This window comes from Enhydra lutris, unplaced genomic scaffold (assembly GCF_002288905.1).
Source record: "Enhydra lutris kenyoni isolate GAN:26980312 unplaced genomic scaffold, ASM228890v2 scaffoldscaffold32, whole genome shotgun sequence".
In the NCBI taxonomy this organism is placed as follows: Eukaryota; Metazoa; Chordata; class Mammalia; order Carnivora; family Mustelidae; genus Enhydra; species Enhydra lutris.
Window position 1 is genome coordinate 4,976,274 of NW_019154116.1, and position 69,470 is coordinate 5,045,743.

Genomic DNA, 69,470 nt, shown 5'->3' on the forward strand with positions numbered 1-69,470 from the left:
TATCTCTGGACATTGTCCAATGTCCCCCGGGAAACAAAGTGGGCCCCACCTGAGAAGCCCTGCTCTGGGGTCATGTCAGAGAAGGAATCGTCTGCTAACCATAACAAGAATTCAGAGGGCACGTTATCCTGATGAGCTCACCCTAGTCAACGCTGACCTGAAACCAGATTTTGCCCAAACTGGCTCTCAGAAGCCAAGTTGTGGGGACCCAATTCAGAACAGATTCAGGGTGGCAGACATGGGGCCTACCGAGTACCCACCAGCTGCTTCTCCTTTGCCAACACACCCCAGGCTTTTTCAGCATGGCCATATGGCCAACACAAGCAGTATCTTGAGATTGGTCCAGGCTATTCTGGATCATTCTGTATCTTAGCATCCCAGCCTCTCCTGCAGGTAAGGGTAGCCATATAACCAGTTCAAGTCAAGGAGATACAAGGGGAAGTCTGGTGTGAGGGTTTCTTAGACACTTTTGCTTTTCTGTTAGGGTCAGAAGCAACAGACACCACACACTCCTCCAACCTCTCTCCCTCCCGGATTGCAGGCATGAGGGCTAGGGCAGGGGGAGAGTCACAGATGGGCCAGCTTTGGCCTCCTGGAGCGCACACCAAAGCCCTCTACCTCCCGCTTCCTTAATTATGAGAGGAAAAGAACTGGATTTTGTCTTTGTCCCTGTAGGGGTTGAATATTGCCCCCAGCCATTCATGTCCACCTAGAACCTCAGAATATGACCTTATCTAGAAGTAAGGTCTTGCAGATGTGATTGGATGGGGATCTTGACATGAAGTCACCCTGGATTTGGGGAGGGTCTCAATCCCAGGATTGGGGTCCTCATAAGAAGGGAGGGATGGAGACAGTCCTGGGGATGAGACCACATGGGGGCAAGAGGCGGTGAGTGGAACAGCGCTGCCACATGCCTAGGGACACAAGGAGCCCCTCAGGATCCCTCAGGAGCTACAGGAGGGACCCTCCCCTGGGGACTCTGGAGGGCAGCTGGATCTGCTGATAACTTGATCTCGGTCTTCTGGCCTCCAGAACCGTGAGAGAGGCAATTCCTGTTGCTTCAATCCGTGCAGTTTGTGGTCGTTGGTTACGGGCAGCCCCAGGCAACAAGTCCAGCCCCTCCTGAAGTTTTCTGTGCCTTTAGGAGAACCGACTCCCGTCTCACGAGGACATGGGCGGGGAGCCAGCTCAGATCGCAGACTGGGGGTGTTTCTCTCCAGGTGCCCTCCTTGGAGGATAAGGGAAGGGAGCCAGTTGGAAGGTCACTGTGGGGAGAAATGAAGGACGTGTCTTCTACTTCTCCGTGGGACTTTTTTTTTTTTTTAATGTGGCTCCCAATATGTACCACTAATTTATTCCTTACTTTTCATCATCGAGACATTTACAAGGTGGAAGATTTATACAATCTGAAGAGAACCCTGAGTATCACTGAGACCTTTAAAATGGAGGATACCTATATGCCACTTCATTTGTCTTACACTGTGAGGAAACACAACTTCCCACACAAAGTGGTATCACACAGAACTGAGGCTTACCATTTTCTGTGTTCACAAACTTTGAATATTCTCTATATCTATTTAATATCCACTATTAATTTGAAGCACTTTGAAATATCTATTTTTTGCTTTCTCAAACCAATATTTTTAAATGTGCTCTAACTTAAGATTCTTTAAAAAATTTCATTTCATTTATATTAATAAAAATTGTGTATGTTTAAGGTATACAACATGGGGATTTGATCCACCTATACACAGCAGCACAATTATTACAGTGAAGCTAATTAACTTTTCCGCCTCCTCACATAGCTTACCCCCTCCTTCCCCCCCCCCCCCCCAGGTGGGGTCTTTTGAGATCTGCTTCCTTTCACAGAGCTCACCTTCTGGTGAAGGACCTTGTGTACTTACCAGGGTCAGGGAGTGCTTCCTTGGGCAAAAAGAGCCCAAGTGTAATTTCTGGACCCCCTAGATCTAGATTCCCTACAGATCATTTTCTCAATTTTTCCATGTCCCATTAGGTCATAGTCCATGTGACAGACCAAAGTTAATTTTTTATGGGGTCTAATTCGTAGGACTTGCTATGTTAAGCCCCCAACACTGGTCATCCCTATGGGCCTTTGGTTGTGGGCCAGCCTCAGAATCCTCACCTGGAAAGCAGAGACCCTGAGTCTGCTTCTTGAGTGCTGTGAGAGGGGCCATCCTGGGATCTCGCGGCATTTGAAGGGTACGATTCCCCCCACAGAAGCCCTGGGGCAGGGCTTGAGACAGTACCATCAAAGGAGCTCACACTCATCTCACCAAAGAGAGCACCAGACACTGTGTGAGGGACACAGCAGCACCTCTGAAGTGGCCTTGTTGATAAAAGACAGAACCCGAATTCGACCAACACCTTAGATTCAATGGCCAACTTACAAAAATATATGGATGACAGGGAACGTGTTAAATGATACCACAGGGAGATATAATCGGCAAAATCCAGACTGTGGGATGAATGAACCATGTTCTTCAACAATAGGTGACCCCCCCACAACCTGCCCCCCCAAAAGATGACAGAGAAACCACAGATTAAAAGCATGAGAAGATCTAAATCATTATATAGACCTTTTGTTTTTGACAAAACCACCAGTAAAAAATTTTATAAGATAATCAAAGATATTATGGATCAGATATTTGATGATATTAAGGAAGACATTGTTAGTACTACTTTGATGTGGTCATATTGTAGTTACGTTTCAAAACATATGCTTATAACTCACTAATGCATACTGTGTCACTTATGCATGAAAGGATGTATTACCAGGGATTTGCTTTGAAATAATTGGAGGAGAAAGCAGGTGAGGACATTGGTGAGCAAGTTTGACCTTGAGCTGATAGCTACTGAAGGGGTTCAGTATATATAGTCTCCCCAGTGTTATGCAAGTTTGGGACTTTCCATAATTAAGGATAGGAGGAAGATAGTTTTGCAGAAAAACTCACTCCAAAGATTTCCTTTAATGAGTGGCACTGGCGCCTGAAACTTTCACAGGGCTCAGCGTTCACCCTTGCAGGAGGGAACCTACCTCTCTGAAGGAAACCTTTCTTCAGGACGGGCACCACTCACCCCGCCCCATCATATTATTTGTCTTCTGGTGACCAGAGGTTACCCACAAGCTGGGCATTACTCACAGAGACTTGCAGGCAACCCTCCACAGCACGTTAGCATTTTTCTGAACTGGTTGCTATCCTGGGTGCTTTCTGTAGCAAATGACAGTGTGAACTGCCCAGAACACGAAGCAACCAGGATGGGGCTGGACTGGGGGCTATGGTGTAGTATGGCTGGGGCTTGGGGCCACGTTTCCCACGTTCATCCTGGTTCCCAGGGCACCGGTCCCATCTCTCTTCTGGTCTCAAGGTGGCTACGGCGGTGCCAGGCATCCCACATAGAGAGAACTGTGTCCACTGGTGATGTGGAGAGTGTCCTCTGGTAGGTCTCTTCTTCCTCACCTGGAAGACTTTCCCAGGAGTGTCCTGGCGACCCCCTCCTCTAGAATGGGGGTGTGTATTATGCTTATGTTGGCACTGGCAGACAGAAAGACGGCACTGGGGCCGACCTTTCTGCATACCTGCCATGCAAATTCCTGGGCAGGACCAGGGCTCTGCCACCCTGAGAAGAAAGGGGCGGTGGGGACAAAGGACTTGTGTGGGCAGCCAGCAGCATCTGCCTAGAGGTTGACATCTCAAACCTGGAGGATTCAGGCTCACGTCTACCTGTCCAGGTTCTCAGGAGACTTGACGTTGCTGACCACCTGTGGAGGAGTGCTTTTCCACTCCCGTACACCAGGCAGGTGCTCTCCTGGATCCTATGGTCCCCACCACTCCTCATTCAGGTCCCACTGGGGTCCCCATGATTCTCCTCCCAGCGTCCCATGCCCCTGGCAATGTGACTGCAGCTTCTTCTGTCAGGACATGGGGGCTATTTCTCCCCCTCTCGAATCTTATCAAGGCCTCGTCATTTACTTGGGCTCACGGAATGCTGAGGAAACGAAGACATGCCAGGTCTTACTTCAGGCATGTCTCTTGCTTTCTTGAAACCCTGTTCAGCCACCCTGAGAACAAGCTGGGGCTCCCCTGCTGGATAAGGAGAGACACATGGGCCCATCAACCCTGGTGTTCCAGCTGCCAGCCAGCCAGCTGCCCGTCGTGTGAGTGTGGCCACTCTAGACCAGCCAGCCTCAGCTCTCCTGTCAGCGGAGTGGAGCCTGAAGTGACTTGTAAGCCGAGATCCGCTGTGTCTGACGCAGATCAGCAGAACCACACAGCTGATCTATAGACTTGTGAGCAATAATAAGCACTTCCTTTGAGCCGCTGTGTTTGGGGGTGGTTTGTTACCCAGTAGTAGCTGACCGATGCACATACACCTTGATTTTTTTTTCAGTTACTTACATAACCTATTCAGTTCCTGTGAGCAATTGAGTTTGGGAACCCTGAATTAGGCTTAAAATTGCCCAGGGAATTTACTTAAAATGCAGATCCCTGGACCTCACTCTGAATAAGTTTCAGGTCTGGTGAGCCCTCGCTGTCTGCGTGTTAACCAGCATATCCGATTCTGGCACGGGAAGTCCATGGTAGTCAGAGTTTCAGAAACTATTTGTTCATGAGAACAACATGAGAAGAAAGAGGAGTTGGTTTTGGCCACAGAAGGAAAAATCTGGGCTTATCTGTGAAAACTGATAAGCAGTGAGAAAGGCTTCCTCTGCCCAGAGCCACAGGGACTGCAACAAGGACTACATATGACTTAGTATTCATTCTTGTTTTGCAGAAAGAAACATATTGCTTCTAATTTACATAAAAACTTATGATCAAATACATACAGCATGAAACCCTGTATCTAATTATAAGAAGTTAACTATGGCTGATGAATCAAAGTTAGAGGGATTAACTAGAGACAAATTGCAAAGATAGAGCAGGAAGTCATAGGGAAAAACAACTTAAAATGTTGTAAAGACGTAGAGCAATCTGTGGCTAGATCCTGAAGCCAGACAAGGCTTTCGTTCCCATTGAGTTGGTCAGCCGACTGTTGGTCATTTCACCAGTAGCCATCCAGGACCTGCCATGTGCCAATCACAGTTCTCAAGCTCACACACAGCAGGGAAAAGTACAGATAAAAAGCCCCCTCCTTGTGTAACTTAGATTCTCGCTGGGTGAGAGGACACAGATGATAAATAAGGTAAATAAAATTCATGAGATGGCACAGTGGATTGAATTGTGCCCCCTGCCCCCTCTCACCAAATGAACTTCAAGTCCTAACCCTGGATATCAATAGAATGTTAGCTTTATTTGGAAATAGGGCCTCTGCAGATGTAATCAAGGTAACACGAGTTCATTAGGGTGAACCCTAATGCAGTATGAATGGCATCCTTGCGACAAGAGGAGACACAGACATGGGGAAAGCTCCATGCAGTGATGGAGGCAGAGAATGAAGTGAGGCACCTACAAGCCAAAGAAGGCCAAGGAAAACAGCAGAAGCTAAGAGAAACCTGCCCTGGAGACCTCAGAGAGAGAGCATGGCCCTGCCAACACCTTGATTTCAGGCACCGAGCCTCTAGAACAGTAAGAGAATACATTTCTGCTGTTGTGAGTCACCCAGTTTGTGGCCCTAGGAAACCAATGGAGATAAATGCTAAGAGAAACATAAAGCAAGGAATGGAAGTGGGGAGTGTTGAGGGTTGGGTTTGTAGTTCAGATCGAGCAACGTTGTCCCTAAGGTGTGAGAGTGGGTAAGGTGGGACCCATGGGGGTAAGTAGCATCCAAGGGGAGGGAGAACAGCAAGTGCAAAGGCCCTGAGGCACATCTGTGCCTGCTATGCTTCTGGCTGGAACAGGCTGGGTTAGGGGATGAGCTGGAAGACGAAGTGGGAGAAAAGGAGAGAAGGACCAGCCAATGTAGGGACTTGTAGGTCATAATAAGCCTGAGTTTGAGAAAGGAAGCTACTGGAGAGTTTTGAGCGGGAGACTGACATAATCTGACTTTTTTTTTTTTTTTTTAAGTATCACTCACAAGCTGCTCTGTGGAGAAAATGCCAAAGAGGACAAGATTGGAATGTGACAAACTAGCTAGGAGGCACTGTTTTAAAATATGCTAGAAATAGTGGTGGCTTTAAAGGGCTGTAGGTGAGTAGATGGAGGGAGTGAAGGGTAGCTGTTGAATTTTGGATGTTTCTTGCAGGTAGACATAAGAGAATCTGTTGGTTATGGGGAGGGGCGACTGGGATGACCCCAGGGATTTTGGCCCTAGGCACTGGAAGCAAGGAGATCCAGAACAACCGCTGTCTGGCTGGTGTGTGATCTCCAATTTATTTAATGCACATGTTCTAATCCTTGGTCGTAATTTCCACGTGTGCAATACAGACTCCTGAACCAAAACAGTCATTTATAGTTTGATTAGCATTTGCAAGGAGCCTTAGTAGGCAATATACGGATTTTCAGTTGTTACCATGTTTTGAAGTGTCAAGAGCTGAGTAACGTGTACTCAGAAGAGCAGGTTAAAAAGGGCTTCTTTCAATGTTTAAAAGGAACACCGGCCCAAGCGCTGAGCTTCCTCAAAGTTGCCTGGCCAGGGAATGCATCCGCTGGGCGGGGACCAGGACAGGCCTGGGCTCCAGAGGGGCCATGGTGTCCATCACACCGGCTGGGCTCATGGGGCACAAGCAGGCTTACATAATGGCACTCTGGCGTTTTCACTTCACAGCATGTGTGGTTGGCGACAGAGTCCTAAAGACAGCACTGTCAAACCGGGCTTGGGGCATCCTCTGGACACAGGGTACTCGCCCCGCGGGTAGGATCTCTGTGGAATCCGGCCACCACTGTGCCAGCTGCGAGCCCAGACACCCAAGCACGTGGGCCGCTGCTCTGATAGGCAGCACTGCCAAGCCTGCCTGGGGAAATCACGCCAGTGAGCTAACTGCAAAGTTTTAACTTCATTCTAAGCATAGGAAATCATTTTTAAAACGAAACAAAAATGCCTATGAGGAGATTCTCCTAGGAGGGTTCCGCTCTGTCCAGGGCGGCGGCTTAGCGGGCAGCGCCGCCCGGGCCGCTGGTGAGTGACCGCTCCTCCCGGAGGACGCCGGCGAGCACGTGGGCGGGCACGCGTGACCACAGCGCTACCGGCTGCACACGGACCCCGGAGGATGGACGGCAGGAAGCCTGGGGGCACTTTTGTCCTTCTCCTGGGAGAGCGGCCAGACAGTGGTCCGTGCTGCCTTGGCTCCCTGGTACCGCGAGCCGGCGGTCCCTGGGTCAGGCCTGGGGCTGGATCCCCGGCCTTGCCGGGCGGCGCGGAAACAGCCACCCAGCTGCGGCGGCGGCGTCTCATCTCTGCGCACGCGCAGCGCGACCGGGCGGCTGCCGGGACCCCGGCCCCAGCGCGCATGTCTCCAGGCCTCGGCCTGCTAGCGACGGCGGGAGGTGGGGCCGGCGGAGGAAGTCGCGGCGAAGGCGGCGCAGCAGCCCCCTCACTTCTTCCGCGCCACACTGCAGCCAAGTCTAGTCTAGAAAGACCCACGCCACCGCCGCCGCCGCCGCCCCTTCAGCCCCTCCCAGTCGCGTCTCCTTCCGACGCGGTGCCCTCCTCACCCGCACGGGGGAGCGTCCCAGTGCGCAAGCGCGGTAACCAAGGCGGCGGTGTCTAGTGAGGATTTGAAATCAGCCGCGCGTGCGCACTGACGTCCCGGCCCCGGCGAGGGAGGCCGCGCTTCCTCCCCGCCCCGCTCCCTCCCCGCCCCTCATTGGAGCGGAGGCGGCGGCGCCCCCTCCTTCCCCCGCGCCCTGTCGCCGCCGAGAGTGTCTTTTCGCCGCCGCCACCACCGCTGCAGGAGCACGGAGCGAGCGGTGCGAGCGTGACCGAGGGCCCGGCGCACGGCGGCGGCCCTCCCGCGGGTCCCGGGCCGCGCGGCGCCTGGGCCCGCCCCCTCGGCCCGGCCGCCCGCCCCTCTCCGATGGCCTCTCCCCCCGGCCCGAGTGGAACGCCGCCGCCGCCGCGGCCCCCGCGCCCGCCCCGCGCCGCGTGAAGGGAGCCCGACAGGCCCGAGCCGCCCGCCGCGGCCTGCCCCGGGCCCGCCCCGCGCCGGGACCCCGACGGGAGCCGCCGCCGCTGCCGCGAGCCGGCCGGAGCCGCGAGCGCAGGCCCGCGCGCCCGTCAGCCCGTCCGCCCGCGGCCCGTCCGTCCGTCCGTCCGTGCGCGGCGCGGCCGGGGCTCGGGGCGCGGCGGGGGCGGGGCCGCGGCGGGGCGGGCGGGCGCGCGGGCCCGCGGGGCGGCGCGTGGATGGATCCGCGCGTGGCCTGGATCCAGCCCGAGCAGAAGGGGCCGGCCAATGCCCTGTGGATGCAGATCTGGGAGACCTCGCAGGGCGTGGGCCGCGGCGGGTCGGGCTTCGCGTCCTACTTCTGCCTCAACTCGCCCGCGCTGGACACGGCGGTCGCGGCGGGGGCGGCGGGGCTGGGCGGCGGCGGCGGCAGCGGCGGCCTGGCGGGGCCCGCGCTTCCCGCCGCGTCGCCCCCGCCGCCCGCGCCCGGCCCCGCCGCGCTGCCCCCCGCGCTGCTGACGGCGCTCGGGCCCGCGGCCGAGGGCGCCCGGCGGTTGCACAAGTCGCCGTCGCTGTCGTCGTCGTCGTCGTCCTCGTCCAACGCCGAGTCGGGCACCGAGAGCCCCGGTTGCTCGTCGTCGTCCTCGAGCAGCGCCTCGCTCGGCCGGGCGGGCGGCGGCCGCGGCGGCGCCTTCTTCCACTTCGCCGACGGCCCGCCGAGCGCCCCCGGCGCGGCCAACGGGCACCCTGGGCCGCGCGGCCCCGCGCCCGCCGGCTCCCCGCCGCAGCACCAGTTCCACCCGGGCCGCCGGAAACGCGAGAACAAGGCCAGCACCTACGGCCTCAACTACCTGCTGTCTGGCAGCCGTGCGGCCGCGCTGAGCGGAGGGGGCGGCCCCGGGCCCCAGGCGCCGCGGCCCGGCACGCCTTGGAAGAGCCGCGCGTACAGCCCCGGCATCCAGGGGTGAGTGCGGGGCGCGCGGGGGGACGCCGGGTGCGATTCTGCGCCGGAAGGCTTCTCCTTGCACTGCACAGTAGATTCCTGTTGTAAAGGAGCGGCGATCTGCTGCTCGGATCCCCAGACGGACCGCGGGGGACGGGGGCCGCTGAGCCCGACTTGGGCCACCGGAAGGGGGTGTGGGATACTTCACCTTTTTCCCTCTCCCCAGACATGTTAGGGACGGACCCCTTGTCAAAGTGGAGCGCGGATGGGTGTGGAGCTTTATTTCAGCTGCAGACGGTTTTAGTATTGCCGGGAACTTGAATTGAGTTGAAGGCAAATACTCGTTAAATAATAACTTTTTTTTGAGAAAAATCTTTTTGGAAGATGATTCATTGTCTTTTTTTTTTTTTTTTAAATTAGTGATACAATTTAACCAACAGTGAATTTAGAAGTAATTTTTTTGGATGACGGCGTGTGTGTTATGATTCAATTTTATGCAGAAGTTAACATAAAAAGCATTTTTCTAGTTTTGAAAAAGTAGTTGATAGTCTTCAAAGAAGACAAAAACGTTTGTAGCACGTATTCTTTGGAAGATGCCATTTTTATTTTAAATATTTCCACGTTGGCCTAGAGAAAAGTTCTACTTAAGTTTAGTGCGGTTACACATGACAGGGCTGTTTAAAAAAACAAAACGTGGGCGTGGGAGTGTTGGTTGACGCAGTCCCAGGTGAGGTTGCTCAGGTGGGAATGCTACCTGCCCGGCCCTTTTGCCTTCCTGTGCTTTTCTGAGCATCTAGAAACAAAGCGTTTGTATGTAGATATTATGTCATTATTTCAAGACTTAAATCATAAACTTTCTTTGCAAGTTGTATGCTGATTTAAGAGCTGCATAAGGATTTTCCAGGGTACTAGGGTTTTTTGTTTTTTTGTTTTTAACAAATATTAGAGTTCTAATCCAGCGATTGCTAGGTTTTGAGATTACTTCTTAAAGTAACTCTTTTTTGTTGTAAGTCTGTTCATTCAGATTGGAAAATGGTTAAGTTGATACTACTTTAAAGCAAGTGAGATACATCCTAGGAGCTTCATGTCCTGTAATTTGTTTCACCTGGTTTGGGTTAGAAGTGTTACATTCTTAAATTCCCCGAAGCCCCAGTGTGCATTTCAGCCCCAGGTAGGAGCCACTCTCCTCCTGCTTCTCTGTCTCCAGCCCTTACTTGTCAAACTGTCCAAGAAAGGGTGGTATGGAGCGATTTCTTGATGGATAGCATCATACCCGAGTTCCTTGGTTGGGGGGTGGGGTGAGGCCTGCGGGTTTCCAGCCTGTCATGTCTCTGGAACTGACTCTGTGTCTTAGCACTAGGAAAATAGGAGGACATGTGGTCTTCACTGGTAGAGCATTTGGGGGTCCAAACGGTCCCAAGTCTTGCTTCTTCAGTGAGCTGTTGACAGTGGCGGCATCATGCCCCTTTGCAAATTACTTAGGCCCTGGAAGCTATTTCCTCTCCCCTAGGTTTCTAGAAAGCTTCAATACGTACGTTATTTATTTATTTTTACTTATTTACTTGAGAGAGGGAGAGAAACACACACCAGGAGTGGGATGGGGGAGGAGGAGCAGAGGGAGAGGGAGAAGCAGGATCCCCGCTGAGCAGGGAACCAGAATGGGACTTGATCCCAGGACTCTGGGATCTGGACCTGAGCTGAAGGCAGATGCTTAACTGAGTGAGCCACCCAGGTGCCCCTGCTGGTTCTTTTATTAATAAATGAGCCCACCAAATACGAGGTTCTTTGCTAGGACCTGAGGTAGTAGTTGGCCTGGAAGATGCCTGTCTCTTGATCCTGCCTCTGAACCCTGGCCTCCATCTGCGTGCCCCTGCGCAGCGCACGCTAGCACAGTGTGTAGGTCTTCTCTCCTCCTTGTCTGTCTCCCCCATCTAGTCTTTGATCAGATCTCTTTACCCTCCCGCAGCATGTCACTGCTCTCGGAGATTGCTCCAGCGGCCAGTGGTCCTCGAACACTGTTGCCGGCCTCTGGGCCTCTCCCAGAGCGGCCAGTGGGAGAATCTCCTCCGTCAGCAGGTTTGGTTAGGTCTGTCCCCTTTAGATCGCCGTGATGGCATCTCTGCGGTCCTCCTGGGGTTAAAGACTGCAGCCGGAGACTGAGCCTGCCTCCTGGGCGCTGCTGCTCTGGGCCCTGCCTGGGGGCCTACTGCGGGTCCTACCCTGCCCCCCCTGCTGGCCTGTGAGGTTTCTGCTCAGAGGCCGTGTGGAGGGTTGAAGAGTAGCTTCTGAAGCAGCCCATCCAGGAGTTCCCCGTTTTAACCTACCTGAATAGGAGCCGGTGCAGTCCTGCTCTTGGTGATGCTCTTTCTTTTCTCCTTGGCTGCCTCTGTGGCTGAGGTGTACGACTCGGGGTCTCTCCACTTACTGCCATCTCTGCCTAGAGGAGGAGCCTGCTAGGACTGCCGGCCATGTGTCTGGAAGGGTGGGGTGCCCCATCTTGGTTTGCTACGCAGAATGCTTCTAGCAGGCCACCATTGGCGGGGGGGCGGGCACTGAGCAGAGGAGCAGGAAGTCAGAGAAGCCCTTGAGCTGTGGAGGTATGCCTGTGGTCAGAGGAGGGAGCTGTTCCTCATGGTCCTGCCCATGGCGGGCCGCTGGGCTTATGGCAGCTAACTTTTTGGTATCAAGAAATAAGTCTGTCTAGAACTCGCCGCCAGCCACCAGCTTACTCAGGGTGATGAGGAAGGCCACTGCCACGTGTTTCATCTATAGCTCAGAAGGGGAAAGAACTGTGATGGGAGAGCCCTTGACCTGGTCAGTAGAAAGGAGCCTTGTTGATGAGTAGTGGCTCAGACTTACTGTGTAGGCCCAGGACAGGTGTTTCTGGAAGGACCACGTCTGTAGTCCTCAAGAAAGCTTGAGCCATCGGCCGATGCTGCGGGAGGCTGGGTAGCATCAGCGCAAGCCAGTCGGGCGTTTGCGTGGTGGCCCGTGGAGCAGGCTGCGCTGTCTGCTCTTTTCTGGGGTGGAGGGCTTTGCCCTTCGAAACTGTACTGGTGGCCTGGCCTCACAGTGTTGCCGGTCTGCTTCCACCCTTGAGGAGGTGACGAAGCCAGGGGAGGCAGACAGGGATCCGAACGGGAACCCTCGGAGCAGGGAAAGGGAAGCACTTGTCTTGGAGCAGCTGTTCTGTGTTTCCGTTGAACTCAAACTTTTGTTTTGGGAACGGTGTGGAATGTGCTCTCTCCTCTCTACCTGGGCTTCTGATTTAGGGATGTGGGCAGGTGTGGACGGGCTCCTGGGCCCTGCACTTCCCAGCCTCCGGCCCTTGTCACCTTCTCATGTCCTCACCTCCACTCCCTGGCCCAGCGAGTTGTTACTTTGCCCTGGTCAGTGCTGCCAGCTTCAGAAACCTCATGAGCCTCAAGGCAAAGAAAAGTCCCAGGTGGGGGTGGGGGGAGCTTGCACCCCAAGTGTGTTGCTGCATCCTTACTGGTGCCCTGTAGAGCCCCGGGAGGAGCGTAATGAGACGAGGGAAGGCCCCTGGCCTCTGGTGGGCCCCTGCAGGCCAGGCCCTGACCAGGCTTCAGTGTGGGCTTTGGCCATCTGTGCGTCGTCCTCTCTGGTGTGCCTGAGTGTGAAATGGTCATGGAGCGTCCTTCCTGCAGGGCTTTTAACAGTGTTTATTTTTTGACATCTTCTGTTCACTCAAAATTCAGTTCTTCATCTGATGTTGGTGAGAAATGGACCCATGTCATTCGTAGGATGGTGACCCCGCAGGACTCCATGTGTGTTTCCTTCACTCTGTTTGGAGAGGCTGAGCCTGGAGGAGGATTCAGGAGGCTTCAGGATGCCTCCTCTCCCTCTGTGCTTGCAGCCTGACTTGGCACTACGTAAAGTAGCGTGCAGGTGACCCCCTCCTGCAATGTGTCCTTCTGGGGACCCAGTGGGAGGGCGCAGGTGAAAGCCCAGCAGGGCCCATGGCAGACGACAGCATTGTCACTCCTGTTGCGTCCTTTCCGTCCCATATCCGCCTGCACACATGGGACACATGGGAGAGGTTAGAATGAGACCCGCCCCGCAAGGTGACAGTGGCACGCACAGGCTTCATTTTCTCAGTGTTCATCATCTGCGACCACTGGGTATGAGGTCGTGCCTGGAAGCCGTGCCCGCATTGCTGCTGCGCTGAGCATGTGCAATGAGCTCCTCCTCAGAGGTTCCAACCCCCTTAGTAACAGTGTCGCTTGTTCCCACCCGGTATACCTTGGCCTGTCACTGCAAAGTGAGATCGAAAATCCAGGGCTGCCTGCGGGCTGGGATGAAGTTGGGGAGAGTTGGCCTGGTTGCCGGTAAGTGAAGAGTCGCAATGAGGACTGCCGACCCTCGGAGAAGGGCTGGACGGACGCCCTGGAAAGGATTGCGGTATGAAACAGGCTGGAGGAGTCCTGGGGGAAGGCAGAGACCTCGAAAGTTTTTTGCAGAAAACGACTTTGGTAACGCCCATGCTGCCGCAGTCGCCGCTGGCGGACCCCGCGCTGCCGGGCTGCCCGGCGCTTGTGAGGGAGGAGCTTAACGCGGCAATGCTGTTGGCTTCTCAGCAGTAGCGCGGGTGTGATGAGCACTTGGGAAAATAATTTTTAAGTAAATGTTTTAAAGTGTCCATTTTTCATAACTTTGGGATTTTTCAAGGTAAAGCCTCAGACTTCCTTTGGTCACTATTTAATAAGAAATCTTGTTTCCCATTGTAAACGGAATCGTGTACGTCTGATGGGAGGAGGCATCATGGTTATCCTGGGAAATGAGGACTTCCTGTGCATTGGTTTAGGACCTGTGTTTTAAGTTACGGAATGAAAGAAGCTATTAAAAAGCAAGACGGGGGCACCTGAGGGGCTCAATGGGTTAAAGCCTCTGCCTTCGGCTCAGGTCATGATCTCAGGGTCCTGGGATTGAGCCCTGAATCGGGCTCTCTGCTCCGCAGGGACACTGCTTCCATCTCTCTCTCTCTCTCTCTCTCTGCCTGCCTGCCTATTTGTCATCTCTGTCAAATAAATAAATAAAGTCTTTAAAACAAACAAACCAAGACAGAGCAAACAGCAGCCTGTGATGTTGAAGTTGAGAAAAGCTGTGTTGCCGCTGCACCTGGGCGCAGGCTGACAGGTGAGGGGGCGCGGTGTCCTGCTCACGGGGTCTCGAGAAGACTGCTGCTGGCCGTGGCTCTGGAGAGGCCCCTCCGGACTCTGTGGTCTGAAGGCTGCTGGGTGAGTGTGGCACCGGCGTAAAGGCAGATGGGTGACCTTGGTGACTGAGACAGTTGCCCGAGATGCCTGTCCCCCATGCCAGTCTGTGTCCCAGGTGAGGTGGTCAGGGGTGCATCTTCTTACAGTGCGGGATTTGCACCGCAAATTAAATGGCTTACTCCAGGGTTTCCATGCCGCAGTTGTTCTTTGTGGCTGTGTGACGAATGAGCATAAACTTAGCAGCTTAAACCAATACTCCTTTACTGTCTCATGGACTCTGTGTGTCAGAGGTTGGGACAGCTGGGTTGGCTTCCCGCTCAGGCTCTCACCAGGGTGCAGGCACGGTGTTGGCTGCTGCGTTCCTGACTGGAGCCCAGGCTCCTCTTGCACACTGCTGGCGAATTCATTTCCTTGCTGTTGCAGGACTTAGGTCCCCTTTCTTTGCTAGCTGCCAGTTGGGGGACTGTCTCAGCATCTAAAGCCATCTTTGCCTTCCTTGACTTGTGGTCCCCCCATCTGCACATTGGCGACAGAGCTTTGACTGTCTCTGGCCACCCCTCTGCCAGCTGGCGGAAGCCCTCTGCCTGAAGGGCTTGTGTGTTTGCGTCAGGCCCTTTCAGGTAGTTGTCTATCTTAAGGGCATGTGGTGATGATTTTGTCTCAGCCACGGGTTCTGAGGCTTGGGGCATGGGGTCTTCTTCTGGAGGCTTCCTTCCATGCCTGAAGGCATGCTCCTGTAGGTAGACTAAACCATGTGGTTGTCTTTTCCAGCACTTCTCTCCCTCGACTGGACTCCAGCCCGCTGTGATGACTCTGGTAGATTGTTGTCTGTCCTCTGGCTTGGTCGTCACGACGGAACTCAGGCAACCAGAGAGACTAGCTCTCGGGACCTTTCTGTGCTTGTCTCCTATGTCACCTAAGAGAAGTGTATGTGAAAGCCATGTGAACGAGTACGTGAGAACTACAGCAGTTGAAAAGTCCTGTTCCTGAGGCCCCCTGCACTGGGCAGCTTGGGAAAGCTGTTATTCCTTTCGGGGGCTGGGGGGGCGGGTAGGGGGTCGGCGGGGATGCGACATGATTCACTCATGTTGCCTCTGGAATTTAGGTCTAAGCACATGGCAGACCATGTTTGCTTTGCATAAGACCCCACACCGCGTGTACAGCAGCCCAAGTTAATGGGAGTGGTCGCCTCCCCCTCCACGGGCTGTGACCCTTGCTTCAGAGCAAGCACACTCCCTCGCAGTTCTTCCCTGGCCCCTTCCTGTGGAGTGACCGCCGCTCTTACACAGCTGACCATCGACCGCTGGTCTTCCGCTTCCCCTTGGGGAGGAGGGGCCGTGTCTTAGCTGCATTCCCAGGGCCAAGTGGGTGCTGCTGGCCAGCTCTGCATCAGGCTCTGATGAATGGTGAGCACGCGTGACAGGGTCTGGCCGCTTCCATGAACAAGTGCGTGCTGGCCGCTTAGGTGGTTTGGGTCAGATGCTGAAGGTAACGGTGTTGTCTTAGAATTTTTGAAGATTTGATTGCCAACTCTGAAGTTACTTAAGTGCAGAATATTAAAGTAAAATTGATTGTAGTTTTTCTGTTTATCTTCCCAAAGAGTGTGGTTAAACCACTTTTATACCTTACAGTGTAGAACTCAAAAGCAGAAAGCTTTCCAACAGTTCTGTGTTTGAAAGTATGAAGATACATTGCTTGTCCCTCAGCCACCTGCTGAGTGTCCTGGGATCAGGTTGGGCATGGCCTGAGCTCTGGGGCGTGTGCTCCGTGCCCCAGCAGCAAGGAGGAGACGCTGGCTCTCCCTCCTGGCATAGCGGTTTCTGCGCAGGGGTCTGTCTCCAGGCTGATGGGGCGGGCTCCGTGGGAGTGTCTCCGAGGTTCCCATTGGCAGAGAATGTCTTTCATTGTCAGCGATGTGCCTTTTTATTGTGGGTTTGTGCTCTTTTTCATTCCCAGATCAGCTGCTCTGTAGAACCATTTAGGTCCTCCTGTGGTTTAAGATTGGAGTTAATTTCCTAAGTGATAACGTGGATGTAGGTGGTTTCTATCTTTCCGTATTTGAGAGAGATTTCAGATCGTTATGTTTCTGGAATCCGGTGGATCTGAAGCCATGGCTGGGATGCAGGAGTGGAAGGGAAATGAAAAATCAAATCTTTCCGTTTTTTGCTCGGAGCCCTTCGGCTGCGATCTGCACGTGGCCTTGAGCTCCCTTGGTTCTCCTGCGCTCTGCACCCCTGTAGCCTCATGCACGGGCCTGGTGTTGACTGATTTCATGCTGGGTCCTGACTTCTGCGCCTCAGTTTCCCCACCCGGGAGGCGACGTCTACGACATCCCCCTGGCAGGATGTGCTAAACAGAGGAGACTTGGAAGTGCCATGTGAATTGTGATGTGGAGAGCTGAGAAGGCCACTCCTTTCCTTCCCTTTTCTCCTCTCTTCTCTGAGGAAATTGAAACCAAAAATTAGGCGGGGCTCGTTGCCAACTGGACAGAAAAAGCCTTTTGCTCCAGGTTTGAAAATACAAGTTTCCCTCTCAGGCCTGAGCTTTTCTCAGAGAAGCTGCTAAAGCCCGAAGGTCTGAGTCTTCAGGGACCCACGCGGTGTCATGGAGACGCTTCTCCCTTGGAGTCAAGGCGTTTTTTTCTGATTTTAAAAATTTAAACAGTGCCTGAGTAACATGTTCTGTAGGTCTTAAATTAAGCGTCTTTCCAGATCTTTCCGGGCACTGCTCTGGTATCGGCTGTGCGGCTTCATGCGACCGGTGGCAGGCGGTTTAGGATTTCGGGTTCTGTGCGCGTAGTAGGAGTGCATGCTCTTTCTCTGAGCGCTTTGCAGCCTCTGGCTTGGCCTCTGTGGACGGTGGGACGGGGCGCTGTGGCGCGCTCCGTGAGGGCGGCCGGCCCGGGTTTTGTGCAGCCCGAGCAGTCGCTGCTGGCCCCGTGTGGCCCTGGAGCTCTTGCTGTGCGCCTGACGCAGCTGTGGAACTGAATCTTAATTGCATTCGTCTTAATGAACACTTAAGTAGTCTAATGACTTCTGACAGTGCCGACCTAGAGTAGCTTTAGACTCTCTTTACTGCAAACTCAGTATTTGGTCCGGTAACTGCTGCCTAAATGAATCCGAACTGCAACAGCCGCGGAAGCCATGGGGCTCAGCGAGCCACCCCTGGAAAGCTCTAGAACTGGTGTTTCTGAGTTTCCGGTGGGACTCCTTCTCAAAGGGCCACCGTTTCAGTAGCACACGCAGCATGGTCTCGGTCACGCAGAGTGCCACGAGGAACAACTCGGTCCGGCGGGGGGGGGGGGGGGGGGGGCAGCGCTCCTGCCCGCCCGCTGGTGCCCTGCCCGGAGCCTCCGCTCTTCTCTGGCTCGCGGGGCAGCCGCGGCTCCCTGAGCAGGGGCTCCGCGGGGCTGGGCTCTCGGCCGGCTTGCGGGAGGGTCGGGCGTTCTCCGAGCAGGCCTGGGAGATGGGTACCACAGACAGAAGGCTGAAGCCTGGCCGGGCCGACATCCTCCCAGCGCTGACGGCAGGGCGCCGGCCTGCTGGGGGAAGGGGACCTGTTCAGGACGCGGGAGGGGGCGGCAGTTCGCCCTGCGAAGCCAGCCTCCTTGTGTCTGTAAGGGGACATTTGCTGTTTTGCTTTTCTGGAGAGAGAGAGCGGATCGAGGGAGAGGGAGAACCGAGCTCCTCCTGGGGGCACCTGGAGTCAGATGGCAGATGATGAAGATGCCGGAGGGGGGCTTGGGGGAGCTTTGTGGGGGAGGGGCTGCGGGGCCGAAGCCGTCCTGCTGCTCCGGTTCGCTGAAGGGCCTGCTTTCCGCAGACCGTCCCGGACTGTGGGCGGGCAGGGCTCCTCCCGTCTGGATTTTTCTGGCAAGTTGTATCTAGGAAGAGTGGAGCAGTTGGTGAGTTGCCGTTTCAACTGAAGACTGTGGAAAGCCGGAAGCAGGACGGGTGAGCGTCTGTTGCCTGCCTCCTCCCATTTTTTCTCATCAATGATTCGGTTTAAAGAGAGTCCGCTTCAGTAGACGGAGCGTCTCCCCGAGTGGCAGCCAGGCAGCAGGAGAGCTGCAGGCCCCAGCGGGCGCGCGGGGCAGGGAGCCCGAACACGTCACCGCCGCCCCCCCAGGAGGGAACAGGTGTGCTGGGATCAAGAGCAGGACGCAGGGACGTGGCGACCCGGCAGAGGTGGCAGCCTGCGTGCAGCACGCTGGAGTTTTTCGGGCATTAGCATCTTCTCTAAACTGAAGCAGTCCGAGTTTTAAAAATGGAAGGAGAAGGCTGAAGAGATGGCCGGCATGTGAAAGAGGACGCACACCTTCCACGGCGGTGCCCCGCGGAGGTCCTCGAGTACCGCGTGAGTCAGCTCGGGGACGGAAGCGCACGGTGAACCCGGCGGGAGCGTTTGCGGCCCCGTCAGAGGCTGGCGCACGGGAGACTGAGCAGCCCTCCACGCCTGCGCGGCAGAAGCAAGCGCGTGGGATGGGGACCGAACTCCAGAGAATTGGGGCCTGTGCGAACTGCCCCAGGTTAAGGTTTGGGATGAACTGAAACAAAACTGTTAAGAGTAAAAATGGGCTTTCTGGAGGGCTTTTGGGGTAGGACCATCGGAAGTGAGCGGCTTGTGGTTGGGGAAGAGGCCCGGTGTTCTCCGGCCTTCCTGCGCAGGTGCTGCCTCTGCCTCTCCTTCGCTCCCTCCAAGCGAGTGGTCTTCAGCTTTTGTCACTGCTGTCACACATGTGTGCTGTGTCACTGTCACTCATCATCGGGACCCGTAGAGCCCACAGCCCTTCATGCCGCGCCACCCTCCGCCCTCCCGGGTGCGGGGCAGGGGCGCGGCTCAGAGCCCAGGGGCCGGCTAGCTCGCACAGCAGGTCAGTGAGGCACTGGCTTTGGATCCCAGGCAGTCTGAGGCCACAGCATTTCTTCTTAACCACTAGGAGTGCAGAGCAGAGAGGGGGTTGTTCAGAGAGGTCTTGTACTAGCAAGAAAAGAAAGACACTGAACCCCAGTCTCTGGGTAGAGACAGGACCTCTCAGGTTGCAGAGAGCATCTTGAAGCTCTGCCCAGGCTCTGTACCGTGCGTCCCAGTCTCCCCAGGAGGAGTCGAAAGTATTTTCTCGCACACCGGGCCTGTGATCTGGTGCTGTCCCCTGCCTTGCAAGGGTGACTCCTTTAAGTGGTCAGTGACACACGCCGCCACCGTGCGCGATGCCGAGCCTCCTAACAACAACAGTTCTGTCTGCTGACTGCTTCAGTGAGAGGTGGCACCTAAGAGTGTTTTCTGCTGACTTTTAAATGATTATTTTTATTAAGTGGATTTGTGTGTGTGTGTGTTTAAAACAAGAAGCTTAAAAATCATGGGGTCCACCCCCCAGCAATAACCAAAATACAATTAGGTGACTGCCACTGTAGACCTCTCCCTTTAAGCCCATGGTGGACAGACACATGGATTGATCAACGGAAATACTTCCATTATGGTTTCTGTTCTCTTTAAACACAGTTTACTGAATTTTTGATTTTGCTTGAAAGTGAAAATAATGTGGAACCTCTCAGATGGAAATACTAGTTTCTAGGAGGTATTGCCGAGACCAAGAGCATAAATGATGAGGGGCGCCTGGGTGGCTCAGTTGGTTAAGTGACTAACTCTTGGTTTCAGCTCAGGTCATGATCTCAAGGTCACGAGATTGAGCCCCATGTCCTGCTTTCCTCTGGGTGTGGAGTCTGCTTGAGATTCTCTTTCCCTCTGCCCCCCCCCCCCCCCCTTAAAAATGATGAAAACCTTAAGTGGCTGAGTGCAAAAAAATCAAAGGAGAAGCTTTGATGACATCATACCTGTTTGCTTACTGCTACGTGGCGTACAGCCGTTGTTAGTCCTTGCCGCAGACTGAGTCGCGTCCCCCCAAATTCGTATGTTGAAGCCCCAGACCCCAGTGTGATGATACTTGGGGAAGGGGCCCTTGGGAGGTGATTAGGGTTAGATGAGGTCACAAAGGCAGGGTCTCATCCTGGGATTAGTGTCTTTCTAAGAAGAGGCCAGATTGCTTGCTGGCTCTCAGCCCTGTTGCAGACGGAGTGAGAAGGCAGCCGTCTACAAGCCAGGAAGAGGGCTCTCACCGGAGCCTGACTGTGCCGGGCCCCTGATCTTGGACTTGTAGCCTCCAGAACTGTGAGAAATAAATGTCTGTTGTTGGATTTGCCCAGTCTGTGGTGTCCTGTTCCAGTGGCCTGAGCGAACTAAAATAGCCCTTTCATATATCTTTACTTCCTGATTTGCATTGAATTATTTTGTCACCAGGAGTTAGGCATTTGTATTTGTTCTGTAATTATAATCACTGCCATTTATTGAGCCTTTACTAAGTGCCAGGTCCTGTTCTGAGTACTTTGTCTGGATTCATTAAATCTTCATGACAACGCCGTGTGGAGGCCTGTCCGCGTGCTGCAAGGTCCGGTCGCTGGAAAGCAGCAGGGCCTCTGACCCCAGGCAGTCAGGGTTCCTAGTGACACCGCAGTCCTGCCCGGATGCGGGAGACCACAGTTTGCGGTGGGTGAGTCTCGGTTTTGTATTTACAGAGACGTCCTGCTCCCCACCAGCACTCTTCCCTGGACTCCTTCAGATTTCGGAGTTCTTTGCGTGGTCCCCATGTCTGGTGGGCTCCGTGGAGGGTGCGTCCTTGCTGGCAGAGCTCGCAGGAGCGGGGCCGTCTTCCTGGCCTGCGTGTGCTGGAATGAGCTTCGCAGGAGCAGACCGTGCTCCTCTGGCTGTGACCCTGGCCTTGCTCCCCGTGGCCCTGGCCCTGAGCTCGGCTGAGCGCCTGGGGCCCCGGCTCCCTCCCTGTGCTCATTCACCAGCTCTGCACAGGGAAGCCTGCGTCAGGATCTTTTTGTTGTGTGTGTTCAGTCAGGTCTTTAAAGAGAGCTGATTGGTGCCGCGTTCCCTGAGGCCTGCTGTGTGCCTCAATACCCGTCTCTTGGCCTCAGAATTGCTCTGTGTCTCTGGCTGTGGCTGTTTGGTGAAGGTGGTCCATGTTTGTTAATTTGTTAGTCGCCTTTTGGAAGCCGCCTTCTAGTCCACACGTGGCCCTTGGTGCAGCGTCTGGCTCAGTGTGGGCCCCCAGCATCTGTTTTGCCTGGAGCACAGCTTCCCTTCCCCCCCACAGAGCGGGCTGTGCCTTTGCTTGAGGTACACCGTCTCTTCCACGCGACTCTGCCGGGCCTTCTGGGCTCCTCTTCTGCTGGCTGGCAGCGCCTCTGTCCCTCCGGGGAGACCTTTTCCCCTTGGATGACTTGAATCATTTTCTTTTTCCTCTGTTCATCTTGTTGAACTAGGTTCTTGTTGCTCTGGCTCGCGGTGTGTGTCCTTAGCACGGTAGCTCCCCTGTGCCCTCATTCTGCTGATTGTCACCAGGGAACCCCGACATTACTGACACCTTCTGACCCAGGTTGCTTTTCTATAGAACAAGGCCCCTGAGCAGGTTTTTCCCGAACTTGGCATGTGTGTCTTCTTCGGTGCTGGGTGCTGGGAGCTGGTGGTGTTTCTGTCGTGTTCTGGGTTCCTCTCCTGTTTCTTTTTGTTTGCTGTGGCCTGTTCATGGGGTACTGCCAGGGCAGACCTCATAGTCTGTCTTTCTGCTGAGGTGATGTACGTGTGTTCCTGCTGTGCACCTTCCACCTCACTGACAAATTTCAGCTCAGCTACAGGCTTGAGAGGCTGGCCGTGTCCTGGGCTAGCTTTTCTGGGACCTGGCAGCCCTGTGGGGAGAGGGGACAGGCTTGGGGCAGTCGGCAGGCACCTTTGTCAGGGCCCGAGTCTTCCCGAAGGACTCCAGCTTTCTCAGGCCTCTTTGGTCCCCTTCTTCCTGGCCACTGGGTTTCTTCCGAAGCCTGGTACTCTTGTTTGTCCCACAGTTGGCCCAGGGTTGCTGCATTCCAGACTCAGGGTGCCTCTGTTCCCAAGGCCACACGGGCTTCTCCTGGTTCCCGAAGCCTCGCAAGCTCATCCTTGCTGTTGGGTCCGTGGCCGGCCCTTCCTTTTCCCAGCGTTCCCCGACCTGCGCGTCCAGCTGCTGCTTGCTGTTCCGTCCGGGTTCCATGCCGGCCCCTCACCACCCAACCCGAGGGAGCCACGGGCATGGCCACGGGCCACCGTGTGGCAGAGTGCGCTCTACGCCCTCTGGTTTATTTTGGCTATCGTTTCCCCTCTCCGTGCTGCCCTTGCTCCGCTCCCAGTTCAGAGCAAGGGCCTTAGTGGGTCGCGCTCACTGCTCTGTAGCCAGTGTCAGAATAGTAGGGCTGCGGGAAATCACCGGACAGAGGCGTCTGCTTTCCACGCTTCCGTATCGACTTAAACCTTTGGATCCGTTAAGTCCTTTCCTGTCCTTTCAGTTTTTGGCAGAGTTCCAGTACTGTTGTGCTTTTTCTTAAAAATTTTTTCTGGTCATCTTGGTGGGGCCTTGGGAGGTTGGTGAGTGCAATGTCTAGTTTGGACCCAGGAGAACTGGTGCAAATGACATTTCCTCCTCCCAACTCGTTGGCAACAAACCTGGCTGATGAATGACAGGTCAGTGCGTTGTGTCAGCTTTGCCTCTTCGGACTGTTAAGTTGAACTTAACTACGTACACGAATTGGATACAGTGAAGTGCGGCAGCTTCCTTCCAGTAGACCCCAGGTGCGCCGATGCGCTCGTGTCGGGGGCAGACCTGGCCCTCGGGGGCGCTGGCGTCCGGCAGGTGATGAGGGCCCGCTGTGCGCGTGTCTGCGGGCCACGCGGAACTGGACACAGGCTCCCTGGGTGCTTCACCGGTCTTGGTGATAATCACGTCCCCTGTCGGGCACTGGGACGACGTGTCCCGTTAGAACAGCAGCACCGGAAGTGAGACTCCTCGTATCTGGCCTCTGATACCTGCTGAGTGGTCAAGGCGAGTTAGGCAGCCCGTGGGAACGGAGCAGTGCGGGGAGGGGGCGGAGCGGGTGGGTTCGGGGTCTGCAGGAAGCCAACATGGCCAGGCGGCTATGGGGCCTGGAGGCTCCAGGGAGCGCCGGGAGCAGCGGGAGCCTTGCTGCCCTGCCTGAGCTCTTCATGCAAGACGCGCGCCGCTGGCAGGTGCTTTACCGGCCGCGCCTTCCGGAAAAGGGGAGGTGATGGTGCTTATGGGGATCGTGCTCAGTGACGTGTCGCACAGAGCTCGCAGAGAGCCGGCAGGTGGTAGCTGTCGGCTAATAAGAACAGTGATATGATACACTCAAAACGAGTGGTGGGCTTTTTCCCGGCGAGCCTAAGTGTAGCCTCCGAATCTTCGCTCAGCTGTGTGACTGCAGTGCCTGTGCGGAGAGTGGGCCCTCGGAGACGCCCGTCCGCAGCGCTTGCGGTGGTGCGGCCAGAGCACTGCGCTGCTTCAGACACACCCTCTTCCTCAGACAGGTCTCCTCCGGGTCGGTTCTAACGCATCTGCAGAGGATTTTCTGGGACCGTAGGGGCGGTGTTTCTAGAAACCCTGTCTGGTGGGGGGAGTGCTGCAGTTGGGAGTCCCTTCCGGAACCAGTGGCTTGGGTGGCTCTAGAGCCAGAGCCTGAGGGCTGAAGGGACCTGTAGCCTGCGGGATTTGACGCTGAGCAGTCCGTGGGGTCCCCTGGGCCTCCGCGGTGCCCGGCCTGGCTCACTCGTGGCCTGGGACGGAGCCAGAAGGAAATGCCCCTACTGGCGTGCCCCTAGTGGAGCGGCAGGAGACCAGAGAATGAACACAAGCACAGAGAGTTCTGCCCTGTGACCTTTGGAGGTGAAGTTGGTGTCAATTAACAAAGCCAGAGTAATGCTTTCTTTGGGAGGGGGTTATGATTATAAAAACAGTAATGTACTTATTGAAGAAGTTTGGAAAATACAGAAGAGAAATTACCCTTAATTTTCCTGCTGACATTTGAGCATATTTGCATGGTTTTTAATGCTACTCTAAATATAGTGCATAGATGTCCTCTTGTATTTGTTTAAATCTGATTCAAGATAAGTGGTTCCTCTGGTCATTGAAAAGCTCTTTTAAACAATTTAAAAATATTACATGGATGTACATGATTCTCTAAATAAAGTTCTATTTACAACTTTCCACTCTTTATAAAGGGACCCACAGTGAGTTTCTGCACATTTCTATACGTTGGGTCACCCGAGTGTGGCTTGAGCTTTCACAGCTCTGGGTCCGAGTTTTGGCGGCATGATACTGGCTGGTTATCATCTGCCTAATGAATACTTAGTTTTCTCATCTGTAATACGGAGACAGTAGTATTTGCTTTGAAGACTGTTTGGGAGGCTCTGATGAAAATGCCGCTGATGTGGACGGTGCTGGCCGGCGTTGCCCAGAACGCTAACGTTTTCAGACTCTTACTAATCTTCCTCACAGGATCTTCCCAGCTCACTTTCCCAGTGAAAAGGGCTCTCTGGAAAGATGACAGAACATACAGCTATTTTCATTTCAAAACTGATGCAGCTAGTTAAGCTGGTGAGCAAGGCTGGGGACCCTGGCTTTTTGACATAGCCACGTGGTTCCCTCTGAGTCCCCTGCAGGTGGCTGCAGTAGTTGCTGATTATGCTGTGGCTGCCTTGCGTGGCTTGGGGCAGGTGGCCTGCACCAGGGCAGGAGAAAGCAGCACAGTGTAGTGCCATTTTGGCCTCTCCCTGCCCCCTAAGCAGCTCTCCTGGCTGTGAGCTCCTCCAGAGGCTTGAAGGCCCTGGATTGCATTGTGGGCTCTCTAGGGCACCAGAGTCAGGAGACTGAGTCCTTTGGTCATTTTTGCCCCATGATGGGTTATGGACGTGCTAAGCAAGTGGTTTTTCTCCAGCTGGTCCTTGCAGCATGGGGTGGTGTGGAGGCTTATAGTGCAAAATGGTTCAGAGTAGTACTGACCCTCTGCGGGACTGTTGACTCAGGTTGTGAAATGCTGGGTTAGCTTCAGTCCGGTCTGTAGGTGCTCCCAGGTGCTTTACCAGAGTTTCTCTAGAAGCCATGTCTGAACATCCTTTCTACCAGCGACAGGTAGATTGAGAAGAAATGGTTAAATTAAGAAAGTTTGTCATAGCTTAAGTATAAGCTTGTGGTATCTGAGTTTTTGCTCTCTGTTCTGAGGGGAAGAGAAGACGGCTGTGGTTCTCTGGCTTCTGGGTGGCCCCAGGGCCTTTCTTGCACTTGCAGTGTGCTTGGGTTTCCTTGGCTAAGGCAGAAGAGTGTCACTTCCTTTGTTGGCCTTCAGTTGAGGTTCTGAAACCCTGTCAGACATGTACCTGCACCAGGGTTCAAAGTGACTGATTCCCCCGAGGGGTCTTGGTGGGAAGGGGACAGAGAGCTCACTCTTCTCGGGAGCCGGTGTGCAGGGACAGAGAGCTCACTCTTCTCGGGAGCCGGTGTGCAGGGACCGAGTTAGAGTAGCGGTGATGATTCCAGACTGCAGAGCGCTTCCGACCTGCTGTTGCGTGAACGCTTACATGGCGTTACCCTCTTCCACCCAGCTTGGCCTTGGCCTGCCCCACGGCAACGACTGTGCCCTCCCAGCCCACCTTGCCTACTCCCCCTCCCCTAGGAGATACCCTCCTTTCCCTGTCTGTTGCTCTCAGCTGCCTCCTCTGGTAGCAGCTTCTCCCAAGGGCGTCACTCTTCCATTAAAATGTTAAAAGCATTGTAAGGGTAGCTTTGTTCACAGCTTTCTGGAGAGAGATGGGTACACAGGTAGGTCTCTGGAGTGGAGAGCTGCTCACGGGGAGGCCCTTAAAGCAGGCTGATGGGAGCCTGGCGGGACAGCTACCACATTAACAACATAACGGAACATTCTGGAAACACACTGGGTTCTAATTTGCAGTTTCAGTTGTCTTTCTTCCATTTTTGAGCTTTTATTTAAAAAAAAAAAACAAAAAAACGAAAAACCCAAAAAAACCTTTGAAGGTCTGCCTAGAGGTTTTCTAAGTAATTGGTGCAGGCATTAATTTCCTTGTAACGTAATTAAAAATAAACAAAAAAGGACTTGTGTCATTAGCTGTATCCACACATGGGTAATTTAAAGAGGATCATTCACGCCTGAAAATGGAAATATTCAGCCATTCCTGTGTGGATGTCTGTACTTGCTGTGGGCTCAGCAGCTCTTTTTTTTTTTTTTAAAGATTTTATTTATTTATTTACAGAAATCACAAGTAGGCAGAGAGGCAGGCAGAGTGAGAGAGGGGGAGGCAGACTCCCCACTGAGCCGAGAGCCCGATGCAGGACTCACTCGATCCCAGGATCCTGAGATCATGACCTGAGCTGAAGGTAGAGGCTTAACCCACGGAGCCACCCAGGCGCCCCTCAGCTCATTCTTCCTAGTTAGGGTCTGTACCTGCGCTTGCCTCTTCTCAGTCTGTGCCTGTGCCCAAGGGGTGCGGCCTGAGTCCTTCGTCCCACTGCAAGTCCATCAGCACGTGCTTTAACGTTCATAGCACTCCAGTGGTGAACTCCGAAGTGGTTTCACTAAGACATCATTTGGGCAAAAATTTAGACCGTGAACATTGTGGAGCCAAGGGGAAGGAGCTCCAATTTCTGTGAAACCGCTGGCTTTTTAAGGCTTTCGAAAGGTTTTACGAAGAGTTGGGAAGGGTGGTGGTGGGGGAGATGGAATAAATTAACAGTGGAAGATGGTTTCTAGTATTTTCTTTTGCATTTTCCATTGTAATGGAAAGCTTGGTTTTCCCCTAGCATTTGGAATTGACCAAGTTAACGGGGGATGTTCCGGGTAAACTGGGACCTGTGGCTAACAGTATGGACAGGGACCATGGAGACGGGCCCAGGGAACCAGTGTTTAGGGTTTAAGATCTCAGGGAGCTGGGCAAGTCCAACATTGTGACCCTTTAGAGCGTGTTTGGAGGTTCAGATGCTGAAGCTAGAGGCCATGTTGGAGGTCGTGCACGTGTTCATCTGCCTTCCCTGTTCCCCTAAGAAAGTGATGCATAAAATCTGCCTTGATCATCACTTTCCTTAGAAGAAACAATGGGATTTAAAATCTATGGGAGCGGACAAACCCCCCTGTGCTTCTCCCCTCACAGGCCAGCATTATTCACCGTCAGGGGTGGTTCCTTTGCCCCCTTTCTTCCCATGCTGTTTTATTTAAAATACATTTCTTTGTCTTCACTTTGGGCCCCTTGTTTGTGTCCTTTACCTGCTGCAGCACATCTGCCTGGGGAGTACACAGAAGTCTCCTTTGGGCCACTTGCAGTTTGTGCTGGGCTGGGAGAGGGGTCGGGGCCTGGCTCTGCCTGGGGCCTGTTTGCCCACGTCCCCCGAGTGAGGGAGGCACTTGCCTGGGGCACCTGCAGAACTAGCCCCCAACGTCCCCGACCCCAGGCTCTGAGAACCATGGAACCCCACCAGCTCAGCTTCTAACATCAAAAATCACCCTCCTGCAGTGGGTTGTCTGTGTTCATCAATAGCTCTCTTTGCTGTGAATCAGATAGTTTGACTTGGTAACTGAATAATACATCTTTCACCTTTTAAAGTAACCCATAGAATTGGGTTTCACAAATATTTACAGCAGCCATATACTGGGTGCTCGTAAGATAGACACTAAAATGTTGCTGACCTTCATTATTTGTTACTAAAAGCAGAAATTAATTTGGGAAACGTACTAAAGATTGAGCAGTCATTACCTTTTGAATGGTTGGACTCATGTAAGAGCAGTTTTAGATGAGAAACGTCTTCCTCATTCATCACAGAACTTTATTTTCTAGTATTCTAGGATTTAGTTTAAAAGTGCACTGGAAAATAATGCTTTGGAAGTCCAGTGCTTTCGTGATTAAAACTGGAAGTTACCGCAAGCCAGCCTCACCATGTCCATCTTAAAATATCCAGAAAAGGAATCATTCGGGGCTCGCTCCACTGTGATGTGCCAGTGTGAGAATCTCCCAGATCGAATCTCAGAGCTGCACCTGGTCTGTACCAGCCGTCGCCTTGCCCGGAGTGTCCGCCGCCTTCTGCTTGCGGAGACAGGCTGTCCGGGTGGGCCATGCGCGCCCACGGCCCTGCTCTTGCGCACGGGGCAGCAGCCCTCCTTCCCCACTGCCCGTGCCCAAGCCAGTGACCTCCTGCAGGGTGAGGCGAGCTTCTGCACTGGGAGCCCAGGTGCGCTCTCTCTCCGCGGCCCCGGGTGCGCTTCGCTTCTTGGCTCCGTGCAGAGGTTCCCGACTCGATTCGTGGCTCTGTGGCTGGACGGTGGCTGAGTGGGCCTCGCGTTCGCGTGGGTCCTGGCTACACACTCTAGTTGCTCCCCCGGCCTGCCATACGGTCAACTTCTAATCCCGTGTTCTGCTGGGTTCGAGGTGCCACTGCATGCAAAAAGTCGAACCATTTGAAGCTGCCATTTTTGTGGGTCGGAAATACAAACTTTGTAAATAGGCACCTTCCTGTAGGGATCAGCTGACCTCAAAAGATGCACCGCTGGGGGCGCCTGGGTGGCTCAGTGGGTTAAGCCGCTGCCTTCGGCTCAGGTCATGATCTCAGAGTCCTGGGATCGAGCCCCGCATCGGGCTCTCTGCTCTCTAGGGGAGCCTGCTTCCTCCTCTCTCTCTGCCTGCCTCTCTGCCTGCTTGTGATCTCTCTGTCAAATAAATAAATAAAATCTTTAAAAAAAAAAAAAAAAAGCACCGTTGTGCAGTGTTCCATGAAGGAAGAAAAACGCTTACTTTTGAACTGATCTGGTGCCCAGTCACGCATGGAAACTTGCCGCCCAATTTCAGACATGTGAGTGCTTCCTAGTGAGGATGGAACAATAGTCTCTGCCCAGCTCTGTAGTTAGATCAGTTTCTTTGGAAAATGCCCTAATCATTAGCACCGTTGTTACTGACCTCTTGTTGGGCAGTTAAAGCCTAGCTTCATTGTAGCACGGAACACGTGTTGAAATGACATCAGGGGCTGGAACACTTAGCTTTGACAGACATGGTTCGTGTCCACATTTAGCCCCAAGGTTTTTTTTTTTTTTTTAAAGATTTTATTTATTTATTTGACAGAGATCACAGAAGACAGAGAGAGGCAGAGAGAGAGAGAGAGAGGGAAGCAGGCTCCCTGCTGAGCAGAGAGCCCGATGTGGGACTCGATCCCAGGACACTGGGATCATGACCTGAGCCGAAGGCAGTGGCTTAACCCACTGAGCCACCCAGGCGCCCCTAGCCCCAAGGTTTTAAAATGTTTGTTTTAGAGGAAGTTTGGAAAAGAGAGTCCCAAGACCTACTAGGAGGTGTTTCGTTTGTTCTCAACGGAAGTACAGTTGCCACACCGTGTCACGTTGCCTCCAGCATCTGACATGGATGCAGCAGCTCCGTCTGTTACCTGGCGCTCCCTACAGATGAGCGTAGCCACCACCTTCCCCCTACGTGGCCCGCATTCCACTCCCCGCTGCATCTCCGGGACTTATTTTCTAATCGGAAGTTTGTATCTTTTAATCCCCTTCGCTTATTTGCTCCGTCCCCCACCCCTGCCCCTCTGGCAACCATGTTTCTTCCCTGACTTTATGAGTCCATTTCTGTGCTTTTTTTGTTGTTTGCATATTCTTTGGATTCTACACGTAAGTGAAATCGTCTGCTCTTTGTCTTTATCTGACTTATTTCACTTTACATAATGCCCTTTAGGTCCATCCATGTGGTTACAAATGGCAAAATTCCCTTCTTTTCCGTGGCTGAGGAAGGCTGCGTTGTACCCGTGTGCCCCATCCTTGTCCGCTCACCTGCCAGCGGGCAGCGGGTTGCTTCCGCGTGTCGTTTGTGCAGATGCCTGACGTCACGCACCATCAGGGCGATGCAGGTCGGAGCCCGGGGAAGGTAGGGAGGGCCTCACCCCTGTCAGGATGGCTAGTGTCAGAAAGACAAGAATAACAGGTGTTGGCGGGGCTGTGCAGAAAAACCTCTGTGCGCTTTTGGTAGGAACGTGAATTGGTGCGGCCACTGGAAACCAGTGTGGAGTTTGGGAATGAAGGCAGTACGTTGAAAAGAGCGGTGCACCCTGTCCGCTCAGCGTTACTTGCAGTAGTGTGTGCTTACGCCACGTGGCCTCCGTTGCGAGGGGTGTGTGTGCAGGTGGCGGAGCCCCCACGTGAGCCTTACCGCGGCGGCCACTTCTGTTTCTGTGGGCTGCCAGGCCTGCGAGGGTGAGAAGAGGGAGGACCTGGGGGAGGTGACCCAGCCCATGCGTCCGGTTCTGGAGACGCTTGAGAAGTGTGCTCTCATGGGGCTCCCCCGCCTGCTCCCTCTTAGGTTTGGCCTGTCTCAGGAAGAAGCAGCCAGAGAGCCTGTCTGAGGTGGACCACTAGCCACAGGCGGCTGTCCGGGTTTAAATTAAGCCAGGTGACAGCTGCAGTAGCCGGGGCGGTGCTCAGGAGCCCCTGGCACGGAACCTGGCCCTGCCCCAGCACGTTGTGTTGGCTGCACCTTGCTGGAGAGCACGTGGTTGCCCTCCCCTCCCCTCCTCCCCTTCCCCTCCCCTTCCCCTCCCCTTCCCGCCCTGGGCTTGCTACCTGTGCGCCCCTCAGCTGTGCTCAGCGCCTGCTCTGTGAACCCGACCCGCACCAGCCAGCCTTGCTCTGGGAACTCACGGTCTTGGGTGAGGTGCACGGGAAGAGGCTTCAGGAGTTTGGAAGCCGAACTCGATCTTCTTCTTCTTCCTCTTTTTTTTTTTTTTTTTTTTTGTTAAAGAAATCTGTATTCATCATTAAACTTAGAGAATGCACGCCAGCAAAAATACATATATATAAAAATCACAGTCCCGTCATCCAAAACGCAGTTGGTTCTTTCTTGTTTGTTCGTTTAGTTTAATGAGCGCGTTCTTGTGAACACAAAAGGCCTAAGTAGTAAAGAAGTATTTGGAGTAGAGAGCGGAGTGTTTGCACACCAGCCCCCTGCCCTCCGGGGTGGGAGACACTGTGGGCGTTGGCATGTGGCCTACTGGACCTCCTCACGTATGTGCTGCGCATATGGGCCAGTCGCATGGGGGTGGGGCTGTGTCTTCACCTGCGCCAGCCGTCTGTCATGGGGGTCTTTCCTTTCTGGTGCACGCATATCTTCCTCATTCTTTTTCTTTCTTTCTTTCTTTCTTTTTTAAGAGTTTATTTATTTATTTGACAGACAGCACAAGTAGGCAGAGAGGCAGGCAGAGGCAGAGGGAGAAGCAGGCTCTCTGCCGCCCAGGGGCCTGATGCTGGGCTCGATCCCAGGACCCTGGGATCATGACCTGAGCTGAAGGCAGCTGCTTAACCGACTGAGCCACCCAGGCGCCCCCATCTTCCTTGTTCTTAATGAGAGGACAGTGACTCACATGGGACCGTGTCTTACGGCCTGAGGTCCCGCAGTGAGCAGGCGCTGAGGATGCCTGTGTGTCCTGTCACAGGTTCTCAGAAGCGGTGAGTTGCCCGCTTACCCCAGGGTAGGCCAGGGCCTGGTCTAGTGCAGACTCAGATTTGTCATGTTTCTGCCATGTGCAGTTGTCATTTATTTGGCTTTTAGTTTGTTTACACTCAGCATGGTTTTGGATAAAGTTCTTCAGTCTTGGTGTTGTGGTTGTCGTTTTATGTTGGAGTCTGGAAAAGCCTCCTCCGAGTCCAGATAGGGGTGGTTCCTGTAGGTTTTTTCTTCTCTCGGCTTTTTTTTCACCTGGAAATTTCACCTCTGTATCTGTATCACATTCTCAAGTGTAGAACAAGGTAGGAGTCTCACACCGTTGTCTTTAGTTTCCTGCATCAGGATTTGGTTTGGCTACAGAGAACAGAAGTCATGGAGCCCTGGTGGTCCAGTCCCCATCGCGGGCTTATCCCTCTGTGTCGCCTGCCTGCCTTGCTCCACACTGGGGGCCTTTCTCAGGGTTGTGTGGGCCTCTCTGCCCTGAAGAAACCGTCTGAGGAAGTGTGTTGCCAGCCTCCGCGGGAGAGCGTGTGCTCCTTGTGCTTCCCAGGGACCAGTCGATGGCTCGCTGGCCACCTGAGGCTATGGGAGGGGCCCCTGAGCATCCTGGTGGACAGCCAGCTTCTGCCACGGGAGGCCGTGTCCCAGGGCCTCCCATTAAATAATCGTAGTTTCCTGCTGGTTTTGAGATGCCACCTCTGTGATCTTTCGTAGAGGAGTTTCTTCTGTGATGGTCACAGCGTAGAAATTGTCATGGGAGATTTGGAGACCGGCTGCTGGGGGGCTGACGCTGCACCCTACGAGGCAGCAGCTAATTGTGGAGGAGGCTTCGGCGTGGTTTTCTGTAGATCTCTTGTCAGCTGTGAAATGCCTTCGAGGTTTGATACGTGAGAAGAGTTTGTTTCTGGGCAGTAACGATCGTGTGGACGTAAATGATGGTGGACGTTCACGAGGAGCTGCTTTGGAGAGTTGAACATGTGGGTCATAGACCCATAAAATGGCCTGGGTCGTACTGACGCCTGCAGCGGGTGCGCGGCCGACGGCGCGTGCTGGTGGAGTGTGTGGTCGGACACGCGGCTTCGTAAAGTGGGAGTACGTACGGGTAACGTTAGCGTGAAGTACAATATTGCGGGCTGTTTGGCACTGTTGGGGATGTGAAGTTGGGATATATTTTAAGGGGAACGTGATCTTAAATGACAGGCACATAAGAAGTATTTATTTAACTAAAACGTGCTTTGATTCATCCGTTCCCGTGGGTCAGATGCCGTCCGCGAGCAAGTGGTGTTCTGGTGCTGGGGTCAGGCGCTGAGCCGTGAGCCCTGCACGGTGCTCGGGAAGGGCCCAGGGAAGAGGGGGGTGGGGCAGGGGAGCTGCTGCCCCGCCTAGCGTGGGTTCTGTTGCACTGCTCTGATTCCACCGTTCCTCCCGGAGTGGTCAGCTGTCCGCTCCCCGCCCGAGCCCCTGCCCTCACCCGGTCCTTGGTCTTTGGCGCTTCCTTACTTGGAGGGCAGACGGCTGAGGGGGTCTTGGAGGTCGCTCGGATGTCACGATGGTTCGACCTTCCTGTGTCTTTCTGGGCCGATGGTGTCCTCACACCCCAGAGCGCCGTGGTCTTGAGGCAGCTGCAGGAGTCATGCAGTGCCTCGCCGAACCTCTTCTGCCTTGAGGAAGGGCCAGCAGGGGCTTCTGGTACCCCTAGTACTAGGGCCGGAGTGCCCCTTCTGGTCCCAAAGCAGAAATACTCTTCCTGTCTGATACTTGTTACCGCAGGTCACTTTTAGGCCCATTTCATACTCATTTCAGTTGGGTGTGTTCTTAGCGCATCTTCTCGGCAGAACGGGACACTTGAAACCGGGAGACCTGTGTGTTCCACTTGGCACCGCTTCCTGCCCTGGGAACGTGGGCATGCCTCGACCTCATTGTTCGTCTGTCCTGAAATACGGGCAGGAGACAAATGCTCAGCAGCCCCTTCTTCTGTCACAAGCAGACATCAGATAAAACTGACACTGTCCCACTGATGGGATCGTGTCTGTGCAGACCGGCACAGGCGTTCCCGTCGTGTCCCTTCCTTTCCCGGTGCGTGGAAGGTGACTGAGCACAGGAGTCCTGGAAGCCGGCAGGCGGGGACAGTTTTATGTTGTTATTTCAGATGTGCACAGCATAAGAGAAAGTTGGTGGCACGGTGGGCACGTTGCTATGCCCTGTTTACAAGGTGTTTTAGCTACTGAATTTCTGGGGTGTGGGTAGAATTTTAGCTTGCTCGCTTGGATATGCTTCTTTGACTTTGGGCTGATTGTTTAACTAGGCCTCTCTTCTTGTTATTTTGTCTCTAAATTTTACACTGTTAGCAGTACTAGGAGTTGTAGGAGAGCACGTGCTCTTCTGCTTTCCACGGACCAGGTGATGGCCAGCAGAGCGCCTGCCAGCAGTTCTCCGCTGCGACAGTGACTGACGCAGGAGACCCCCCAGGGTGTCCTTGCTGACAGCCAGGGTCGCCTTTGGCTCTTCCTGGTGTGACCACTAACCCACTAACCTGACGTACCGGGTCCTGCTAACCATGTGGCCAGTTGACGGCAAGTTCTAGATGACTTCGCAGACTCACACAGGCCGTCTGAGCTGCTGGCAGGGCTGTGGTTTGATGCTTTGCGGTGTCATTGGTGTTTAGTAACTGTTGAAGCGACAGCAGCTTTACTCCCCACACCTTGGAGTTTGATAGGTATTTTGGGAAAATTCAGTGTCCTATGACTTATAACCTTTTTGGATATGTTAAACACTGTCCTCAGGGCTGGCCGAACCACCGTCGTAGACACGATAGACCTTAAGTTCCAGCGACAGTGTAATTTGGTATCGCAGGTGTACCGAGAACAAGGGGGTTGAGGACTGATTTCCTCCTAGGGTCCTGTGAATGCTTTCAGGGGCCTCCAGGCCCCCTCAGACCTGCTGCTGAGTGTTAGGAATGGTCGCTCCGTGCGGATTTTTGGGGTGCGGGCAGCACTTCAGGTGAGACAGAGAAGGGCCAGTAGAGTATGTGAGGTGATAGGATGCCCCTTGCCTTTGTCACTGGACATTAATTGTCCTGTTGAGAAGTATTCCCTTCTGGTATGAGAACTATTTTGCTAGCTTTTGAGCTAACGTTATTATATTATTATTGAGCAAATTTTATTTTGTCTTCTCTTTTATTAATCAAACTTAGAGTGAAACAGGTAAATTTGATTTGTCTTAATTCCCAGGATTTGATTACTTGGCCCCCTAGAATTCATCTTTCAGACTGACTGGGGATGAGGGTCTTTCCTTCTCCCAGGAGGAGTCTTCGCTGTAGATCCTTGGCCCTGAAAGTGAACCCCACAAGCCTGGCCTGCCCTAGGACGGCCTTTTTCGCCTAGGGCGGGTGGAGGGTGCGAGTGGTGGCTCCTGGGGTTAGGGTTAGGCTGAGTCAAGCGAAGCGGCTCTCATCTCCCTCTTCTGCTGGGAATGCCACTATTGGAGCTCTGTTAGGAAGAGAGGGCTGTATCCACCTTGGCTTGGAGACTCCCTGGGTGGCTAGCGCCTTTAGGAGAGGACAGCTGAGTGGTAGCCCTGGGGGGCTTGGTGGCCTGCAGGGTTCTGCTCTGGCCTCCAGGAATGGGCTGACCTCGGCTTCCTAGAGCTGGCCCCGCTGTGGCCATTGTGGATGCAGCTTTCAGTGCCCAGAGCAGTGTCCGTCCTGGCGCTGGCAGGGTTGGCCTGCGGGTCTGCGCCGCCGCAGTGAGCCGGCTGGGGGTCTGCCAGGGGTTCCTGTTGGGGGGTCAGCCGCGGGGCTCCCGTCTAGCCTGGGGCTCGTGGTGGGAAGAAGAGCCGTTGTGTTTCTCGTGTGGCACGTACTCAGCTGTAACAGTAACTCGAGTGTGTTTTCTCTTTTGTCCACCAGACTTCATGAGGAAATCATTGACTTTTATAACTTCATGTCCCCTTGTCCTGAAGAAGCAGCCATGAGACGGGAGGTGGTGAAGCGGATTGAAACCGTGGTTAAAGACCTCTGGCCAGCGGCTGACGTGGGTTCTCTCTTTACTGCACTTGGGTCACACCAGGGATGGCAAGCGCCTGGGGTCCTAGGGTGTCCCTGGCCCTGAGTCCCTGGCTTGGCCCTCGAGGGCCCGGGGAGGGTGGCGGGGTGGCACCCACGGGTTCCCAGGCCCTGCCTCGCCGAGCGGCTGCTGGGGGGGGCGGGGGCACGACCCGTGCTTCACACGCGCTCTGGGTGAGTGTGGGGACTGTGGGCCGAGGGAAATTTGTTTCTGGAGTAGTGTGATTACCATTCTTTTCAACTCCCCTTGAGGTTAGAAATTCTACCCCTTGTCCTCATTATGCAACATAGCATAAGTTCCTTTTTGTAGAACTGGGAAGCATTCCCTCCCCTCGCACTTCTGCTGTGCATGAACGTGTGTGCCTTGAGATGGGGGTCGTGGGCACTTGGGGTGCTTGGCATAGGCAGTGACCTGTGTCCTGTGACCAAGCTGATGACGGTCCAGGGCTCCCTGGATAGTCAGCTTGCTCTGCTGGTGGTGACATAACTGGAGACCACCCTGTGACGGCTGGATGAGCTGGGCTGGGGGCGCTTGCGTGTCCCCAAGGGGGCAGGGGCAGTCCCTTCACTCCCTTCCTCTCCTGTGATTTCACTCCGCATTTTTGTCTGTGAGCTTGGGTGCCCTGGGGCAGAGCCCCACTTCTGCACTGTAGCTACAGGTTTGAACATTGTCCACTTTGAGCAGTTTTGGGAAAGGCCAATAATGGTTTCATCCCTTAACCCGAGTTTTTAAACATTCCCTCTTGGGGTAGGTCTTTAGCGGGTGGGCAAAGAGGATTCGGCTTGGTGGGGCTTTGCTACACCCTGCCCCCCCGCCTCCGGCCCCAGCCTGCAGGGCAGGTGTGTCTGGCCCCAGAGTGGGCATGTGGCCTGCCAGGGCGCAGCAGGGGCTCAGCGGTGGCGGCCGGTGTAGTGACGGGGCCGCGCTTCCCTTCCAGGTCCAGATATTCGGCAGCTTCAGCACAGGCCTCTACCTCCCGACCAGGTGGGTTCCCGGCCGAGCCGCTCCGCTCGTGCTGCTGCGCGCTTGAGGTGGGCCCATCTGCGTGTGTGTCAGGGCTACATGTAGGTTTCTCAGGCTAGAAATGGGAGCTAAAGGAGAAGACTGGGAGTACAGAGGAAAAATTGCAGGAAGTGAAACTGAATTTAGTGTTAGGATAATTGAATGTAGTTTCCTCTTGCACTCAATACTGAAGTACGTTGCAAAGATGCGGGACCCAGAAACGTAAAGACCCGCCGGAGCGTCACCGGAAGAAAATGCGGTGGAAGGCGCCGTGCCAGTTTTGGATAGGTTTTTGGAAATTGACCTTCTGCTTTAATGAAGATTCAAGCAAAATTCTATTTAAGTAGTATTTTGTATTTTTTAATTAAAAAACATCCAACAAGATTGCATCTTGAAATTGTTCTGCAGTGTCTTCTTGTCAGGAACTGTCTCGATACCCAGATCCATTTTATGTACATTGTTTTGTTAAGAGCTTACTGTCTCCTCACCCACTGTTACGATTTGGACGCTGCAGAGGCTGTCGTCTCAGGACTTGGGGTCGGCATTGGCAGGGCCAGTAGGGAACTGACCAGATTCCAGGTGCCCAAGAAGCCCAGGTCAGCAGGAACGATGCCGTGTAGACAGCACAGGAGGAGGAAAGAGCCAGGGAGCCTCAGAGGGGCGTGCTTCACAGGGGGGTGTGTGTGGCCCTGGAAAGAGATGGGTGTGTGCATGCTGTGGCACTGGTCCGCCCCAGATGTGTGCGTTCCCGGGGAGTGATGTGAGCCGAGCCTTCACACTCACTTGTTCTTCTGTCCAGCGACATCGACTTAGTGGTCTTTGGAAAGTGGGAGCGCCCTCCTCTGCAGCTGTTGGAGCAAGCTCTGCGGAAGCACAACGTGGCCGAGCCGTGCTCCATCAAAGTCCTTGACAAAGCTACAGTAAGTGTGGGGCCTCGGCCCGCAGCCCCGCGTGGGCGCTCATACCCTGCAGGCAGTGTGGTTCGCCTGCGGCTTCAGCTTAGGCTGTGGACAGGAGCCCTCTCTCCTGCTGATATAAATGTACTTGTATTTGTTTAGAATGTTAGGATCACTAGCTGAGAACGTATTTCATGACGCCCCGAATGACTGCAGGCTGTGAGAGCATCACACTGCCCTTGGCGCTAGAATACGATCGATCAACTTTCGTTAGGACTGTGAGAAAGGGACGCGTTCGGGGCTGCCATTTCGGGCACATGTAGTTGAATGGTGAAAGCTTGCCTTCTGCCCAGAAAGTGATTACCATTGCCAAGTTATAGTTAAGAAACAAAATTTGCCTATTCTTTCATTCAAAATTTTACCCATATAAAAACCTTTGATCTTGGGGAGAAGTTGGAAGATGAGGGTCCTTTGATGTGCGCTCGTCGAGGTTTATCTGAGTCCAGGATTAGAGACGGCTCGGAACTGAAGTCACTTGCCCTCTGTGTGGTCATGATTAAAGCCCGGATCCCTGTCCTCTCTGGGCTCTGCCATTTGTCCTGTGGTGTTGGCTTCTCGAAGAGAACGAGGTGATGGCTGTCTCTGACCAGGTATCCTGCTTTAGACGGAGAGAGGTGAAGAGGCCAGGCCTGCTTGTCCTGGGCTCCAGAGCATTCTGGAGGACAGACCGCGTCCGGTAGGTTTTACAGTAACACCACACCGTCTGCTCTGCTGCAGAGACCTCAGAGTAACTGAGCCGCACTGGTCTTCCGCTGCTCCTTTCTCTCCTTGGGAGCTCTTGCCGTGCAGCCTTCTGTGCCGGGCAGCCTCCACATCATCTGGTTCGGAGCCCCGGAACCCAGTGTGTTGGCTGCATTTAAGAAGAACGGTTGTGTATATTGAACACCCACTGAAAAATAAATATTGTGGCACTGTTAGTAATCTCTAGGATCTGGGGTTCAACCTGTGAGTGTGTGTGTAGGAGAGTGTGTGCAGGGGCAGGTGATCACCAGGAGTGGTTTCGGGAAAGCACTCAGTGGTGTAGAGAGGAAGGTCCACAGTAGTGATGGGGACAGGAGTTCTTCACGAGGGAGGTAGTATGTTGTGGAGGCTTGGGCTCCTTCTGAAATAGTTTGTGGTAAGATGTTTGGGAAAGCCTCTTGTTTTTTTGCCTTCCTAGACCACACTGGCTGGGGCTCACTGTGCCTCGTGGTCCTGGTGATCTCCAGGAGTCGCTGTCACCACCCGCTGCCCGTCCCTGTCACAGTGTGTCCTTGGCACTTCGCAGTTTGCCACCCTGGATTCTGTGAGGTGTCCTCAACCTCTAATTAGACCTCGCTCATTTTGGTCAGAGAACATCCTCTTCCATTCCTTGGAGGCTGAGGGAAACAAAGTCTTGCCTTTTGTTCAGGGAAGAAGAGTTTTGTGTGGGGGTTGGGAGGAGTGTGGCCTCTGTGGCTGCTGGGGCGGCTTTGTTTTGGTGAGGCTGGTTTTGAGCACCTTGTGGTGGTAAGTCTTTCTGATGAGAATATTTCCAAAATAGCTTCTTATTCTCTGGTTTTACAGGGAAGTGGTTTTTTGGTTTGGGTGTGTTTGTTTTTTTAGTTGAATTGTCTTAGTGAAAACACTAATTGTCTTAGTGTAGAATTGTTTGGAGAAACAACATTAGCACAAAACCAAATTGAAAAACTGGCTTTAAACTTACTCTGAGTGTTTTCAGAAATTCTTGCAAATGTAATTTGGGGACCTGGAGCCCTGCTCCATCATCAGGCACCCCTGGGGGGTCAGGGACTTAGCTTCTCCTCCTGGAGCCCCGGCCTTCCCGCAGGTAGTGGCTGATTCTGAGTCTGTCCAGGAGGGCCGGGCAGAGGTGAGCCTTAACTTTGCAGGGTGGGGCAGGGGCCTGGGTGCCAGGACTAAGGAGGCTGACTCTGGCAAAAGTCCCTTTTCTTCTCATTTTTTAAAGTCTGGGGTTCATGATCTCTCAGCCCTTTCGTGAGTTAGGAAGAAGAACCTCGGTGTACAACATAGGAAACATTTTGATGCCAGACTGCAGTGAATGTTGGCCATTAAAGCTTAGTTTTTTTTTCAATTAACTCTTTGCAGGTACCGATAATAAAACTCACAGACCAGGAGACTGAAGTTAAAGTCGACATCAGCTTTAACATGGAGACGGGGGTCCGGGCAGCAGAGCTCATCAAGAATTATATGAAGGTGCTGTCGCCGGCGCGTTAGCACTGTCAGAACGGGGACCTGTTACGCTGGGCATGTGGTGGGATTTAAACTGAATGATAGTCTTTAATGATAAAGACTTACAGTTGAATTATTTATCTTGCAATACTATTTCTAGAGATACTCCGAAATTATGTAGCTGTTTTGTAGATTTACTTTCCTGGCTAACCACGAAGTTGAGTGTTATTCTAGAGAGTTTGTGAAAATGCTCTTCTCATGATTACAAAATGACCCTCCCGAGAGCTCAGTGTACCTGATCTGCGAGTTTAGTTTATTGGAAGTGGAAGGCGCGATGTGGTGTGCTTATTAGGGATCATCTCAGTGCCCAATGATGGGCTAGCCGACCAGGTGTGTGGTCTGGTTAAATAGATGGTCTTTCCCTCCTATTTTAGGGAAAGGGATGAAATCCTTTACAGAGGCAACCTCAGCATCGTAATGTGGATACTGCCTCTTCCCACAGGTTCAAGGACCTTGTTCCTTCAGTTTTTCCCTTAACTCTGCAGCAGCAGGCTTGTCTGCCTAAACTGCTTCCCTTAACTTCTGGGCCCAGCAGAACATGAAAACAGCAGAAGCTTCCACTGTCCCCCAGCCCTCTTCTCCAGCCTCTCTCCATTTCCTTCTTACCTTCAGCCTGCTGTCCATGTTCTTCTGCTCTTGGCTTCCTGCCTCGTGAGCTGTACCACCCCCTTCCCCCACCCCTCCTCTCCTGGGGGCCCCTGGGCACTGGAGTTTTGTGCATCGCTTCCAGGACCTTCCTGGCTCACGGCCGCATCCCCCTCCTCTCCTTCCTGCCCCCAACCTGCACCTGTCACAGAGCAAGCTAGGCCACGAGAACTGATTGGAAGGAGTACACTCCTTTCCTACTCCCTGAGCTCTGCTTTGGGCAGGAGCTCCTCCAGCCTCATCCCTGTTGAACCATGACCTGGGATGTGGCTCCCGGGGGGTCTTAGCAAGTCTTCACATAATTAATTCTCAGGCACCTAAAAATTGAGGATGATGGGCCTAGAGCCTTCTAGGTGGTAAGAGGATCGAGTAAGCTTTTTTTTCTACTATGTGAAATTTGCTGTGTGACACATCTTTAAAGGTATATTAACTGATTTTTTTTTTTTAATTTACAGAAATATTCATTGCTGCCTTACTTGATTTTAGTATTGAAACAGTTCCTCCTGCAGAGGGACCTGAATGAAGTTTTTACAGGTGGAATTAGCTCATACAGCCTAATTTTAATGGCCATTAGTTTTCTACAGGTGAGTGTGCGTTCTCTCAACAGCCTTGCATAGGAGCACGTTGCACATTCTGCCTTGATGTTGTGAAGCCCTTGCCTTGTGGGGTCCAACTGCCCTTGCTCTCCCTGCACGCTTCTGCTTTGGTTTAGAGAAATTGACTTCTGATTGTCACTATAAAACGATTTTGATCGATACTTCTTTCCTCCTTCTCCTTTATAGCTCATTTTCATAGTTGAACAGTTTGAGGGAAGGCAGGCTATCCTGGCCCATCCATCGGGCTCACACCGGTCCGAACTTGAGGACCCTGTCCATGGAGAGACTTTTCATGCCTTGATGGACAATAAAAAACTGATTTTCTTGGTTACTGACTATGATTTATGAAAAATTTGTTTCAGAAAAAAAAATTAGGAACCACATATGGTAAAAAAAATTGCTGAAGAGAGAGCCTTTCTTCTCAGATTGACAAGACATAAATATTTTGTCTCAAATTTTATGTTGCCCTTATTTTATTGAGTACCGTGGGACAACCTGTCAATAGAAAACCTACCTAGACGTATTAAATGCTGTGATGTTGTTACTTACTTGACATATAAGACAGTTTTGTTTAATGTATAAACTTACTTATATGTTAGTTACTTAACATATAAAATAGTTTCTGAGTTAATGGAAACATTAACCCCATTTATATTTTCTTGAATGAAGGATATTCCGTTTTTCACGAAATCTTTCCTGTCTATTCTAGCTGTTTCTCCACATTTGTCATTAATTTTGTATTTGTGATTGTGCTTAGGGTTTTATGTCCAAAATTCAGCTCTCTTTCCATTAATGCTGCTGATAGAGGTCGCGGTCACACCACCTCATTATTTTGACTCCTGTGGCGTTTATTTGCCAGAGATACTGGAAGAATAGTGAAAACGGAATCCTGCTCCTGTTTTCTTACAATTTATTCACATTGCTTTGCCTTCCATCTTTTCTTCCGTGATGCTACCCTTGGAGACATTCTTCCCTAATTTTTGGATATTTTCTTTTGAACTTAATACAACCTGTTGCTTTTGACTTAGTTCTTCATGTTTTTCCCGATTTGAATTATTTCAGTAGCCTTGTTATCATGCCTGCCACTTGTTTTTATGGTGCTGGGCACTGGCCTCAGCGCCTCCTGTCTCCTTACCCCATGGGGTCCTGGCAGCAGTCCGTGACCCCACGGAAGCACACGCGCAGAGTGGCTGGCTGGCACGCCCCTTGGTGCCTGGCCTGTCCTGCCTCAGAGCTGTGCCTGTCGTGGCGTCTGAGTGCCTTTCTTGACTCACTGAGGTAAGGGGGCCCAGCCTTGCACCGGCCAGCTCTCGGGTGTTTGACTCTGACTAGAAGGCAAAAGTGAGAATACTGTCCTGCCCGGGCAGATCCTCAGAAGCCACAGTGCTTGTGGACCCTAGAAATACTGGTGAGCGTCAGGGGTGCCTCTCCTCGGGGCGCGGTGAGTTGTAAGTCTCAGCCCTCCTGCTTCCGTCAGGAGCTGTGCTTTCCCTTGGACGTGACCGTCAGCATCCAGACCTGCGCCGTCTGTTAGACCTTCCCATGCAGCTGGCGTGTCCTCGGTCTGCACAGGCCCGCAGGGACCCCAAGCCACTTGTGCCGACTGAGCGCTTGTCCTGTGGCCAGCCAACTAAGTGTTTAATTAATTTGTTTTAATTAACTTAAGTAGAAATAGCCACCCACGGCTGTGGCTGTCCTCATGGGCCGTGCAGGTCTGTACTGTGGGCCTCTTGGGTCAGGAGGGTGTCCGCAGACAGAGGCCGATGTTCAGAACAGGTCCATTACCTGCTTGAAGAAAACGTGGCACTGAACTGGGTCCGGCACTAATCCGTATGACAAGCAGGGATGTAAATTTGGTGTAAATATTATGACACAATACTAATCACCTGTACACAGTTAAAAATTAATCTCTCCACTCCCGGGCCGGCACACTGACACCGTTCAGCCTCATACTGCCCTCTGTGGGTTGTCTTGGAATAATGGGATTAAGGTTAGAACCTATAACATGATGTCTAGATGACTCTCAGTTGTGGAGAATGTGGTCTGCTTAGGGATCCATTTTTGGTGACTTGTTAATCAGAGGTCCGTGTCCGTAGGAAGACCCTCAATGGATGAGGAGTTTCAGAGAATTGAAGTGTAATAAAAAATCCAGATTAGAGGTTTTCTTTCTTTCCAACACTGTGTACTGACTACGGCCTCCAGGCTGTGCGGGTGCCTCTGGCTGTCGCCCGGAGCGCCTGCAAGGACTTGGTGAGTGAGCAGGCGTCGCTGGGGTGTGTCCTTGCCGAGCCACGAGGTAGCGGACCTCGCTGAGTGCAGTCTTCAGAAAGTGACTTGAGTCCAATGTGGGGTCTGTTGCTTTTCCAGTTGCATCCGAGAATCGATGCCCGGAGAGCTGATGAAAACCTTGGAATGCTTCTTGTAGAGTTTTTTGAACTCTATGGAAGAAATTTTAATTACTTGAAAACTGGTATTAGAATAAAAGAAGGAGGTGCCTATATCGCCAAAGAAGAGATCATGAAAGCCATGACCAGTGGGTACAGACCGTCGATGCTGTGCATTGAGGACCCTCTGCTGCCTGGTAAGGGGGCCTGGGGGGCCCGGCTTCTCACTGGCTCTGAGCCTGGGGGCCCAGCTGGCGGCCGGTGCAAGGAGGGGAGGCGGGTGTCTGCGGTCCCTGAGCCAAGGCTCCTCTGCCTCGATGCGGGTTTCTCCTGTCCTGACAGTTAATGGGGACACCTTCCGAAGTGTGTCTTAATGCCTTCTGGTTCACTTCTTATAAAGTTGGAATGTGTTTACGTTCTGCAATTTACCAAAAAAATGTAGAAATAAAAATTAAGGAATAAAAGTTTATTTTTTCTGATTAGGAAGGTATTTGTTACATTTCATCATAAACTATTCACTTCCAAAACGTATATCACAGAGAAAAGCGAGGTAGACCACAGTCCCCTTCCATTCTGGTGTGCATTTCTCCATTTTTTTCCTACATGGATATTAATATTTATTGCAGTCTTGTTAGTTAAATGGATCATGTAATACATACAGTTTTGGGACTTGTGTCTTTAATTCAGAACAAATTCTAGATCCCTTCCGTGTGTGTGTACGGCATGTTCCATTGTGAGGATTGCTGCATTGGCCATCCCGAGGTGGTGTCTGGTTTCCCTAGTTTTACTCCCAGGAGCATAACGAAGGGCACGCCTTCCCCCTCCATTAGGGTTGGTCTTTATAACTCTTGCTGCTCTGATAGATCCATGCAACATACATGTGCCTTGAGTTTGCATTTCTTTCTTTTTTTTTTTTTTTTTTAAGATTTTATTTATTTATTTGACGAGATCACAAGCAGGCAGAGAGAGAGAGGAGGAAGCAGGCTCTCTGTGGAGCAGAGAGCCAGATGCGGGACTCGATCCTAGGACCCTGAGACCATGACCCGAGCCGAAGGCAGAGGCTCAACCCACTGAGCCACCCAGGCGCCCCAAGTTTGCATTTCTTTAATGATGAGTGAGGAGAAGCAAATATTTATTTATCGAGTCCACAAATACTTATTGAGCATCTAGTATGTGAGATACTGTTGTTACTGTTGGTGATGAAGTCAGTGACAGGTGACAAACGTGGTGGAGACCTTGTGCCCCGGTGTGCCGCGCCTGTCTCCCGGTGTGCGCATTCACGTGCTTAGTCTGTGTGTCCGCCCGGCTGTGTTCCTTGTGACTTTGTGGGGTCCTTCCCGCCTCTTCTCCATCGCCGTGCTCCGTTTTTTTTCTGCTCCAGTTTGTCCCTTGAATCTGTATTTGGTGTTTTTCGTTATTCTGTTTCTATATATATTTTTTAATCTCCTTAAATTTAATGGATTTTTTTGTTTGTTTCGTTTCATGGCTGCTGGAGTATGAAATTCACTTCTTAAAAATCTTGTGGCAGGAAGCTGCTGAGGGTCCTGTTGTTCACAAGTGGCAGGACTGACGGATGTTTTCTCAGTATGGCTTTTCCCAGCAGCAGAGGAACGTATTTTCACATCCGTTTGTCTGTGTTCAATCAGTTAAATTACAGGGATTCCAGTGTCTTCAGTGTTTAAATGTACTTGAAAAACGAAAGCCCAACATTATCACTGGATTATAGTATCAGACCTGGAAAAGAGAAAATTCCAGTACTCAGAATGACTTCTAAAACATCCTGCTTCCTTGAATTGTGAAGAATGAGTTAATGTGAATTAAAATCCCAAACGGTGCTGTTATTAAATGTTCCTTGACTGGGGCTCACTTGGTGACTGCAGTGACGATGGCTTCGTCTGATCTGCCACCCGTCTTGGTCCTTAGAACTGGAGAGAGGAGACCTGGTGCGTCCTGCCCTGAAGGACTTGCTTCCTACAGGTCCGGCGGGCGCTGACTGAGCTGCAAGGTGCCCGGGCCAGGTGCCCGCTGCGCTGCACGCCCTGTCAGCACGGCTGCACTCGGACTGAGGCTGCTGCCTTGGCTCTCTGGTGTGGTCTGGGAGTGTGTCCGTGGCCAGGGCCCACTGCAGAAGAACTGGGACGATCACACCGGTCTGGATGAAGGGCCCGGTGTCTGCAGGGTCTTACATTGCCTTTCTGTCTCAGGAAACGACGTTGGCCGCAGCTCATATGGGGCCATGCAGGTGAAGCAGGTGTTTGACTATGCCTACATTGTCCTCAGTCACGCCGTGTCGCCCCTCGCGAGGTCCTATCCCAACAGAGACTCGGAAAGGTAATGCAGATCGTGTCACTGTCCTGGGCTCACAGCCCGGGTGGCCTGGAAGCTCCCTGCCTTGGCCTCTGTGCGGCGGGCGCTGCTGGCCTCGGTTGTTGGCCTCCATGAGGTTTATGAATGGGTTCGCCATTCATAGTACATTCTACTACATAGTCGTAGAATGTGTACACCAATTTGTACCATTCTACGACATTCTAGTAGAACTTGCGGTGATCGATGAGGAGGGCCACGTTTGGTTCATCCGTGGCTGAGCACTGAAAATTTCTTATTTGGGGGTTGTCCACCATTTCTTCAGGGCATTTTATTTTGGGGAAATGATTTCTGGCCTTTTCCCACCTTGGAATGTGATGCTTTTTCTTCAGGTTGTTCTCAAAATGCACATGATGAGCTTAAAGGGAGAGTACACGTGGGTCCGCGGGCCCCACCCTGCATCTCTCCTGCAGACCCATCCCTCATTCTGCGTTTGAGCTCACTTGTGCAGTGTGCACTTGTACCGGCCCGAGAAATCCTTGCGGAGTGGTCGGGAGGTTGGCGGGGTTGGCAGGCGGAGGGAGGGAGTGAGGGGGCAGTGGAAAGGAGGAAGAGTAAGATGGTGGCGAGAGGCCACGGGTGCCGTGCAGCACGGGGATTCCGGCGCTCGCGCTCACTGGCTCTTGGTGGGTTCTGTGCCTCTGCCCACTCAGTGGGGCTTTCCAGCAGGGCTCTGGGCCTGTGCCGGGTGTCTGCAGTCTCGGCACCGTCTGCTGGTACCAGACCTTCGTGGGTGCTGGGCGGGGCGGGGGTGCTCTTCTGCTCACGCACAGGGTTGAAGCCATCTTCTGTAGTAGCCGGCTCTAGGTTCAAGGACATCTGTGTAAGGAACTCACTTTTTCTGTAGTGTGATCTCAGAGTGCATTTGGGCTCCAGCATCAGAAATTGGAACACAATTTGTAAAATTATTTTGGTTTTCTTCTTTTTTCTTGGCAAAGTGATATGTTGTTGAAAATATAAGACAGCTAGTCAGAAGGGCTTGTGGGTTCTGCAGCCGCTCTGCAGCACATTGGTTCCCCCGCTGTCCCTTTGCAGTACTCTAGGAAGAATCATCAAAGTGACCCAGGAAGTGATCGACTACCGGCGGTGGATCAAGGAGAAGTGGGGCGGCAAGGCCCCCCCGGCGCCCGAGCTGGGTGAGAGCTTGTCAGGTCACGCGCTCTTGAACTTCTGATGCCTTGATGTGGGGGCGTCTTTCTGTCCCTCGGTGCTCATTGTTCCCACTAAGGAAAGGCCTCGTCTTCCCTAAGAGTTTACAGCTGGGAGATTTAGGGCAGTGGGAATACAGTGCCTGCCACACATGGACCTTTAAAGTTTCCTGTAGTAAGTGCATTAAAAATGTGAAAAGAAACAGGTGAAATTCCTTTTCCTATTGCATTTTATTTAGCATAGTATTGAAAATAGTAACATTTCTTTCATTCTTTTTTTTATAATTTATTTATTTGACAGACAGATCACAAGTAGGCAGAGAGGCAGGCAGAGAGAGAGGAAGGAAGCAGGCTCCCCACTGAGCAGAGCCCGACGTGGGGCTTGATCCCAGGACCCTGAGACCATGACCTGAGCCAAAAGCAGAGGTTTAACCCACTGAGCCACCCAGGCGCCCCCCAAATAATAACATTTCAACATGGAGTCTGCATAAAGAGTCTTGGAGCGATTCCAAACCCCCGGGCTGCTGCTGTGCCCGTGAGACCCAGTGTGCACAGCGCTCCCTGCCCCAGCCTCCCCAGAGACGTGTACCCTGCGTTCAGAGTCCCTAAGATTTACAGTTGAAAGCTGTTTACACATCCAGGTTGTTCTAGACATATCTCAAGGTTGTCTAATAACTGAAAGAAGTACAATTTTTTAAAATTAAGTAAATTAGGTAAATCAGAAATCAGTTTGGGAGTCTTGTTAGCAACGTGTCAAGGCTCGGTGGCCCCGTGGCTGGAGGCTGTCTGGCGGGGTGTGCGCGTCTGTCCTCTCAGCAAGTGGCTCAGCTGGGCTGTGTTGTCCCCACAGACAACAGAATTAAGATAAAAGAGCGAGTAAGTGCTTGCGACGGGGATCCGCCCCAGCGCCGGGACCCAGAGTCCCCCTTCAGCCAGCGCCTGACCTTGTCTCTGCCCAGCCCCCAGCTGCTCTCGTCAGGCTCTTCCGCCTCCTCAGTGTCTTCGCTTTCCGGGAGCGACATTGTGAGTGTGCCCTTGGGGAGCGTCAGTCACAGGGTGCGTAACCTCCCCTTCCGGTGTGTCTGTGCAGCCACCCCCAGACAGCACCGAGGGGCCCCTGCTCTGCCACGAGCCTCTGCCGGCAGTCGGGGACCCCATCCTTGCCGCTCACATGGCTGTAGCGACTGCCTGGAAGAGCGTTTTAGAGCTTTCGTGGGGTGACACGTTTAAGTGAGGGGTCTATCCTGTGTTCCCTGAGAGAACTCGGTGGGAGGGCGGGCGTCTCGGCGGGTAGGGCCATATGCTCGTGCCCTTCTGTGGCGTCGTCACGAGGAAGCAGCGCAACTCTCTGCGGTTGTCTCTGTTTTTCCTATTCCAAGGACTCTGACACGCCGCCCTGCACAACGCCCAACGTTTACCAGTTCAGTCTGCAAGCACCAACGCCTCTGCTGGCCGGCTTACCCACCGCCTTGCCCATGCCAAGCGGCAAACCTCAGTCCGCTACTTCCAGAACGTTGGTCATGACAACTAACACTCAGGTATGCGGCAGGCCGGTGCCCTTCCTTGAGACGGGCCCCTGGGGACCACGTCTGAGCCGGTGCAGGTGCTCTGGGGGCTCCTGGTACCATAGAATTAGAGACAGATCTTCAGAAATCTTCAGAAGGTACATTCCTATCTCATAGGGCATCCTTGTCCTTTGTGGACAGATCAGATGTAACTCCTGTCATTCTCTAGAAGACTGTGTCCTCGAGGCCCACCCTGTGCGGTGTTTGTGGCAGGGGGGCTCCTGGCTCTTGAGCACTGAGGGGCTTCAGACAAGGTCCGGGTTGAGCATCTTTCTGAAAATGACTGCTACCCTGCCTGAGACTGTGGTCCTTGGGGCCACGTCAGCTGGACTCTGGTACTACCTGCCGTAAGCCCCTGGCAGGAAAGGACCACCGTCCTGCTTCCTCTCAGAGTGTCTACATTTATACTGCCGAGAAGTTTATACTAAAACTTTGACTTCCTCATGTTATTATTAGACAGGATTTATATAGAATATGTCCTCTGTTCTTTTTTTTTCAATTTAGATGAAATTAGAAGCCTGAAAGATAATTTTAAAAATATTAGGTGTGGTATCCACAGTTAAATATAATTGAACATGTATGTGTAAAAACTTGTGTTAATTCACCTGTGAAGGAAGGTCATCTCTGCGGTGTGGGTTGTAATTTGAGCAGAGAGAGATGTGGGCGCGTGCAGACCTGCAGACTCCTGTCCGTCATCTGGCTCTCTGCCCTGGGAGGGCCTTCTCACGGGGCTCCCGGGCCGTGGGCATGGTGTCAGTCCTGCGTGAGAGCCTAACGCTGGAGCACTTGGCCACGGTGTCCTATCCCCCCCAGGGGCTTGGGTTCCCCTAGAGCCAGTGTGGCCACGGGGCAGTGGTCCCCCTGATGCTGTGTGCGTGGTTCCGGCTGGTCACAGGCCGCTGCTGGCACCCTGGTCCCGTCTGTCACTTTGCTAACAGCGGGTGAGGCTAAAGCTAAGATCATTTACATCATAAGCCAAGGCTCAAGGCCCACTTTCTCGTTTTGTTTCTAATCTGTAAACCTGACTTCTAGTGGAGCAGCTCAGTACACGCCCGTGGTGCACATCACGGGCACTCTGTCCCTGGGAGTTTGCCGGTGACAGAGCGCCCCGCTCGGGATGACATGGGCCCTGAGAGCCGGGGGCATGAGTCCAGCAGACCCAGGTATGGGCTCTTCCCAGGGACGCGGGCTCCCGGGCGAGGGAAGACCCCGCTGAGGAGAGAGCCTGCATGGGCTCCAGCCCCCCCCATGTGTGGGCTCTGTCGCCCCCGTAGAGCACCACCTGGGAGACCCGAGCTTCTGCTCCACCCACTGCTGTTGTGGTGGGGCCGCAGCCAGTGTCTGAGAGGGCAGATGCGTGGGGCTCCTCGGGGTGAGCTGTGCGGGTCCGGGAGGTCTGAGAGAGCTTCGCACCGGCACCCCTGCCCGCGGGCACCATGATGCAGAAAGACAAGCGGTCCCGGGGCCAGAGGGACGGGGGGCAGGGAGGGGCCGGCCTTCCCCGGCCCCCCTCTGCGGGCCGGCAAGCCTCTACAGGCCATCGCCTCGACCAGCGTCGGGCCTCCCGTCCTGGACTGCAGGTGGGGGGCTGCATTTCCGCTCTTTCTGGAGACCGGAGGGCAGGTGTCACTCTGAGGACTGGTCTGTTGAGCTGTGGCTTGGTCTTCGTGACTAACGAGACTTTACGACTCGCGTCACTGGACCTGCTCTCTGCTGGAGTGCTGTCGCAGGGTGTGGAATGCTTTGATGCAAAACAGATGCGGTCAGGTTAGAGGAAGACACAGACTCCGTGAATGAGCCTGCTTGCAAATGGCCGTTCCAAAGCAGCGCCCTCCCTTCTGGGGCTCAGCACGAGAACCGCTGACCTCTGTCAGCCTGGGGCCTCATGGATGCCTCTGGTCTTTCTGTTCCTAGACCAGGTTTACGATACCTCCACCGACCCTGGGGGTGGCCCCCGTCCCTTGCAGACAAGTCAGCGTTGAAGGAACTCCGGCGTTGAAAGCTGTTCACCACATGTCTTCCCCGGCCATTCCGTCCGCATCTCCCAACCCGCTCTCAAGCCCTCACCTGTATCACAAGGTAGGCCTCCCACCTGGCCCCGGGCCCAGTGTCCACAGCCCAGGGCTTCCTGCTCTCTCCGCCAGAGATGGGGCTCCACAGAGATGTGATTTAAAACGGAATTTGTTTTCTCATCATTCAGCTTCATGTTTGTTTTTCTTTGTGGTGGATGAAACTTTATTTTTTTTTTTTTAAAGATTTTATTTATTTATTTGAGAGAGAGACCGTGAGAGAGAGCATGAGCGAGGAGAAGGTCAGAGGGAGAAGCAGACTCCCCATGGAGCTGGGAGCCCGATGTGGGACTCGATCCCGGGATCCCGGGATCATGACCTGAGCCGAAGGCAGTCGTCCAACCAACTGAGCCGCCCAGGCATCCCAATGAAACTTTTAAAGTTATTTTCAAATATAGTTTAAGCATCTGTCTTCCTTTTCCACTGACTTAACTTCGATGCCAAACACTTGGCTGATACGTCAGGGACAGATGCTGGTGGGACCTGTGGCGCGGTGCCGCCCGGCCTGTGTGGCTTCACCGGCTCCTCCTTTGTGTTGGGCGCCCGGGGCAGGGGCCCTGCATGGGGTCTGCTTTCTCGGTTCCAGCGGGGCCCCGTGAGTGCATCTGTTGGTGCCCTTGTGGCTTCTCTAAGTCCAGAGTCTGCACACAAGCAGCTGTTCTGGGGTTGGAAAACAGGTTGTTAGCTCGTTCCCTGTGCCCTTGAAGGGCCGGAGCGTTTCTGAGAGCTGTGGCAGTGTCTGCCTGTAGGAGTCAGGTGCAGTGTCTGAAGGGGAATGTGTTCCCTTGGGCTCTGACGACACTGGGGACCCTCACCTCAATGACTGTAGTCCGTTTCTCTGTTGCTTATCTGATTGTATTTTGCCAGTAAGTTTTTCATGTTTAAGGGTTGGCTCTCTGAGCTGTCATTAAGGCCAGATTGTTGTGTTCACTTGGAGCTAAGTCAGGGAGCTTTCCTCCTTGGATTCACCCCTTGGGTCACGATGGGGTTTTCAGGGCACCCCGGGCGTCTCCCGCTGGCCTGCTGGAAAGACAGGGGCGAGATAACTCCTTGAAGGGGAAAGCACCTTCCTTCATGCATTTTGGCTTTCCCGCACAACGCCCTCTGTGCTTGTTTGCTCGGCACCCTTCCCGAAAGCGGCCGTGTTCTCCTGGTGGGCTTCGCGCCGGGCCGCGGGTAGAGCAGCAGCCTGAGCGCCCGCCTGGCGTGTGCGGCGTCCGGCCCGCGGTAGCGGGAGCGCTGCCTGCTGGACGTGAACTCCTGCGTGTGTCTGCACGAGGTCAGAGCTGAAGCGGGGAAGATAACATTCTGTGCACACACAGGACCAGTTAGGAGTGTGACGCTCACAGCTTCAGATGGGAGAGTGTGTATGTGCTCTGAGCCGGCTGGGTCACTAAGTGGGCGCAGTACTGTCTGCTGGGTGTAACGGTCCCTCTGACCCGCAAGCTTGGGGCTCTGCGCTCCTTCCTTCTTCCATCCCCGGGACACTGCACGTGGCCGTCGGGTGCAGCCCTTGTGCGCGCTCACCGTCCGCGGGCCTGGTCTCCGGTGGTGGGGGTGGAGGGCGCAGCTCGGGCACATGGAGGCGTGCTGCCCCCGACCGAGCCCCCCAGCAGCGGCGTCTGGGGTCTCCAGGGCAGCCGCCCACACTGCCGTCCCTCTCTGTCTCTCTAGCAGCACAGCGGCATGAAGCTGTCCCTGAAAGGCTCCCACAACCACAGCCAGGGCGGCACGTACAGCTCTGTGGGCAGTGGAGGCGTGCGGCCCCCCGTGGGCAACCGAGGACACCACCAGTACAACCGCACCGGCTGGAGGAGGAAAAAACACACGCACACGAGGGACAGCCTGCCCGTCAGTCTGAGCAGATAATAGCCCCTGATGGCGCCTCCCGCTCCCCCTCCCCTCGGCCTCGGCGCCCAGCCGGGAACTGAGACCAGCATCCAGCACGTCGGCCTGGGCCCCTCGGACCGCCCGCCGCTGACCACTCTGCATGTCCCTCGTGTGGTGGTCACGTCCATCTTAAAGAACAGCTCCTTGTGCTCATCTGTGAAGCCTTATTAAGCGTGGACGCTGTGTCTGCCTTCCCGGGACGCTTCTCCTTCAGGGCCGGAGCAGGTCTGCACCGGGACCTGCGGGACGGACGGCCGGTCTGGGTCCGTTGTGGTTGGGTTGTTCCCAGGGCACGTCCGCCAGAGTAGCAGAGGTCAGCCCCTGTTCTTGTTCCTTCCCCAGTGGGTAGGGTTGGGAGGTCGCCATTGTGTCACTGCCCTCACGTTTTGTTTTCAAATTTCAGAACTGTTTTTCTATGTAAATATTGAAAACTTATGATTTGTGCAATAACTCAGATATTTTTATTTAATTCATATTTTCACATAAGTTATATTTAAGGGAGGAGGTTTTTTAAACAAGCTTAGGTCCTTTCCCGAGTCGCATTTTCTAAGTTGGGTTCATCGTGTCGGCTGGTTGTCTGAGGAGCACTGCTACCAACACCGTGAGTGAGGGGCTCGGGGTTTCTTTCTGTTTTTCTTTTGGTCAGACACGAGGCCTCTCTGTTCGTGGCGGGAGAGCCGAGCAGCCCCGCGCTTCCCCGCAGGGGCTCGGCTCCCAGGCCTTCTGACCAGCTGCCCGCCGGCCCCGCCGTCCGGCCTGTCTGTCGTCTCGCTCTGACCACAGACCTTTAACATTTTGGTTTTCGGTTCTTTTCAAGTAGACAACAAATCCAGCATTTAAAGTGCCAGAAGTATAACTTTCTAAGGGGAGAAAGGGTTGTCACATTATAAAATCTTAAAAAAAAAAAAAAAAATGTGAACTTTGAAGTGCTTCGGTTTGTTTTAGTCACATAGCCTGCCAGGATGGGTCCGGTGACCATCAGTGCGGACAAGGGCACCCAGTTTTAGGAATGTGGAGAAAGGAATTATGTTGATTCCATTGAGGAATCTGTGTAGTAGTATGCGTTCGTTCTGTTAAGAGCAAATCTACGAGGAGTACTTCAGCTGCTCAGTGCACGGGGGAGTATTTGTAACGCGTCGCAGGAGGGCACAGCCTGGGGTCGGGGCCCGGAGCAGCCGGCGCGCGACCTGGAGAGCAGACAGGTACACTGTGCAGGTATGGTCTGCCGTGACAGCCGCTGTCTTCGTTACCTTCTTTTGAGCAAGAATATATCCACGTGGCCGAACCCTGAGTTTTTGGAGCACCACAGTTGTCCTGGGTGTTAGCTGCGTCTCATAGGTCACCTGACCTCCCGTTTTTAAAATGGGGGGTTCCGGCCCTGCTGAACACTACAGGTAGGTTGGTCTTTGAAGTCCACTAGTAGAGAAGGTCAAGTCAAAGAGACTGAACTACCATGACATCTGATGGATGTGCGGAGCGGGGAGCTGGAGTGCGGCCTGGGGGCGGGGTCCCGGGCTCTCCCCCAAGACCCGCAGAGGCTCGGCCTCTCCCCTGGGACCGGCCCCTGGGTGCGGCTGCGGCTTCTCCGGGGGGCCTTCCAGAAGAGAGTAGCACATGTTTGCAGTTCTTGATCGAAAGTTATCAAAAATATTTAAAGATATTTAAATTGTGAATCTATTGATAAAGAAATATTTATAAAAACTGATACGTAGGCCTGTACTAATCTCCACACATTAGCAATATTGACTGTCCCCCTACATTAAGGAGCCCCTGCGGGGCGCGGGTCCCGCAGGGGTGCATTTTAAAGCTCGATTCACAGACACAGGCACCACGCTGCACCCCGTCGTGGTGAGCCGGATGAATTGGCCTGGCCACCCCTGTGGTCGCGCTACACGGTGAACAAAACAGTATCATGTTTCGATTTTTTTTGTGTGTGTGGACAACAATGTGGAAGCTAAAATTGACATATTTTTATGTAAAGTTTTTCTATTCTTTGATTTTTAATAAACTTTGGAAACCAGGTGGTGTTTGTGTTGGAGTGTTTGCTTTCCACTCAAGAGGAAGGGCAGCTCTACCATTTCACATTCTTGAACTTAAACAGAGCAGTGAAAAGTTCCCTTCTCCTTGGTTTGGGGACTTCAGAGTTGTGGTTCCGAGCTGCGTACAGAGGAACGGCAGCCGAAGCCTAGCGTTTGCTCACCTTCTGGACCAGGAGGGAGGCCCTCACACCGTTGATGTGACACCGTCCACGTGCCATCTCCGGCCAGCCCGGTGTGCAATACTGTGGCACCAATGATGCTTTCCGGAGAAACGGCTCCTTCTACATCTCTCTTAGGTCAAATTAGATTGCTTAAAAAGAGCACTTTAAAAAAAATTTCTTTTTTAATTAGCACAAGTAGGGGGCAGGGCAGTGGCAGAGGGAGAAGCAGGCTCCACTGAGCAGTGAGCCTGATCCCAGGACCCTGGGATCATGACCTGAGCAGGAGGCAGATGCTTAACCAACTGAGCCACCTGGTGCCCCTAAGAACACATTTTAAACAGCTAAGCAGTCAAAATGTACCTTAAAATATAACATATTTAGAGTTTATGAGGAGGTATTTAAGAAGTCATACAGAGCAGTGAGTGACAGAACCACGTGTCGCAGCCTCCCGGGCCCCAGGAGGGTGTGTGCTAGAATGTTCCATCATGGGGCCTGGGACAACCCTTTCATTTGCTCCTTCCCCAAGGGTTTCCAGAGGGCTCCCAGCAGGGGCTGCCCCGAGGACACAACAAGACCATCTGCACGCAGCACCTACATTCTGACAAGGCTGCAGAGAACCCCAGAAAGCAACTACTGTGCCCCATGTCAGTGCTGTGAACAGCGGCTGCAGGCAGAGTGACAGGTGTGTCTGTGGCTCGGGCCACTGGAAAGCCCTTGAGCTGGGGGAGCTGGCATGTTGGTGGCACAGCAAGGAGGCTGTGGAGCACTGGCCAGGAGCAGGTGCAGAAGCAGAGACTGGGGGGAGGGGAGCCGTGACAGGAAGCCAGAGGGTTTCTATGTCCCTGTGGCCACTCACTGGAGAGCGGCTGAAGGCAGTGTTGAGGTGGTCCAGGTGAGCAGTGACCACCCTCGGGGGCCCTGGGCAGGTGGGATGGGGCTGGCTAGACCACACTGATGGGAGGGGGGGGGCGGGGGGCGGGGCCCTGCTGCCCATGGCCCTCAGCACGACATGGTCCACAGGAGCCCCAGGCCCCTAGAAAGAGCCCATCGAGTCAGTAAGTCACACCTGTCAGCCGGGAGCCCCAGGGAGGGGGAACTACCTGTCCCTCTGCAGGCTCAGGGCGGGCGAGAGGAGGCCCTGTTCCCTGGGCCTCCCTGGGAAGTGGCGGGGCAGTGGGGTGGGTACTGGAGGCCGCTCACGGCTCACACGGTCCATGCTACTCAGCTTTGAGTTGAGGACCTGCGGGTCACTGCAGTGACCCCCGGTCCCCAGAAGTCCTAGGATTCCGAGTTTGCTCCCTTGTGGCCGGGGCTCCCTGACTTCTTCCAGTTGTGGGGTTGGATGTGGGGCATCCACGCTCGAGGTACTTGGGGTTCGTGTGCACAGCGTGCGGGGCCTGGGCTCTGGCAGCAGGTGCACACGGGAGGTGGCGGCCTCCGCAGCTTGGACGTGCCCGCTCCTGGCACACGTCTTTTGCAGTCGGCCTGTGGTCACCTAACTGAAGTCTTGACGAGGGTGTGTGGTTTATCCTCCGCTTTTCTAACTTGCGAAGTCCTAGGGAAGGGGAGTGGCCACCGAGAAACACCTCAGCCCCAAACATCCTGCCTTCGGGGCTAGTTCTCACTAGGAATGGCTGGAAAAGAGGTCTCACTGTTGTGTTCCGTTGGCTTCCCGCGGTGGGGCAATTCCTAAGAGATTTGTCAAGAGGACGCTTGGACAGAGCTGGTGGTGCCGCTCCCCTGTAGTCCCGGCATAACTGTATCCTGGAGCAGGGCCGGCCCGTGACTTCAAGGCCCTGGACTGAGTTCCAGGCAAGATCAATAAACTGGGCCCAGATTCTTCCGGACACTGCGCTCTTTCTGCATGACCTCTGACCCAGAATGTTCGAAGCACTGATGGTGTTAAAGGTCACACAGAGGTTCTATTGTGAGTCACTTAGGGGTTTGGAAAGAAGTGTGTGACAAGGCAGATTTGAGGCCTTCCTGCCTGTGTTTCCTGAGGTCCTGAGTGTCTTCATGGCGATGGCTGTGGACGGCTGTGGCCAAAGCCAAGCCCACTCAGCGGGCACATCCTCAGGCCCGAGACGGGAGCGTGAGGGGGCAGTCTGCCCTGGGGTGAGGACGCACCAGCCCCCGATGGGAGCAGTGTCCAGGGCCGAGCGTGCTGCAACCCCGCTCCCGCCTGGGACCCAAGGGATGGCGCGTCCTGACTATGGAGGTCAGGGATGCTCTGGTTCTCCGGTGGTCTGAGAGCCGCTCCTCAGTTTGGGTGGAAAACTTAGACTTTACGTTACCATTGAGTCCCGTGAGTTTCCCAACTGGCCTGTTCCGTGGTCCCCTGTAGGCAGAGCCTCCCTGGACAGTGGAAATTGTCCCGCGGCCCCCATGGGGAGCCGAGAGCCACCTGCTGGGCAGTTGAAGTGGTTAGGGGAAAACTGCTTGGCTCACGAACGGTGGAGCTTGGCTGCTGGCCTTGGCCTTTCATGGTCAGTGTTCGTGGTCACGATACTGCTGCTCGGAAAGGCGGGTTCTGGAAGAGCACTCTGGGACCGCTTCAGACACGTCCTCTAGTCCCAGCCCGTAGCCGGTTTAGCTCACTCTGGACATGCCTGCGTCCGCCCCGGGCTTCTTGCAAGAGAGCAAGTCCCTGTGCTCAGAGCCCTCCGTCAGCTGTTTCAGTTCCATTCTCCCGGCCAGAGCCCGCCCTTCATCCACGTCCCTGCCGGCCCCTAGGCCCTGCACGCCCGGGACGACTGCTGGGGCCTTCAGCCAGGCCAGGATGCGCCGCCTGTGAGGCTGACGGCGTGAGCTCAGCGGGCCGGCTGGGCCGCCACACTGGACCATCTCATGGGTGTGAGCTGGTGACCTCGGGGGCCGCGCCGACCGCGAGCACTGTGCACACCACCACCACCTCCTGGGTGCAGGGACCTTTCCCATCTCCAGAGGAATAAACTGGGGCCCAGAGGGTGAGCATCCTCTGCTGCTGTTCAAGAGAAACTCAGACGGGCAGGTCCGCAGTGCTTGGCCCTTCGAGAAGCCTCTCACGTGCTCAAGGTGCACTGAATGGGGCTGGGTTCTGTCTTGAATCTGTGGAACAAAGAAGACAAAATTCATGTCCTGAATTTTCAGCTCATTGCAGTTTCTGAAGCCCCAGGGGTAGGTCTGGAGCAGGGAAGGGTTCCTGCTGAATTTGGTTTCCACCTCTCTGTGTCCCATGTCCCTTGGAGCACAGAGTGAATGGGGCTGTCCTTGGGGGTCACCCCATCCTCCTTGATTTTCTGTTCTCCCTTTTGAGGACCGGCCCCTTCGTCCATGTCCTATGGGTCCCTTCTCCTTCCGAACAGTCCAGAAGGATTGTTTTTCTCTTCTAGTGTTCGGTCCTGGAATCCTCATTCAATAACTAAACATGTCTTCTCTTTGACATCCACTGTATCATGGTCAGAAAGTAAGTTTATCATCTTTTTGGGACACCTGGATGACTCAGTCCATTAAGCCTCTGCCTTAGGCTTGGGTCGAGATCCCAGGTTCCTGGGATTGAGTCCTGCATGGGGCTCCCTGCTCAGCAGGGAGCCTGCCTCTCCCTCTCCCTCTGCCTGCTGCTCCCCTGCTTGTACTCTTTCTCTCTCTCTGACAAATAAATAAATAAAATTTAAAAAAAAAAAGCTTATCGTCTTTTCTGCGTAGATGGTGAGCCTTCTGGAGTGTGTGCCCACGTGCTCGCAGAGTCAGCACCGTGCTGGACGCCTGGAACTTGCCTGACGCGCTCCCCAGTGTCCACGTTTGTGCTCGTGCTTCCCTCGTGTCAGTTACTGATAAAGTCTGGAACAAATAAACAGCAAAACTTAGTGAATGAAAAAAATTTTCATGTTAAGAAAAGCAGGGGCAACTAGGTTTAAGACTCAAGGTGTCTTTTTTTTTTTTTTTCTGTGGAAAAACTGGAATCTAGGTACATACCGGGATTTTTAATTGTCCAGTCCGCCCCGAGGGCTGCGGCTGGAGGGTTGGGTTTGGAGCTGTGATAGCAGCCAGGAGCGTCCGCAGGGGAAGGGGCAAGGGGCAGGCGAGCCCTTCCCCATCCACGTTCTGTTCATCGTTCGGCTCCTGGATGGGGTGTGTCTGCTGACCGACGGTCTCCAGCAAGGGGGTGTCGGCGGGCATCCAAGCCCACCCCGCCCCTGTCCCCCCTGAGGGGTGCTGTGGGGGGCTCCCTCCCTGCAGAGCCCTGGGCCCCTCCGGGAATTCTAGCGGCTGGGAGCGGCTGGCCGCAGGGAAGAGAGGGGGCGCTCCTGCCTCACCAGCTGGTTTCCTCAGCCTCCTCTGCGCCTGATCCCGCCTCCCACCACCCTCTCTGCGAGCTGAACGCCGGCATGTCACCCTGGGCTGGGGAGGGACCCTGGGGGTGGGGCGTGGTCCCCCAGGTTGGCTGTGAATTTGTTAATATTTGAACGGAAACCGTGTGCTCTGGTTAAAAAGGACAGGAAGTCAGGCTGCCACTTTTTCTTTTACTGAAAAGAGGAAGGATCTGTGGCGTCCTCACAGTGGCAACACAGGTAAAGCTGGAGACCTCGGGAGTGGGAGTGGGAGGGGCTGAGGGTGGGGCCAGGCTTGCCACCTGTGGGTGGGGGTGGGGCTGCCTGTGGATTCTGATGGGGGGGGTCACTGTCAATTGTTGAAACCAGACTCCCACTCTGCAGAGAATCTAGCTGTGCTCTAGCAGGGGGATGAGTGGTCCCTCTGGCCACCCCGGTCCCCAGTGTGCTGGGAGGGAGCCCACCCGTAGACTTCTCCACAAAAGCCCTTTGCGAACCTCCAGCTGCCTTGCTTCCTGCCCGCCACTCCCCAGCCCTTCCTGCCCGGCTTCCGATCACAGCTGCCCTCTCCCCCTCTTCCCTGCCCCAGGCTCTCTGTCCAGCTGTCTTGGCACCGAGCTGCCTGGCAGGCTTCCTGGCAGAGGCTCCTGGGAGCTGCAGGGCACCGCGGCCTCAGGGAAAGGTTGTGCGGGGAACAAGGCGCTCCGTTCCTGCAAGCACGGGAGGGAGCATCCCCTACTGTGGGGAGACACGTCGACATCCATGCAGAGGCCACCTGAGTCCTGGGGTGCGGGGGAGGATGGAGGGGCCTCTGCTGGGGTGGGAGTCAGTGAGCAGTGCGGGAGGAGCTGCCACCACCACCTTGAGGACAAGAAGGGCCACTCATCTCCAATCCTGTCACCCCCACGGGAAGAGCAATTTTGGTGAATGGTTGCTACACACCGAGAAGCTTCGGTGGTGAATAAATGTCTTCTGTCAGGGGAAAGCCCGACACTCGCTTCGGAGTCTCTCTCTGCTGTCCTTTTGGCACCAGCCGCCTCCGTCTGCCTACTGAGGTCCTGGGGAGCGTGTGTGCCACGGGGCTGAGCGGACCACAGGGCTGAGTGGCTGCTTATCATTCCCCAGGCCGAGCCCGTCCATGGGTGCCCTGGACTTTCCTACCCGCCTTCCCCTCGGGTGGCAGGTGACAGGCCAAGACTCCATGGGGATGGAAGGCCACACACAGCTCAGCTCCCTCCTTTCCCTGGTGGACGTGACCCAGTGTCCCCCAGGGATCCTGTAAATTCCTGGTTTTTCTCAGAAACCCAGCTGTCCCCAGGACCCGGGCTTTTGAGTATCTGACAGTTTGAACCCAATGATCGTGAAAGCTATTTCAATTCATGAATGTCCGGCTTCTCCTTGCTTCCTGCGATAGAATCCAAGTCACACATCAGACGGGGTCCTGCTGTCCCCCCACTCCCCTGCGGGCCTTGTTAGCCCCTCTTCCACTTTAGGACAAAGGTGGAGGCAGCACCCAGGCCACGTACACTCCCCTCCAAGGGAGCTGCATGGCAGATGTGAGGGTGACCCAGGAGGACAGACAGGAGGAAGTTCTGTTTGGACGGGAGAGTGGGCTTTCCTGAATATCGAGAATTAGGGAATAGGTGATGAGATTTCAGGAGGGGACACCAAGATCTAAGACCTTGGACCCAGAAAGTATTTGGGGGCAGTGAGCATGGCCTGACCCCTTGCCTCTGCCAGGAAGCCTTCCCATGCATAAGTGTCACCCCGAGTGATCAAGGGTGCTGGGGACACTTGGATGTTCAGCTCAGTGGGAGTCCACCTCAGCATCAGCCTTCCCGAACAAAGGGCGAGTTTCAGACCTTTGCCCAGCCCAACGGGGCTCTGGTTGCAGAGGGCTGGGCTGGGGGGCTCCTGGCTGTTCAGATCCAATCTGCTCCCAGCCCCCACCTGCACTTTCCATGTGACCCTTTTGTCACTGGCTAGAGGAGATGTGCTCTTGTGGTGGTCCTGGAAGCCAGCCTCAGGGAGACTGTCCTAACCAGGCAGGAGCTGAAAGCTCTTGTCATTCTGCAGTCCTCTCTGGGCTCATGGATGACCCGCACCGTCCCAGGAGAAAACCGCATTCAGCTGTCGGGACAGAGGGAGCCACGGCAGGTTCTGGAGCCCTTGGCTCAGCCGCTGTCAAAGTTGATAAAGACAGAAAGTGTTCTTGCGTGCTTTGTCACTGAAGTGTGTGTGAACAAGTCGCTTATCCACGGCCGTCACAGCAATGTGAAGACGTCATCATCAAAACGTTTTGATCTGGGATCACACACCCATATAAAAAATCTGAGGTTCACAGAAGTTAGCTCAAGCTGCTTTTTTTTTTTTTTTTTTTTTTTTAGTTTTATTTATTTTAGAGCATGTGCAAGAGCAGGACCGGGAGCGTGGGGAGAGGCAGAGAGAGAATCTCAAGCAGGCTCCACGCTGAGCGCAGAGCCGGACGCGGGGCTCAGTCTCACCACCCTGAGATCATGACCTGAGCTGAAACCAAGAGTCACAGGCTTAACCGACTGAGCCAACTAGGTGCCGCATTTCAGACTTATTACAAACATGGCATAAGATTTTACTGGGAAATTTTACACAAATTCAACTTGTAACATCTCTGTATGTTGTATTTCATTATAAACTTGTAATATGCAAAATGGGATTTTTTAACCAAGCTTCAACCATTTTTAACCAAGCTTCATTTCAATGCCCCAAATTCCTTCCAGTTTACCCCAATGTATCATAAAACTGCAACAAAATACTTTCTGCAGACTCAGAATCCTCTGTGTCACAAAAACTGGCAAGCCAGCCCTGGGGGACAGTGGGCTTTGTGGCCGTCACCAATGTTCATTATGCTGCCCTTAAATTTATTCTACTCTCATTATAAAAATTTACAACTGATTTGTCATGAGAAACTAGAGAAATTATAAAGTTCGTGGATCAAATTTCCTTTTTACTCCTTGTGTGCTTGCTGTTCAAGTCCCTGAATATGGGGCCGATGGGTGGGGATGTAGAGGCCTCGGGGGGAGGGGCTGCTCTTCCACGGAACGAAGGGATCTCGTGAGACCGCATCAGCTTGGGAGTCCAGTGGTGGCCTTGTGTCCACAGAAGGTTGAATCCCGCATGATCCAGGCACGGGATCTGGTCTGGTCACCGGATGCCAGAGGCTGGGTTCAGAGGTCTGTGGAGAGAATCTGCCCGGCGTGATCGCCCAGCAGGGTCTGTAGTGACTGGGCGTTCAGAACCCAGTCTCGGTGGGCGGGGAGACGTTAATTCTGCCGGCCGGGCTTGCCCAAACCCTGCACACTACAAAGAAAGGCGTGGTCCTCAACAGTTCCTGGAGGTCACCTCTAAGCCCTTGGAATGTCCTGCCCGATGAGCATGTCTTTGTTCAGCTGGGGCTTTGGGCCCTGACGATGGCATCCCTTGGCTTGGAGACATCATTGCCCATTTTATAAGGACACCTGTAGGGCCAGGGGCCTAAACCAGCGTGACCTCATGTCCACTCGCTACAGCTACAACAGCGCCATCTCCAAGGAAGGCCACAGTGTGAGGTCCCGGGCTCCAACAGAAGATTTGTGAGGGGACACCATTCAGGCCCTAGCAGGTGCCCGTGTCCCTGCCCCTAAGTCTGCGATGGGACCGTGAGGAGGGGAGTTGGCAGACGTGAGTAAATGAAGGATCTTAAAATGGGGAGACCAACTTGAACTATCTGGGGGAGCCCTCAGGACTTTCACAAGTAGCTCCCAAGAGGGCGGCAGAGGGAGGTTTGGGCACAGGCAGGAGCCCACGTTCCAAGCAGAGCTGGGGCTGGCAGAGGCCACGAGAGGAACTGGGCCATGAGCTTCCTGGGTTGGGGAGCGGTGAGTATGTTGTTGGCTTTGTGATGCTGGCATTTCTCAGTACACACACTGAGGAACAGACCTTGGTACACAGTCCCTTCCAAGTCCCTCCACCTCCACGGTCAGGGGAGACACAGCCTTGCTCTTCCCGCTGCTGCTCTTGGTTGATACGCGTGCGCTTGGGCATGTGGCTCTGGTGTGGCAGGAACAGGGGCTCCTGGCCTTCAGGATGGCGGCGGGAGGCTGGGCTGCAAAGGACCCAGCCCGGCTCGCTCTCGTCCGGGCATAGCCCACAGAGGTGTCCTCACAGCCAGCCGCTCACTAGGTGGCTCCCTAACCCTGGATGTCCGCACAGGGTTTGGTGGGGTAGTGGGCTTTCACAGGCCCATCCCGTCGCAGGGACCCGCGGGGAGGGCCTGGGGCTGCCACATGTCGTCATCCTGACGGCTGAGACGGACTCAGAGCAAAACCTGCGTGGGGCGAAGTCCCGGGAGCCCAGACGGCAGCTGCCCAGAGCCCGCTCCGCTGGAGTCTCACAGGCTGGGCTTCGCTCCTTCTGTGAGAGCTGAGGCCGCAGGTGGAGACGCTACCAGCCAGGGAAGCCCTTAGAGCTTCAGGACCCGGGGTTCCACGGACATCTGGCCAGGTGGACACCTTCTGCCCAGCAGGGACCAAAATTCTGAGCCCTGGAAGGAAGCAGGTGCCAGCAAGGATACAGCAGGTCCCTCGGATCAGTCAGGGAACCGGGGGAGGCTCGCAGCCCACGACTTGGGGACGCCGGCCCTGGGCCTCATCGCTTGACAAGGAGGGCACTTGATCTGCCGGAGAGGAGCGGGGAGGGGAACATCTTGAGGCCCTTCCTATTTCAAGGTGGCGTTTTGTGTTGAATCTGAATTGTAGGGCCTCAGCCCAGCACATAGGGGATGCTCGACAGGTGTTCGCTGAGGGAGAGCGGGAATGTATGGTGCGGCTTCCGGAGCTCTCCCTGGGCTCCTCCACCCCCAGCAGCTTGGCAGGAGTCCCCCAACGCCACAAAGCCCTGCTCTGGCCTGGCCTGGGCTGGGTAGGGAGTCTCAGACCACACCCGACTCACTGGCCCCATGGGCCTGATAGGGGAGACTTGAGGGCCGCACTTTTCATCCTTTTCCTTTGCTTTCTCCACTGCTGAGTTCCTGGAGTCCCAAGTGGTGCCTGGGGCTTGGACGCTCGGTATGCATCTGCTTGTGGGAGGGCCAGCCCCTAAACCAGGCTCTGTGATTACGGGACAGTACAGCCTGTCTGGCTCAGTCCAGCCCCGCAGCCCCAGAGGCCAGGGGAGCAGGGAGAGTCCCCTCGAGCACCAGAGATGCCATGGAGGGGGTGGGGCTGCCTCAGGGAAAAACCTGCCCACCCTCTGCGGTCTGCACATTCTGGGCCGATTCCTCTCCTGTGCCTTCATCTCTGTCCTGGGAGGAGGGAAACAGGGCTCCCGGAGCAGGTGATGAGGGAACGGTGGAGGACGGTGGCTTCGACAGGAGGCCGGGCGTCACTTCCTCTGCAGGCAGGTAACTTGAAGTCCCGTCTTCCTTGTTCCTTGGTCAAAAGCCACGCCTGGCCGGTGCTGGGCCCATCCTTGCTGGAGCAGGTCCTGCTTCTGTCCTGTGAGCCTGAAGGCAGGGCCAGACACAGCCACCCCTTCTGCCCTTCTGCTTCCCTGCACATGACGGACTTTGGCCCCAGAAGGCGGCCCTGGGCCCTTGGGGGACTGCCCTGTTCTGCTACGGTGACACTGACCCTGCGTTGGGGAAGCCCCCCGCGCCAACCCCCCACTCCCCCACCGCAACATGCCTGCCCCAAGAGCCTCAAATACCTGGGAGTTTGATGGGCTCCCCGGGCCACTTTGGGCTGCACTGCACGGGTCTTCCCGTGCATGAGGGCTCTGACTTAGGAGCACCCCAGGCTGAGCTATACCTGCCTGGAGGAAGGGGTACTTCCTCCTAATTCTCACCAGGGACCAGTGGACTAACAGGGCAGAGGCAGCGGGGAGCCGGGCGCGGCCATGGTGGGGCAGCTCTGCGGCTGTGGTGGGGTAGCTCTGCGGCCCCGGAGGTGAGCCTGCCTGGTCCCCGCTGCTCCTCCGGGCCCTGCTGCGGCTACAGCCTGAAGGCCTCCAGGAGCGGGATGGGCTCCTTGGGGCTGCCGGGGCCCTCGGGGCTTTCCCTCAGAGCACTGCCAGCCCAGGGGAGGCAGGCCCACAGTTCTTGATGGTGCCCAGTGTGGTGACTGGAGGGAACCCCCAAAGAGATGAGAAGGTCAAGCATGGAGCTTTTGCTGCGGCCAAGAGAACTGATGAGGTGCCTGGTCTGTTCGGATGCTGGTCCGGGCGGGGCTGCCGGAGAGCACCTGTCCCCTCCACCCCGAGTGGTCTTCCTCTGTGACACACGGGAGCTCTTCTCCTTCACCATCTGGAAGCTCTACCGACTCTGCAAAACCACCCAATGCCACCTTCTCCATGCAGCCCACCTACTCCCAGCCTCACTCTCGCAGGCAGTCTCAGTGACTCTAAGAAGGAATGCACGCTCGTTCCCACCTGCCTGGGACAGCATCCGGCGGCAGCGGCAGAGCCTGGGAAGGGCTCAGATGATGGAATTTGATGGAATGGGTGTTAGTGTCAGAGTCACCCCGTAGCTTGTGAAGGGCCCTGGCGATGCTACCTTCCTGTAATTACATTTTCTCCCTGAAACAATTTCAGTTAAATTTCTGTTTGACAAGGGACTGAGCGGAACCCATCTCACCTAGAAAATGACAGGAATGCTTTTAATCTTTCCAACTTAACCTTTTCATCCTGACTTATCCTTTCCCTCCTTGACACAAATGAAGGAATTAGGGCCCCCCACCAGTGTTGATTTGAGGAGACTCGCAGGCCCTGCTCAGCCCCGCTCACCTCGGCAGCTGACAGCTCGAGCTCCGTGTGTGGGGGCTCGGGCCTCCGAGACAGGCTGTTCAGCCGGAGGCGCAGCCCTGCCCTTGGCCCCACGGAGAACAGCCTAGCCGTCTGGGCACCCCAATCTCCCCAGCCTTCGGCTCCCGTTGATGTATTTAAATGCCCCCCTGCCAAGCCCAGGAGATGGCGTTAGTATCAGCGGCTCTGCAGGGGGCTAGCACGTGGGGTCTGTGCATGACCCCCCTGGTCCCTGAGACTCCCAGCTCAGTGCTCCAGGCCTGTGTTCTGCCTCCGCCCACAGGCCTCCTAGCTTCCCTCTTCTGTTCCGTTAGCACAGCACACGCACGGGGCTGTGAGGGCTGCTGTGGGCCCGGGGACGTGCTCCACCCACACAGAAGGCCCAGCGAGGGAAAGGCCAGGCGTGTCCGCTGTCCTGCAGGTCACTGTGACCGAAGCCGGCCACTCGCAGCCATCTTGGACGCCACATCAGAGCGCGGTGGTTGTCGGCCAAAAAATAGAACTTCTGGAAAAACAAGGGTCAAACATCACATCGACAGGTGGCTTCGATCTCGGGGTGCCCGGGACCCCAGCACGGTGTCCGCAGATGCAGCCTGACTTGCAAGACCCTTCCGGAAGCGCCCCTTTGTTTACCCACTCGAGAGGCAGAGCTTTGCACAGACTCACAGGCTGGCAAACGTCGAGCAGAACACACATACCGGAGGTACCGACTGCACGGAGTGGGGTCTGGGAGGAAGCGGGGCAAACGCCTCCTGGGGGTCCTGGGGCTGGGCCGCCGCGTCGTGCTGGCCTGATTTGGGGGAGGGTCAAGTCTTTCTCTTTCTCTTTCTCATGAGCTCCCACCGAGCTGGTGGTGCTCAGGAGGCCTGGGGAAGGCCGGGGGTGGGGGGTTGGGGGACAGAGGCCCCTCTGCCCGGCTGAGGACTTGCCCCTCCTGAGGCCTGGGAGCAAGTGTGCCACCCAGTGGCCGTGTTGGTTCCATGGCAGGACCCCATTGGCCTTTGAAACAGGAGAACCTTGGGAACAACCTAGAGGTGCGTCCAGGGGGCGATGGTGAGTAACCCCAGGCGCCCGTGACCCTGGGAATACTTCGTGGCCCTTAGGAACGAGGACAAATACCCAGGACCTGTTTACTGTTAAAAAAAAAAAACCTCATAAAATGACACATTGGAACAGGGAGAGGGCATGGGTGGATGCTTGATTTTTTAAAATAATGTGAATGTATTCTTGCATTAGTTCCGTAATAAAACTATAATTAAGGACAACTATGCATTAGATGCTTTTTCTCCCAGAAAGAGAGCTTGTTCGTGGCCACCAGCTTATGTCTATGTATAAAAAGTGAGCAGGTAGTCACCGAACTACTTTCCTCCCTTCCACTCCCTTCTATTCCTAAGCCCAAAGAGGTCTCTGCCTTCCCCTGGGAACACACAGCAGGGGAGGGAGAGGCCTGGAGGGAGGGGACCTAAGTGGGCAGGCAGCTCCACACCGTGTCTGGGAGCCCTCCTGCGTGGGAGAACTGCCCCCCCGCTGCTGGGCGGGTGCAGCCCCTGTCTGCCCCTTCTCCCGGAGTTCCCACGCCAGCCCCGCCAGCCCCATGGGCAGGAGCACAGTGGCCAGGCTGGAGAAGACCACAGGATGGATGGAATGGTGGCCTCAGTGGTGCTGTCCTCTCATTTACAGGGGCCCAGTGTGTGCCCCCAGGCCTAGCCCTAGCTGGCCTGAAGCAGACCCAGGTGGGGCGATGTGCTGGTGGCTCCCAGGGACCGGGCTTCTGACACCTGGGCCTGGTACCTTGGACCCTGCGGCTGGGAGTGAACCCATTTCCAGCTTGAGCACCTGAGCCTGATCCTTGAAGCCAAACGGGGGTGGGGGTGGGGCCCTGTCTGGGCTGGGGCTGAGGTGGGGAGGGGGCTCACACCCGTAAGAGGAACTTGATCTTGTAATAGGGGGAGAGCACACTGAAGTGATCTTTAACGGACTTTTCGAGTCTTTGGTGAGCATGTAAAAAAGCAACATGAAATGTTTTGTGATTGTGCCGAATGGCTGGGCAAAACCAAAGTCATGTCAGGGGTTAAGTCACCGTCAATGGCATTTGGGGAATGCCAGAGGAAAAGAACACGGAGGAGAAGAACCCAGAGGAAATTGTCCTGCTTTGTATCCTGTGTGACGTCAGCCAAGTTACTAAACCACTCTGTGCCGCCTCCACGCCTTGTCTAGTACCCACCTCCGCGGGTTTGTGAGAGGAGCTTGGGTCAACCTGTACAAAGCCCTTGGATGCTTCCTGGCTCACAGGACAAGCCCCGGAACACAGCAGGGAGAGGTCAGGGGACAAGCCTGGAATGTCTCTCTTCTCTGATGGAAGAGCTGACTCCAGTGTGTCCCTGTAAGGGACTTGCAGACAAAGCCCCATGTCCCCACCCCTTCCACGTGTGATGCTGGTGACGGGTCTGCCAGGCGATGAGGCGGAGGAAGGGACATGGGGTGGCAGCTGCCTGGCATATGTGGCTGAGATGCTGGCTTCTGTGGGCAGCGTGGGACCCGTTCCAGCGTCCAGTGCCCCCTCGTGGGTGCTGCAGATTCTCTTGCGAGAGTCCTTCTTGTGGCTGAGTGTTACTCCCGCGTCTCTGTTCCTGGAATGTCACATGCGAACTTGGCTCTCTGGGCCTCCTGGGAATTCTGAAGGCCACCTAGCACCTTATAATAAATCCCTTGTTACCCAGTCTGGCCGGACTAGAGCATCACCCACATGCCGTGCAGGGGACAACGTGCAGCATCGCGGGAGCCCAGGAGCTGCTGGCAGCTCTGCTTCTCGTGGCACAGGACAGTTTCACCGGTGATATCGGAAGCATAGTACCATACCAACCTGATAATGTCTGCCTTTTAAAATATAAAAATAATTATTTTTAGAATAAAGGTAAGATGCACACACTTTCAGACAGCTTGGGATATCAAAGGCTCAATAAATATTACACCACACAAGCAAAGCAAAAATAAAAATTAAAAAAAAAAGCACAGAGACAGTTCCAGAAAGCACAAAAGAAAAGAATAGAAGGCCACCAATTATAACAGTAAATGAGAATTAATGGGCTCTTCATGTTAAGAAAGGTTAAGATACAGTTTTACAAAAGGTATTAAAGAACTTTGTATTATTCATGAGCGACATGTAAAATAAAATGGTTTATGTTAACTATTTTCTGGGAAGATGTCAACAAAAGGAAAAGTGGCAACATAATGATCAAAGAACTCAAGGAGAAACACTTGAAATAGGAGATAAGGGGCTAAAACGGGAGGGGAAGATGACAAATCACAGGACTTGTAAGGGGCCAGTCAACCTACAAACGCTGGAACAGCTATAGAAGTCAGGTGAAGTCACTCCTAGCCCGAGACCACCTTTCCACCGTCGATATGGCAAGAGAAGCAGCGCCCCACACTTCTGCACATGCTTCCCTAAACGGACCCCTGGCCTCCTCCCCATCAATGTGTACATTACTGCATTTTTCTTGGAAGGCATTTTTAAAAAATACATTCTGAGGCAAAGTTTCATTTAACCTTCAAGACAAAAGTGTTTCTTAGACGAAATCTTCAGAAAATTCCCATCCATTTTATTGCCA

At 54.2% G+C, this 69,470-nt stretch overlaps 1 protein-coding gene across 2 annotated transcripts; it reads left to right on the forward strand.

The window, feature by feature from the left end:
* The first annotated feature begins 8,559 nt into the window (after positions 1 to 8,559).
* LOC111153390 (poly(A) RNA polymerase D7, non-canonical) lies at positions 8,560 to 52,515 on the forward strand. 2 transcript variants are annotated; one of them, XM_022512388.1, is made up of 13 exons: positions 8,560 to 9,023; positions 35,532 to 35,655; positions 36,626 to 36,672; positions 37,490 to 37,610; positions 39,732 to 39,839; positions 40,976 to 41,104; positions 43,484 to 43,697; positions 45,705 to 45,831; positions 46,900 to 47,000; positions 47,863 to 48,035; positions 48,392 to 48,550; positions 50,492 to 50,656; positions 52,321 to 52,515. In XM_022512388.1, the coding sequence occupies exons 2-13, from the start codon at positions 35,566 to 35,568 to the stop codon at positions 52,513 to 52,515; spliced, it is 1,629 nt and encodes a 542-aa protein (XP_022368096.1). In that variant the 5' UTR covers positions 8,560 to 9,023; positions 35,532 to 35,565. The 2 variants fall into 2 exon arrangements, with proteins under 2 accessions (XP_022368096.1, XP_022368095.1); XM_022512387.1 differs by having other exon boundaries at positions 8,974 to 9,023; positions 52,324 to 52,515.
* Positions 52,516 to 69,470: the final 16,955 nt, after the last annotated feature.

Bases quoted from the DNA above. Each gene is read 5' to 3' on its own strand.
- LOC111153390 (XM_022512388.1), top strand. From the start codon at position 35,566: ATGTCCCCTTGTCCTGAAGAAGCAGCCATGAGACGGGAGGTGGTGAAG. The intron at 36,673-37,489 runs GTGGGTTCCCGG...TCTTCTGTCCAG, and splicing joins GGCCTCTACCTCCCGACCAG to CGACATCGACTTAGTGGTCT. The intron at 43,698-45,704 runs GTAAGGGGGCCT...TTTCTGTCTCAG, and splicing joins TGAGGACCCTCTGCTGCCTG to GAAACGACGTTGGCCGCAGC.